This window comes from Bos taurus, chromosome 21, assembly GCF_002263795.3.
Source record: "Bos taurus isolate L1 Dominette 01449 registration number 42190680 breed Hereford chromosome 21, ARS-UCD2.0, whole genome shotgun sequence".
NCBI lineage: Eukaryota > Metazoa > Chordata > Mammalia > Artiodactyla > Bovidae > Bos > Bos taurus.
Window position 1 is genome coordinate 34,804,699 of NC_037348.1, and position 70,517 is coordinate 34,875,215.

At 44.8% G+C, this 70,517-nt stretch overlaps 4 protein-coding genes and 2 pseudogenes across 4 annotated transcripts; all 6 read right to left on the reverse strand.

The window, feature by feature from the left end:
- Nucleotides 1-6,701: 6,701 nt before the first annotated feature.
- LOC617313 (granzyme H) lies at nucleotides 6,702-9,822 on the reverse strand. The gene is made up of 5 exons (XM_002696688.7): nucleotides 9,649-9,822; nucleotides 8,466-8,626; nucleotides 7,801-7,936; nucleotides 7,342-7,599; nucleotides 6,702-6,962 (listed from the first exon to the last, which is right to left on the reverse strand). The coding sequence occupies exons 1-5, from the start codon at nucleotides 9,700-9,702 to the stop codon at nucleotides 6,819-6,821; spliced, it is 753 nt and encodes a 250-aa protein (XP_002696734.2). The 5' UTR covers nucleotides 9,703-9,822; the 3' UTR covers nucleotides 6,702-6,818.
- A 2,257-nt stretch (nucleotides 9,823-12,079) lies between these two features.
- On the reverse strand, nucleotides 12,080-14,174 carry LOC786126 (duodenase-1). The gene is made up of 5 exons (XM_003587563.5): nucleotides 14,098-14,174; nucleotides 13,756-13,903; nucleotides 13,133-13,268; nucleotides 12,685-12,942; nucleotides 12,080-12,349 (listed from the first exon to the last, which is right to left on the reverse strand). Exons 1-5 carry the CDS (start codon nucleotides 14,147-14,149, stop codon nucleotides 12,188-12,190), a joined length of 756 nt encoding a protein of 251 aa, XP_003587611.1. The 5' UTR covers nucleotides 14,150-14,174; the 3' UTR covers nucleotides 12,080-12,187.
- An 11,406-nt stretch (nucleotides 14,175-25,580) lies between these two features.
- On the reverse strand, nucleotides 25,581-28,084 carry LOC788612 (granzyme H-like; annotated as a pseudogene).
- A 2,338-nt stretch (nucleotides 28,085-30,422) lies between these two features.
- LOC508858 (duodenase-1) lies at nucleotides 30,423-32,515 on the reverse strand. The gene is made up of 5 exons (XM_002696645.7): nucleotides 32,439-32,515; nucleotides 32,097-32,244; nucleotides 31,475-31,622; nucleotides 31,030-31,287; nucleotides 30,423-30,694 (listed from the first exon to the last, which is right to left on the reverse strand). The coding sequence occupies exons 1-5, from the start codon at nucleotides 32,488-32,490 to the stop codon at nucleotides 30,533-30,535; spliced, it is 768 nt and encodes a 255-aa protein (XP_002696691.3). The 5' UTR covers nucleotides 32,491-32,515; the 3' UTR covers nucleotides 30,423-30,532.
- Nucleotides 32,516-32,736: 221 nt separating this feature from the next.
- LOC788601 (granzyme H) lies at nucleotides 32,737-46,363 on the reverse strand. The gene is given in 7 exon segments (XM_010817151.4): nucleotides 32,737-32,742; nucleotides 43,826-43,981; nucleotides 43,983-44,084; nucleotides 44,281-44,420; nucleotides 44,950-45,053; nucleotides 45,055-45,095; nucleotides 46,117-46,363. Coding segments are annotated over 7 exon segments (603 nt in total). The 5' UTR covers nucleotides 46,171-46,363.
- A 2,417-nt stretch (nucleotides 46,364-48,780) lies between these two features.
- Nucleotides 48,781-50,730, reverse strand: LOC618420 (mast cell protease 1A-like; annotated as a pseudogene).
- Between the last annotated feature and the right edge of the window lie 19,787 nt (nucleotides 50,731-70,517).

A 70,517-nucleotide genomic window follows, 5' to 3' on the forward strand; every position in this document is an offset into this window, starting at 1 on the left:
ATCATTTCAATAGATGAGGAAGAATCACTTGACAGAATTTAACATCCACTGATGATAAAAACTCTTAGCAAAGTGGGTGTACAGGGAACATATCTCAACATAATAAAGGTCATTTAGGACAAACTCAGTTGACAATGCCCATTTCTATTTAACATACTATTGGAAGTATCAGCCACAGCATAAGACAAGGGGGAAAAAAAGCATCTAAATTGGAAGTGAAGAAGTAAAACTGCAGATGACAAGATACTTCAGATAGAAACCCTAAAGTCTCCATCCCTAAACTATTAGAATTAATAAATGAATTTGGCATAGTTGCACGATACAAGATTAATACACAGAAATCTGTTGCTTTTCTACACACCAGCAATTAACTATCATAAAGAGAAAATAAAACAATCCTATTTAAAATAGGAAGCAATTTAAATCTATTTAGAATAGATGCAATTCTATTGCATCAAAAAGAATAAAATTAAAGAATAAACTTATCCAGGGAAGTAAAGAAAACTATAAAACATTGATGAAGGAAATTTGAGATGATAAAAAGAAATTGAAAAATATCTGGTGCTCTTAGAGCAGAAGAATTAATATTGTTAAAATGACCTTACTATCCAAAGCAATCTACAGACTTAATGCTATCCTTATCAAAATACCCATGACATTTTCCACAGAACCAGAAAAAATAACCTTAAAATTTACATGGAACCACAAAAGACCCCAAATTGCCAAGGCAATCTTGAGGAAAAAGTAGCAAAGTTGGGAGTTACCATCTTCCTTGACTTCAGACTGCTCTACAAAACTACAGTAATCCCAATAGCATGGTGTTGCATGCTTAGTCACTCAGTCGTGTCTGATTCTTTGTGATTCTATGGATGGTAGGCTGCCAGGTTCCTCTGTCCATGGGATTTCCCAGGCAAGAGTACTGGAGTGGGTTGCCATTTCCTCCTCCAAGGAATCTTCCTGACCCAGGGATGGAACACAGGTCTCCTGCATCTCCTGAATTGGCAGGTGGATTCTTTACCACTGCACCACCCGGGAAGCATGCTACAGACATATATATCAATGAAACAGGACACAGAGCCCACGCAACTATGGTCCGTTAATCTAGGGGATAAACCCACACACCTATGGTCCATTAATCTATGACAAGAGAGGCAAGACTCTACAATGGAGAAAGACAACGTTTTCAACAAGGATTGCTGGGAAAACTGGACAGCTCCATGTAAAAAAAGCGAGATGAGATACTTCCTCACATCAGATGTAGAAATAAACCCAAAATGGTTTACAGATCCAAATGTAAGAACTGAAACCATAAAACTCGTAGAAGAGAACATGGGCAGAACACTGCCTATTGTAATGATATTTTTTTGGATTTATCTTCTAAAGCAAAAGAAATATAAGCAAAAATAAACAAATGGGACCTAATTAACCATGAAAACTTCTGCATAGCAAATGAAACAAACTAAACAAAAGAAAAGGCAACCTATGAAATGGGAAAAAATATTTGCCAATGATATAATTGACATGGGATTAATATCCAAAATATATAAACAACTCATATCGAAAAAACAACTAACCAAATCAAGAAATGGGCAGAAGACCTGAATAGACATTTTTTTCCCCTAAAGAAGACACACAAATGAATAATTGTCACATGAAAAGATACTCAACATCACTAATTATTACAGAAATGCAAATCAAAACAGCAATAACATATCACCTCATACCTGCAAAAATGGCTATCATAGAAAAGTACACAAATGACAAATGTTGGAGAGGACATGGAGAAAAGGGAACCCTCCTACAACTGTAAGTGGGGATGTAAGCTGGTAGAGCCACTATGGAAAGCAGTATGAAAGTTCCTCAAAAAGATAAAAACAGAACTTCATATGACCCAACAATTCTAATCTTGGGGATATATCCAGAAAAAACAAAACACTAACTGAAAAGGGACATGTACCCCTGCACAACTTACAATAGCCGATATTTGGAAGAAACCCAAGTCTGACTAACAGATGATTGGATAAAGAAAATGCGGTGTACCTATACAATGGAATATTACTTGGCCATAAGAAGAATGAAATTCTACCATTTGCAGCAATGTGGATGAAGCTAGAGAATATTAAGATTAGTGAAATAATTTAGAAGAAAAATTCTATATATCACTTATATGAGGACTCTAAAAAATACTGCAAGTGCATGTATATGCAAAGTTGAAACAGACTCACAGATATGAAAAATAAACTAGTGGTTACCAAAGGAGAGAGGGAAGGGGAGAGGCCTTTAGGGGTATGTGACTAAGAGCCACAAACCACTATGTACAAAATAGATATGCAACAAGGATATATTGTACAGCACAGGAAATTATAGCCATTATCTTGTAATAACTTTAAATGGAGTATAATCTGCAAAATACTGAATCATTATGCTATACAGCTAAAACAAATAATGTAAATCAACTGCACTTCGATAAAAAGACATACAAATCTAAAAGCAAAAATGAAAATGTATCTACTTAAATCTGATTTTTCTATAAAAATAAGCAGAAAAAAACTGAGGGCCATGATCCTTCTAAACAGCAAACAGGACTAAGTGCTGTGGTAGAGAAGATCTGGCAGTTTAGCAAAACCAGATCATATGACCTACACTCTGGGGGACGTAGGTGAACTGTACTGCCCATCTCCCTTGAGCACAGGCGTGCCTGCCATTGTCACAGCAAACAGGAGGGGAATGAAATGCTGTGAGCCCCATCCCGAGCTGCAACAACTCCCATGCTTGATTGTCCAGTTTCTCCCCTTTCCAGGGTTTGGCAAGGATGAACATGGGGAACTTGAAATCATCTTTAGGGCACCGAGTCTGGGTCCCTTAGCTTTGGGCTGACCATGTAATTTATTGCCCAAACCAGGACACTTGAGAGTGAGAGTGGGCACTGCTCACCAGGAATATTCACTTGGGACTGTTCCTGAGCAAGAGAGAATTCTATTGTGCCAGCCATGAAATGCTAAAATTGATCTGTTAGAATAGTCAGTTAACTAACACATCTGCCAGTTTATTTAACCCTGCCTTTTTCTAACATGAGATTTAAAAAAATACAATAATTTTATGAATGATGCGTTTTAAAATAGTGAATAAATTAAAAGCACAAAGAAGAAAAATGTCAGCCTTAATTGCACCATTTAACTGACTACCGTTAACAGATCTAGTTCCATCCAGGTTTTTTACATGTTTCTTTTTTATGGGTGTGGTTACAATACGTTCAGTTTTGAATCCTATAGTTCATTCAACAAACATTTTCCTCATTTTATTAAAAAAAAAAACTGTTAGTGAAGATCATTTTATTTTTTTTCAATTTTTAATGCCTTTTATTTTTTTAATTTAAATTTATTTATTTTAATTTGAAGATCATTTTAGAATCTCTTTTGTATTTTTAAAAAGACACTTAAGTTATCTAAATCATACATAAATGTTGTAGAAAAATTAGATAAATGGTTGTGTAGGAAGGAAAAAAGCCTAAAAGGAAAATGTATGTATAAGCAAAAATTGACTGTAGTATGTACAGCTCTTAATCTGCTTTTGACTTAAATCTAATGACCATTCTTTCATGTAGCTATTGTAATTCTATATCATGACTTTAAAATTTCCACTGTTTCAAGTGATGAAAAATTTTAAAAAGCAAATCCCCATTTAATTCTGGGTTAATTAGTATTAAGATTTGACTTGTGTAACTTTTTTGGGCATCACCTTCTGCACTTTTTCTGGTATAGTTGATGGCTACATCAGATTCTTCTTTTTTTTCTTTTTTATTTTTTAAGGCTATTTGTGTACAAGGTGTTAAACTGCATTTTCTCAGTGTCTATTCTAAATCTCACTAGTATCGTTTGTGTCAATCCTTTCCAATCATATAAGTAAAGATTATTCATATTTCAATTTGCATTAATTAATTAGTGAGCTTTCACTTTCCCCCAAGTGTTTGTTCAGTTTTTAAAAATGATTCTCCTATTAATATTCTTAGCCTAGTTTACTTTCTTTTGTTTTCTCTGCCTAGTTTTTGTTCTTTTGTTTTCTTAGCCTGGTTTCTAGAGTAGTGGATAATGTGGATAATAACAACTGCATAATATATAATGCAAGCATGCCTTATTTTACCATCTTCCTATTTTGGACATTAATAACTGATTCTAATTTGAGGTCTATTATTAAATAATGGTGTGATGAACATTTATGTGAGTAACCCCCCTATAAACACACACATTTTAGATCTTATGTAGGTTAAAGTCCTAGAAATAAAAATCACTAGATCAAATAAAGAAATAATGTAAAAATATTTGGAAATCATTTTTAAGAAATATATAGCCTCAAGCAGTTCCGTGATCATGATGCTATAGCATCGTAAGGTAATAGTTTTTCTCCCTAATATATCTCATATTATGTTAAATGATTCCATCAGGTGTAAGGGGGAAGACTAACTCATCAGGCACTGTCTCTTGAGGGCACACATCCTTGCCTGGGGTGGTGGATATCCTTGACCACTCTGCCTTACTCCCTGGGCTTCTGTGGAGCTCTTCATGACTGGCTTTCTGGGCTCTCTGCATTCCTTTTGTGTGAAGACATCTCCTAAGAGTGTCATCATCGACTGCGGGGACCCGAAGTTGTCCCCTGGCTTATGCACACCTTACCCCGTTCTTGTTCACCTTCATGCATACGTTCAGCTCTTTGCTCACCTGTGCCCTTGCTGGTACTGTGAGCTCCAGGGTTAGACTTGGCAGATGGATGTAGGGACGGTCTTGTGTGAAAAACAGGTGTTTATTTGTTTTTCACCTTAGTTTTCAATATGCTGAATTTTACTTCTCATATTCATGTGATTTGTTATTCTTTTTAGTGAAGTTCCTTCTCTTTGTTTTGCTTCTTTTTGTTGGTGTGAAGTTTCTTCTCTTCTCAACGTTGATCTCACTTGATTCAGTGTTTGCCCAGTTACCATGAATTTGATGTGTTCTATTATCCTCAATTCACTGGTGCTGCTGTTTAAAGGATTCAAGACATCTGGGTCATAATGAACTGTCTTACCGTTTAAATGCGGCATCTCGTAGATTTGCAAACTGAGGTTCATGCTTCCACATGTAAGATAACAAACGAGGCTGTTCCAGGGGTCTCTTTCCTCCCTCCCCTCCGGACATGGACTCCATGGAGCACAGACTGGAAACCCCAGGACCTGTGGGTCTCCAAGCCTCTTCCAATTTCACATTGCCCTTCTGGAATCAAACAAGATTATGCATATGAAACTCTAATGTACAATCCAGCTAAAATACAGAGAAAGTAATTATTTTCAAGACAAGATTTCTTCCAGATTCCATATACAGGTCTATCTGTGTCAAACTGAACTTCCTTGTGGAAGGAGAGGCGCCACGGAAATTTAAAGGAAATTTCTCACCACCAAACATTTCCTAATGGCAGAGACAGAGCTTGTTGTGTTCTGGCACAAAGAGAAAGATCAATATTTGATCTACTGATGGATGGCAATGTGTTACTTTCCGGCCCAGTGGCCCTGGATCCCTGTGGCTCACAAGGCTGCCATAACCGGGTTGCCAGCAGGGGGAGTCAGAGGCCCAATGCCAGGCCAGGCTGAAAGGGCTGAGGCCTCTCAGTTCCTCTACAGGCCTTGGTGGTGGTTGAGCCCCTGGGGGATGTTGGGCTGGACCCAGGGCCTGAGGAGGCCCTCCCCAGGTGGGAAGTGGGTCCTGGCTCCTCTGATAAGCAGAAGGTACTGGTTGGGAGTGTTAGGTATGGCAGGGACAGTGGCTCAAAACCAGGTGATTGGGAAGGGAAAGGAGCTGGTGGCTAGGGCGCTCGGGTGGAAAACAGGGGCTGGTGTGGGACGATACACAGGGAGCAAGGTTGACTGAGTCCCGTGTTGGGCCTGGGGCAGGGTGTGGAGATGGGACCTGGGTGAGGCTGAGGGCCATCATGGGAACATCGCACCTCCTAAGCTCTAGACAGACCCAGTATGGGATCAGCCTGCCCTCACAGGAGAGGGAGAGGCCCTGGAAACAGGAATCTGAGTGCCCATGGCATGGCCTCCTGACCTGCTAGGTCCCTGGAGTTATTCTCCTTCCTCTGACCTGTTCTTTGCTAAATTGTTGAGGGGTTGGTGACAGTGTTTGGCTTAGAGAAGGTAAGAAATTTCTAACACCCAGAGAGAACCATTTTGGGGAGAGTTTGTCCTTTTTAATGAATTGCCCTTTAGATTCATCCCTGGCAGAAGGCTAAGCACCAAAGAGATTTTCTTGCTTTGGCTAAGCACCAGATCATTTTCTCAATGATTTCTTATTGAGGAATCAATGAGATTCTATACAGACAGCATGGGATTTAGGGAGGAGCAAGGCCTAGGGTGGCTTAGTGGTAAAGAATTTGCCTGCCAAGCAGGAGATGCAAGAGACGAGGATCTGATCCCTGGGTCAGGAAGATCCCCTGGAGAAGGAAATGGCAACCCACTCCAGTGTTTGTGCCTAGAAAATCCCATGGACAGAGGAGCCTGGCAGGCTATAGTCCCTGGGGTCGCAAAGAGTGGGACATGACTTAGTGCCTTAACAGAAGCAGAGGGCTAGGGAGGAAGGAGGAAGTAAAACCCAGAACTGACAGCAGAGGGTGTCCTGGAGCAGTGTGGTTATGTATTGAGGTGGTTCCATGAATAAATAGGAATTCAGTCACCATCGCTTTGGAGATCCCATTTATTATGGCCCTGTGATCCCACTGCCAATCCCTGTGGGATTCTTGCTGCTGCCCCAGGACAATGGTCAGTGCAGAGAAAGGTCGGTCTCAAGCTGCTGTTAGAGGTGCTTCATTGTTCTCTTTATCCAGGGTAGGAAGTGTGAGACCTGGGTGAAGACTCCTGGAGGTGTCCCATTCGTCTTTCCATAGGAGAAAATACCATGGACCACTTTTTTACACACGAGGGGTCCACCGGAGTCACCCTGTGGGCAGAGAGATAAGGGCTGAGCAGGCCTCCTTGGGGTTCTCTCTTCCCTGCCGTCCAGGCTGTGTGGTCTCAGTCAGGGGCTGTGGGGAAGACCCAGGCCCAGGGAGGCCTGGTCACCTCCTGGTCCTGGGGCTCCAGCCTGATTCTGACTGTTCTTAGCAGCTGGACTCAAGTCTACCTTTCTATCAATTTTCTCCTGGAAACTCTGGTGATAAGACAGCTGTGGGATGACTGATGCTTCCTGAGCCACTCAGGGAAAAGAAAAGCAAAACATTGGATTCAAGGACCAGGCAGCCGAAATTCTCAGCTGAGGATATGGCCTCTGCCCTACCCACACCTCCCGGGTCTGTGTGCTTAGATGCAGGAAAACTGACCTTGAAGCCGGTTTTCACCTTCCTTGGGTCCCCGACACAAATCTGGGTGGCCCGACTGTAGTTCCTGGGGTTGAGTGATTCACACACCCGATCCTCCTGAACCGTCAGCTCTACCTCCTGCAGGGTGGTGGCTGGAGTGCCCAGGGCCACCTTCCCCCAGCCGGCCAGACTGCACACTTCTCCTGGCTTCACCTGGGCCTTGGCCTTGGGCAGACTAAGGGGCTTCACAGCTGATGTCTGCTTGGCCTTTCTCTCCAGCTGATGGGAAGAGACAAGAGTCTGGCTCAGCCGGTGGTCCTCTGGCCTGGATGCCAGGATGAGGCTGCATGGACCCATCTCTCACCTATCCCCCTGAGACTGGTCAGGCGGCCAGGATGGGAAGGAAGAAAGAGGAAGGAGATCCTGGGGAGGCAATGATATAATTCCAGGAGGGCAGGGCCAGTGGGGAGTTTTCCTTGCCTGCAGTAACATGATGTCGTTGGAGAAGGTCTTAGGATTATAGTCTGGGTGGTGGATGGCTCTTTTCACCTGGATGACCTGTTGGGTCCTCTCCTGCTGTTTGATGTTGTGGGCCCCCAGGGTGACATTGATTGAGCTGCACAGAGACCAGAGCAGAGGTGTGGGGATCATGGGGTCACTAGAGATACAGCCCACAAGCTGTGACAGGCAGCTGACACCAGGGCAGGGCAGCAGCTGAGGGGGAGTTGGGTGACAGACGGTCCTGGGGCTGAGTGACTCTGAGCCCAGTGCTTCTCAGGGACATGAGGGCAGGGCTCCAGGAGCTTTCTCAGCAATATTGTGAAGTGACTCTGAGTTTGGGTTTTGGCTCTCACTGCACACTCTCATCCTTCTCTGATGCTTTATTTGGCCATTGTGGGTCAACCCTTCTCAACCCTGTCTCTTGTTCTCACCTCTGACCCACTGACCTCAAAACTTTACTTGTCCTGTTTCTCAGCTTTTAATCACCCTAGTCCTGCTCATCAGATGGCTTGTCTGATGAGCTCTTGTGGTCCTGATTTCCAGGATCCTGGGGTGAAGGAGGGGTACCCCTGGGCTCAGCTCCTGGGGAGAGGACGGGTCCCTGTCCAGGCCTGAGGTAGGGTAGGCTGGCTACTGCCCCTCACCTTCCTCTGCAGTGAGCAGCTGTCAGAACAAAGTCTTTTTGTATGAGAACACCGCCACACCTCTTCCAACTCTTCTCACCCAGAAACTGAACGAAAGCCATGTAGGGGCGGGAGTGGGGCTTGGCCTCATGGCCCCCAATGATCTCCTCTGAAAGAAAAGGCTGAAAGATGGGGAGATGGAATAGGCTATGGTTAGAAGGGAGGTTCGGGAAGGCGGCAGTCAAGGTGGGTCGACAGTGCCCAACAGACACTAGGGGAGAGTCCCCCAGGTTCTCACGGCGGTGGGATAAACTTTTCTGAACCCCAAACCTCAGTATTTTTCTCCACATCCTGAGTCACACACACATATGGAGGGGCCCAAGAGTGCCTTCCAGAGGGTGAAGCCCAGAAGATCATGGATGGGACCCCCTGATGAGCCCTCATTCTCATGGAGACTCCTGGACCCCTCTGAGCCTCTGCTAACATCCTGATTGGTGCCGTTTTCTAATAATCCACCTATGAGTTTATGGAGTTGGGTTTTCTAAAATCCTCATGTCCTAGGGCATAACGCATCCGAGGATCTCAGTAAACATCTGTTGACTGGACGCCTGAATGGCCTCCAATTAGCTTTTGGCTGAGGTTTGGTGGGGATAGTACTGGTGGGATTTAAGACCACAGGGATGGGGGAGGACATGCCAAAGACACTGGGGCAGAAAATGAACTGCTTAGGGCCTGGGGAAGAGTAACGACACCCAGAGAGCTTTGGGTGCTGCCATGTAGCCATTTCTGACCAGTGACACCATGGGCTCCTCTCCTGGGCAGGAGTGAAGGGCAGGGAAACTGACAAGTTTCTCTGGTTCTTAAGCTGGGTCCACTGAGAACTCCCGCACTGTAGATGGTTTGTCTGAGTTGTCCTTTCCTGGCTGGAGTGAGGAATTTTCCTACTTGTGCTTTGTAGCTTTACATCCTCCAGGAAATGCACAACCCACTTTACCAGTGGTGAGAGAGGGGCTAAGAGCTAAAAAGCTTTTAGTGAAAGCTTGCTTCCTACCACCCATCCTTGCTGAATGTCTATGCAGCATCGAACTTGTAGTCTCAGTTGGGATGGGAGCTGGTTCAGAAATTGGAGCTGGGCAGAAGGACCAGGACTTCGGGAGGTTTAGTGAGATGGGCTACCGTGTCAGGGATGGGGACAGTCACTCACCTCTCCCAGCCCAGGAGGCAGAAGAAAGGCCATCAGGAGCAGGAGTAGCTGCATCTTCCAGAAGATTTGCCCAGGTCAGAGCTGCTGGGGTTTCTTCCTTCCAGACACAAAGCACAGGGGAAGGAAGCAGGGGAGGCTCAGTGCCCCCACAGCACCCCCAGAGCTGTGCTCCCCCCAGCCGAGTGTGAGCATGTCACGTGTGCCCATGTTCTCTGCTGTGGGGTAGGTGAGAACAACACAGTCACCACCCTTGCACCCCCACCGCTGAGTCACAGAGCAAGAGGAACAGCAAGAAAGTGGAGGCTGTGTTGCAGCCAGGGGAGGAGCTGGATCCCCAGAGGCCCTCAGTGACTGAATCATAAGGGTCTGCATTCCTCTTGGGTCTTCTTTAATTCTTGGGAAAGCATGAAGAATTACCCAAGAGGTGAGGATCAGGGATTCAGCGACTTGGCTCCTGTACTTGGGAAGCTCAGGGGCTGGAGGAGACCTAGAATCTATGGGCAGAGGACACGTGCTCGAGGACTACGGTGTGGGGCTCTGCTTGGGGCCGAGTGTGAGGCAGAGACTGCACTTGCTTTAGGAGCAGAGAGGCCTGGATTCAGCCAAATGGCCCAAACAGCAACTCCATTTCCTATCTTGCCAGGGTTCCAGCCTCACAGTTTTGGAGGATTTAGAATCTCTTGTTTAAATATAAGTATTCTGTAACATAGAGAACCTTTCTTATCTGAAAATTTTGAATGAAAGTCCTGGACTTGATATTCACTGAACCAGGAAAAAACCATCACCGGGTCCTTCGGCAATGAGGGACATGGTTGGGTTGTGCTGAGGTATCCAGCGCCCCTCAAGCTCAACTGGGAGCTGTCCCACCTGAATCAGGGTGTTTGTGAGTCAGGAGGGGCTTCCTCTCCAGAAATGCTGGTGACTGGTGAGTGGTGAAGGGGAAACAGATGCCCGTCATCTAATACTTACTCCCCACTAAGTATTCCCTGTCCAGAGGCCAGAGAGCCATATATCTGCTGTCTCTGGGCCAGGTCATCCTAAACATGTGCAGATGACCCCCACACTCTCAGCAGTATGAAGACAGAAGAAAGAGGAATGGAAAGGAGGGCATGAGGAGCTGTAAACAACCAAATCCCAAGGGAGTTGAAGCAAGAGCATCTTATGAATAAATAGAAAAATAGTGGAAGGAAATATGCTTAAGCATTAATGATGATAATCGGGGGTGGTGGAAGTGCACTTCGTTTCCTTTTCTCATCTATATGTTCTGTATGTACTTGTCTTTCTATGATAATGGGCAGAGGAGCCTGGAGGGCAACCGTCCATAGGGTCACAAAGAATCCGACACGACTGAAGTAACTTAGCACACTTGCATGCACCATGTTGACTATGTTCCATTTATGAGGAATGTATTTTGGTGAATGTGTGTTACTTTCTACCAGAACACATTTTGCAATAGTTGAAGCTCACTCTCCATTCAAATGTTCAGCAAACCACTTCTCTTAAGCCCTCTCTAAACTGCATGTCTTAAAACTAAGGTTGCTCTTCTGAACCTTGCATCAAAACTTCAGCAATTGATTAAAAAAAAAAAATACAGGAAGAAATGTACCCAATAACTATAGGCTATAGATACTCTTTGAAACTTTAGGATACCTTGAAACCAATGATTTTTTTTAGAGTGAGTTTCCTTTGGAGATAAATATATTTATGCACAAACACACATGGGAATGATGAAGGTGGGGAACGGCTGGCTCAGCCCAAGGTGGAACAGCCCCCTCAAGGTCACTTGAGGCTGAAGGAGGATGTGCCCTCAGGACACCAGAGGCTGCACAGGGCCCTGGGCCCAGGACTCCAAGACAGGGCTGTGACAGGCACTCAAGCTGGGCCTAGGAATACTGAAGGCTTTCTGGAACTTTCTCAGGCTTCTGAGCTCTGCCTGCTCTGATGCACGGAGGGGACACTGCATGGGGTGAAGTACACCTTTGTAAACCTCCCCCATTTCTGTTAGGGTGGACCAGTGCCCCCCTCGACCCCAGAGTTTCTCAGGTGGTCCCCTTTCCAAATCTGGATTCTCTTCTGTTGCCCCCTGGACACTGGGATGTGGGGGAGGGAAGTAGGTGTTGACGAGGAGGAGGGCATATGGACGAGACAGAAGGGTCGTGGACCAGGGGGTCCTGTGTTCCTGAGGAGGGGTCTCCCTTCTCTGATGGAGCTCATGGGCAGCCTGAGGGGGAGCTGGCACTGGGGACATGGGACTGGAGGAAGATCACTGTAGGTACAGCAGAAGACTTTATTCTAGAGAATGGAAGGGAGGGGTGAGAGGAGCAGTGTATGTGCTGGAGGGGGAAGCTGCTAACAGAGCAGAAATGTGAACAGAGGTTTCCCTGACAGAGAAGGTACCTAACGAATTTGTGAATAACGGAGCAGTCAGTGATTTCTTTTCAAGAGATTAATGTTTATTGTTCCAGGCAACCTTCCTTCACACACTTTGACCAGTGCTTCCAATCCCAGGGAACATGGAGGGGTCCACCCCAAGGACACGTCACACTGATCCCTGGCGTTTGTACCGTCTCATTGTTGAATGGATCCAGGACAGAAAGCTGGAGATTCTGGTGTAGACATCTGGAGTTGTCCCATCTTTTCTTCCATAGGACACAATGCCCTGGGCCACACCATCACACACAAGCGGGCCCCCAGAGTCACCCTGTGGATAGAGAGAGCAAGGGCTGAGCTCACCTTCTTCGGGTCTGGTCTCCCTGCCACCCTGGCGTGGGTGGGCTCAGTTAGCGGTCCTGGCTGATGTCAGGGCCTTGTTTGTCCTGAGGTTTCATCCTGGCATTGACAATCCTGCTGCTCCTCCTGCAGGAAACCTCCACCCTTTTGTGACTGTGGGGCAGTGCTCACGCCCCAGGGACACAGGACAGTGTCCAGATAGGAGGACAGGCTGGGGACACAGGGGCGGGCTTTGTTCCCACAGCCACCCATCGTCCCAGCTCAGTTGGGCCCAGGGTTTTGCACGGATAACACTGGGGATCTCACCGAGAAAGAATTCTTCCTCTTGCTTGGATTTCCAGCACATATCTGTTTGGAGGGGATGTACTTTTTGAAACGAGCGATACATTCCTCCTCACTTTGGACTTCAAGATCTACCTCCTGTAGTTTGTCTGTAGAGGGCATATTTACCCCCAGTTGCCCCCAGCCGGCCACACTGCACATCATCCCTGGCTTCACCTTCGCCAGCCTCCTGGGCAGATCGATGGGGCTCACTGCATCTGTAATGTCAGCCTTCCTAGTCAGCTGAAGGTAGAGGAAAAGCATTGTCACCTACTGTTGGCCCACAGAGGCTGCAGGACAGTCATGGGGTTGCCTTCTTCTCAGCATTGGGACCACGGAGGGGTTGTACAGGAGGAGGGTCAGGAGTGGGTTCATGGGGGATGCAGAACCCTGGATGGAAGTGTCCCAGAGTCAGTGCAGCCTCATGTCCCACCTTCAGTAACATGATGTCGTTGGCCCAAGTTTTTTTATTATAGCATGGGTGGGGGATGGCTCTTCTCATCGGGATGACCTGCTGTTTCCTCTCTCGTTCCATGATGTTGTGGGCCCCCAGGGTGACATTGATTGAGCTGCACAGAGAGCAGAGAGGGAAAGGCAGTCACAGGAGAAACGGTCTAGGAGCCGGGAGGAAAGAGCACAGCTTGGGACAGGGCCAAACTTGGGGCGGGGCAGGGGGAGGGTGTGGCGAAATTCTAGGCGGTGGGCCCTGGGGCTGAGCATCCCTAAACTGCTCCCTGGCAGCCTGGGCAGGGTGGCAGTTCTTGTAGTCCACGGAGGGTGTTCAGTCCTGCTCGAGCTTGACTGTCTCTAAGGAAAACATGAATTTCTCACATTTGCACTGTGGGCTCCAGGCCACAACCTTGGCTTCCTTATGTTCCAGGTTTGATCAATCCCTTCTCTCCATGCGCGACTGGCATTGACCTGTCCCTCTCTCCCCAGTGCTCACCTGTCCTCTGAATAGCTTCCTACGTTACCTGGTGGCACAGGTCTGCAGCTCCTAAGAGGGTTCCCTGGGAGGGCTCCACAGAGGGGTGGGGGCCCGGCACTGCTCCTCACCTTCCCAGGCAGTGAGCTGCTGTCAGCACGAAGTCCTCACGCACGAGGAAACCCCCACAGTTGTGAGATTTCCCTGAAGTCTTGACCTGAAGAAACGCCATGTAGGGACGGGAGTGTGGCTTGGCCTCGTGGCCCCCGATGATTTTCCCTGAAAGAAAGATTCCAGCCTGCCCGCTGTGCTCATGGAGCCAAAGTTTAAACAGGGGAGATGGGATCAAGGTTTCCCTGAGTTCAGAAATTTTCTTAGATGGACCAGGCCCAGGCTGTGCATGAGTGTAGCGTCTGAGCAGGTCTGTTCGCGTGGGGTGGGGCTGCGCCTCTGAGGGTGGGACCGGCACTCACCTGCCTCCCCGGTAGGGGACAGAAGGGCCACCAGGAGCAGGAGCAGGACCATCTCTGCAGGAAAGCTGCCCAGATCTGAGCAGCTGCTACTTTCATGTGGCCTTTTAACCAGTGTCTCCGCCTTGTTGTGGCTTTTATCACGTGAGATTTCTCTGAAGCCTCACACCTCTGTCTGATCAGGTCCTAGGGTCTGAGTGGAGTGTGTACTTAGTGGTCACCACAGAAGCACCCATAAGCTCTTGGCTAGTGCCATCACTCAGCAGAAAACAAGAGAATCACTACAAGTAGAGGTAGTGAGACGTTGTATCAACAAATACCAGGTCTTTGAGCCCCAGCATTCTGGGTTCCATGATGAGAGATTCATGACATAGAATGTCTTCATTTCTGTGGTTCTCTTTCAGCACCAGGGTGATTGTGTTTTGAGGCCTCTTTGTATGAGAAATTTGGAGGGAAGATCTCTCACTTCTGGTGGAGGAGACAAAACTGTAAGGGTCAAACAGGATGGTGAGAACCATGGTGTGGTATATACAGGATGGTGTGTGAGAGTGATGCTGAAGAGAGATTATTCCAGTTCTTAAAGACTGAGTATTTTTTTTCAAAACAGCAACATTGTTTTAGCCATGAATCTGCATTTTGGTCAGGATCCAGTGTGGATAGCATTCCTCTGCTGCTCTTGGTATCAGGGAGGTTTGAAGCCTGGATGCTGAATTACTGGCTGTCTCGCTCACACATGCCCAGTGGATGGTGCTGGCTGTTCACTGGGCATGTTGGTTTCTCTCCATGAGGCACCTCAAGTCATCTCTGTTTCTGGGATTGTCAGTCTCCCTCACACATGACATGTTGTTGGCTTTCTCCCAAAGAAGCATCTGCTAAGAAACAAGCCAGGCACAAGCTGGGCTCTTTTAATTACCTCACTTCTGATGTCCTATGACATCTATTCCACCATATCCCTCTGTTTGAGGCAATCAAGAGCTCCCAGCAGATTAAAAAGGAAGGGCCCTAGATTTCATCTCCCAGCAGGAGTGTTGCAGTCAAGGAAGAAGAGCCTGTGGGATGGGAGTTCCATGTGAAGTGAGAGTGGGTGCCAGGGAGGCAAAGCAGAATTCCCACACCACTACCCAGAGAATGGCATTCTGATGTCCCTATACAATTATTTAACCAAATTATCCTGGCCATGTCCCAACAATGGAAAAGGTGGAGAGAGTCATATAATTGAAAACATCATGGGGCCTAAACACCTTGATCTCAAGTCTCTTCTAAAGCAATGAAACCTTTGATTAAGAAACAAAGCACACTGTCAAAATGGATTCTGGCAGGGGAGCCACAGGTAACCAGGGCATGGTGTCCAAGCCAAGCCCACATCGGGTGAGCATGTGTCCACACCTGGCCTCTCTCCTGTGTGGACACACTTCTCACCCTACACCCTGCATTGGGCATCCTGGATCAGGTAACAGAATACACGTGAGGTGGATATTCAATGCCCACATGGGATAAGGAGGGTGTTCACACAAGGGATGGGTGGTTTCTGAGCAAGGGGGGTTTACGGGCCTTCTTGGGGGTGGGGGCAATCAGGTGGGATTTATCAGAGCAGGACAAATAGGGTGAGGTGGGCATTGGTAGGAAGGGGCCACCTAATGCGTGACCAGAGCCTGGGGCGCGGGGATCAGGGGATGCCCTTGGGGATGATGGGTGAGAGATCGGTTATATATATATCTCTGCAGATGCTGATCAGATAAGTCAACTTATTCAGGCTACTGAGCTAGGTTTTTCACTGAGGATTAGATGATGATTGTGGCAGCAGTGTTAACTTCCTGGATCTGAAGGTTGGATGGTGGCTACATATATCCTTGTTAGTACGAATTACATTCTATAGTATTTGAGAAGCAATAGAGTGCCGTTTCAGTAACTTATACTAGCAAACGGTTCTGGAGAGGAAAACTTTTGCATCGTGATTGCAACTTGTCTATGAGCTTGAGATTGTTTCCATTTAAAAGGAAACCTGTACCTTTCACATATATAATAATAATAACCTGTTTTAAGATATAATTTAAAAGAAACTCGGTTACAGTAGTACCAAATATAGGTATGAGGCTGAGGAAAAACTTAACCAGAATTGTGAAAAACCTATTCATGCAAAATGTTAAACTGCTTCTGAAAAACACAAGAAGTCTTTAGAAACAGCAAGATATTCCTAGTTCTCAAATAGAATAGATCTACACCAAAAATGTACCGATTCTCCCAAGTTAATATATGAATATGGTTATAAAAATAATAAATATAATGTGATTTTTAAAAGAAAGCTATTGAATTTTTTCTCCTAGTGTTCCACAAGTTCTAGACAATTTCTAAAATTTATGTGGAAAATAAACACGAAAGAATGACTAGGGAAATTTTGTCCAAATGAAAAATGTATAATAAGGGAGAAGGTTAGCTTATCAGAGCTAAAAACTATGAAAGTTCTTTTTGGAACACAGTGTGGTTTATTCTCTGTTCTTCTGCCCTGCTTTTCTGCTCTATTTTGTGATGTCTCATTTTGGCTTCTTTATTGGCTTTCTGTTATATGTCTACCTATTATTTTAGTTGTTACCCTGAAGGATATGCCTTCAGCTTTCCCTGTGGCTCAGATGGTAAAAAACCTGCCTGTAATGCCGGAGATCTGGGTTTGAGCCCTGGGTTGGGAAGATCCCCTGGAGAAGGGAATGGCTACCCACTCCAGGTTTCTTGCCTGGGAAGTCCCATGGATGGAGGAGCCTGGCAGCTGTAGTCTATGGGGCTGCAAAGACTCAGACGGGACCGAGCAGCTAATACTTTCACTTTGTTTTTCATTCATATGTGGACCTCGTATGGTATATTTTCCCTTGTCTCCCTTCTCACCCTTTGAGTTATCTTTGTCATACACTTCACCACTATATGCCTCATATACTATTTTGCCTTAAATAGTCAATAATCGATGTAAGAAACTGATATAAATTCTTTTCCATTTAGTCACTTTTTAAAAATTAAAGTATAGCAACTCACAGTATTAGTTTCTGGTGTACAATGTAGTACCCCATATTTTTATAGTTTATACTCCATATAAAGTTATTATATAGTATTGACTACATTCCCAGTGCTGTACATTATATCCATGTATCTTATTTATTTGATACCTACTGGTTTGTACCTTTTAATCCCCTTCGACTATCTTGTCTCTGTCACCACCCACTCCCCTCTGATAACCACTAATTTGTTCTCTGTATCTATGAATCTGTTTCTATTTTGTTAAATTTGTTCAACTGTTTTATATTTTAGATTCCACATATAAGTGAAAATGTGTAGTAGTTATCCTTCTCTGTCTGATATCACTAAACTTAATACTTTACAGGTCCATTCATGTTGTTGCAAATGGACAAATTTCATTTTTTTATGGCTGAGTAGATACTATTGTGCGTATATATATGCCACCCCTTCTCTATCCATTCATCTGTTAATGGATGCTGAGCTTGATTTCATAGCTTGGTTTTTGTAAATAATGCTTTTTTGAACATTGGAGTGCATATATTAATGACGTATTGAATTCATGCTTTTCTTTACTTTGGATATATACCCAGGTGTGGAATTGCTGAATCCTATATAGACTGGTTCCAAATAGGAAAAGGAGTATGTCAAAGCTGTATATTGTCACCCTGCTTGTATAACTTATATGCAGAGTACATCATGAGAAACGCTGAGCTGGAAAACCACAAGCTGGAATCAAGATTGCCGGGAGAAATATCAATAACCTCAGATATGCAGATGACACCACCCTATGGCAGAAAGTGAAGAGGAAATAAAAAGCCTTTTGATGAAAGTGAAAGTGGAGAGTGAATAAGTTGGCTTAAAGCTCAACATTCAGAAAACGAAGATCATGGCATCCGGTCCCATCACTTCATGGGAAATAGATGGGGAAACAGTGGAAACAGTGTCAGACTTTATTTTGGGGGGCTCCAAAATCTCTGCAGATGGTGATTGTGGCCATGAAATTAAAAGACACTTACTCCTTGGAAGGAAAGTTATGACCAACCTAGATAGCATATTTAAAAGCAGAGACATTACTTTGCCAACAAAGGTCCGTCTAGTCAATGCTATGGTTTTTCCAATGGTCATGTATGGATGTGAGAGTTGGACTGTGAAGAAAGCTGAGCGCTGAAGAATTGATGCTTTTGAACTGTGGTGGTGGAGAAGACTCTTGAGAGTCCCTTGGACTGCAAGGAGATCCAACCAGTCCATTCTGAAGGAGATCAGCCCTGGGATTTCTTTGGAGGAAATGATGCTGAAGCTGAAACTCCAGTACTTTGGCCACCTCATGCGAAGAGTTGACTCATTGGAAAAGCCTCTGTTGCTGGGAGGGATTGGGGGCAGGAGAAGAAGGGGATGACAATCCAATCAAAATTTATAAATAACTTGAATAAATTTACCCATGAAGGTATTGTACTCTAAAATCTGTAAAACACTGATTGAAGGAATTTGAAGACAATACCAATAAATGGAAAGATATTGCATGTTCAGGGATTGAAAAAGCTATTATTACTAAAATGAGTGAACTACTCTGAGCAACCTACAGTTAAGGCAATACGTATGAAAACACCCATGACATTTTTCAGAACTAGAACAAATAGTCCCACAAATAATTCATCTGGAACAACAAAACACCCCTTAGAGCCAAAGCAATGTTGAGGAAAAAGAATGAAGATGGGGTTATCAGGCTTCCTGAGGCTTCCCTGGTGGCTCAAATGGTAAAGACTCTGCCTACAGTGCAAAAGCAGGGGTTCTATCCTTGGGTCAAGAAGATCCCCTGGAGAATGGAATGGCTATCCCTCCAGTGTTCTTGCCTGGAAAATTCCAGGGACAGAGAAGCCTGGCGGGCTACCGTCCCTGGGGTTGCAAAGAGTCAGACACAAGTGAGCAGCTAGCACTTTCACTGTTCATCACGCTCCCTCAGTTCAGACTACACTATAAAGCTACTGTAATCAAAAGGGTATGAAACTGGCACAAAGCAGACACATAGACCAATGGGACAGAATGGAGGGCCCAGAAATGGATCCACATATGTAAGGTCAGTTTATATCACAAAGGAGGCAAGATACATACAATAGAGAAAAGACAGTCTCTTTGATAAGTCATTTTGGCAAAACGGGACAGCTACACATAAAGGAATAAAATTAGAACATTTCTCACACCATACACGAAGACAAACTCAAACTTATTCAAGGCAGAAACGATTAAATTCTTAGAAGAAAACACAAGCAGTGCACTCTTTGGTCAGGTCTTAGCAATACTTTTGTGGCTATTTCTCCTCAGGCAAGGGAAACAAAAGCAAAAAGGACCAAATCAGACCTAATCAAACTTCAAAGCTTTTGCACAGCAAAGGAACTCATTAACAAAACAGAAGAGAAACCTACTGACTAGGAGAAATTATTTACAAATGATATGTCTCAAGTGGCTAACGTTTAAAATATATAAAGAACACATACAACTCAATATTAAAAGAGAAAATAACCCAACTGAAAAATAGGCAGAGCACAGGGGATTATACTCAGTAACCTGTGATATACCATAATGGAAAAGGATATAAAAAATGATATATATGAATAACTGAACCACATTTCTGTACAGCAGAAATTAACACAGCATGTAAATCACCTATATTTCGATAAAAGTAATTTTTTAAATGGGTAGAACATCTGAATAGACATTCTTCCAAAGAAGACATGAAGATGGCCAACAGGTACATAAAAAGGTGCTGAGTTCAGTTTAGTCACTCCGTCATGTCCGATTCTATGCTACCCCATGGACTGCAGCATGCCAGGCCTCCTTGTGCATCACCAACCCCCGGAGTCCACCCAAACCCATGTCCATTGAGTCACTGATGCCATCCAACCATCTCATCCTCTGTCGTCCCCTTCTCGTCCTGCCCTCCATCTTTCCCAGCATCAGGGTCTTTTCAAATGAGTCAGCTTTTCACATCAGATGGCCAAAGTACTGGCGTTTCAGCTTCAACCTCTGTCGCCCCAATGAACATCCAGGACTGATCTACTTTAGAATGGACTGGGTGGATCTCCTTGCAGTCCAAGGGACTCTCAAGAGTCTTCTCCAACACCACAGTTCAAAAGCATCAATTCTTTGGCACTCAGCCTTCTTTACAGTCCAACTCTCACATCCATACATGACTACTGGAAAAACGGTAGCCTTGACTAGACAGACCTTTGTTGGCAAAGTAATGTCTCTGCTTTTGAATATGCTGTCTAGGTTGGTCATAACTTTCCTTCCAAGGAGTAAGCGTCTTTTAATTTCATAGCTGCATTCACCATCTGCAGTGATTTTGGAGCCCAGAAAACAAACTCATCCACTGTGTCCACTGTTTCCCCATCGATTTGCCATGAAGTGATGGGACCAGATGCCATGATCTTAGTTTTCTGAATGTTGAGCTTTAAGCCAACATTTTCACTCTCCTCTTTCACTTTCATCAGGAGGCTCTTTAGTTCTTCCTCACTTTCTGCCATAAGGGTGGTGTCATCTGCATATCTGAGGTTATTGATATTTCTCCCAGCAATCTTGATTCCAGCTTGTGCTTCTTCCAGCCCAGCGTTTCTCATGATGTACTCTGCATATAAGTTATATAAGCAGGGTGACACTATGCAGTCTTGACAAACTCCTTTTCGTATTTGGAACCAGACTCTTGTTCCATGTCCAGTTCTAACTGTTGCTTCCTGACCTGCATATAGGTTTCTCAAGAGGCAGGTCAGGTGCTCTGGTATTCCCATCTCTTTCAGAATTTTCCACAGTTTATTGTGATCCACACAGTCAAAGGCTTTGGCATATTCAATAAAGCAGAAATAGATGTTTTTCGGGAACTCTCTTCCTTTTTCGATGATCCAGTGCATGTTGGCAATTTGACCTCTGGTTCCTCTGCCTTTTCTAAAACCAGCTTAACATCTCGAAGTTCATGGTTCACGTATTGCTGAAGCCTGGCTTGGAGAATTTTGACCATTACTTTACTAGTGTGTGACTTGAGTGCAATTGTGTGGTAGTTTGAGCATTCTTTGGCATTGCCTTTCTTTGGGATTGGAATAGACCTGACCTTTTCCAGTCCTGTGGCCACTGCTGACTTTTCCTAATTTGCTGGAATATTGAGTGCAACTGTTGGGTGCCACGTTAGGCATTACTGACAAAATGGAGGCACGGCCCCCAATCCCCTCTCCTTGTCCCACAGGCACAGACCCGGGATGGTGTTAGGCCTGTGATTCTGACTTGTTCTTTCCTTTCTTCGGTTGAATTGGCTGGAAAGAATGTTAAGGTGCTTAGTATTCTTGATAGAAGCATGAGAAAGCACAGAGCCTTCAGCAGTTGTGCCCAGAAAATAATCTATAAAGTAACCATTGACATTTGTTCAAGGATCTTTACAAAGAATGTTACAGGATGAGCACATAGGCCACAGCTTGAGGCCATGGGAAGGACTGTTATCTGAGACCTGTTTGTGAAGGAAATGTTTATGGCAAAGGAAGTTTGTTGAGTTTAGGGTTTAGGAATAGTGGAGAGTGAAAAAGTTGGCTTAAAGCTCAACATTCAGAAAACAAAGATTATGGCATCCGGTCCCATCACTTCATGGGAAATAGATGGGGAAACAGTGGAAACAGTGTCAGGCTTTATTTTTGGGGGCTCTAAAATCACTGCAGATGGTGACTGCAGCCATGAAATTAAAAGACACTTAGTTTTGGAAGAAAATTTATGACCAACCTATATAGCATATGGAAAAGCAGAGACATTACTTTGCCAACAAAGGTCCGTCTAGTTAAGGCTATGGTTTTTCCAGTAGTCATGTATGGATGTGAGAGTTGGACTGTGAAGAAGGCTGAGCGCCGAAGAATTGATGCTTTTGAAGTGTGGTGTTGGAGAAGACTCTTGAGAGTCCCTTGGACTGCAGGGAGATCCAACCAGTCCATTCTGAAGGAGATCAGCCCTGGGATTTCTTTGAAGGGAATGATGCTGAAGCTGAAACTCCAGTACTTTGGCCACCTCATGCGAAGAGTTGACTCATTGGAAAAGCCTCTGTTGCTGGGAGGGATTGGGTGCAGGAGGAGAAGGGGATGACAGAGGATGAGATGGCTGGATGGCATCACTGCCTCGATGGATGTGATCTGAGTGAACTCTGGTAGTTGGTGATAGACTGGGAGACCTGGCATGCTACAATTCATGGGGTCACAAAGAGTCAGACATGACTGAGCGACTGAACTGAACTGAACTGAACTGAAGAATAGCTAGAAGCCTTTTTAGGATTTCTGATTTGTTCCTAATCTTAGGGGAAATGCTTTCAGCTTTTCACTGATGAATGTGATGTAAGTGGTGGGTCTGTCATGGAAAGTGAAAGTGTTAGTCATTCAGTCATGTCCAACTCTTTGGGACCCCATGGACTGTAGCCCACCGGGCTCCTTTGTTCATGGAATTCTCCAGGCAAGAATACTGGAGTGGTAGCCATTCCCTTCTCCAGAGAATCTTCCTCACCCAGGGATTGAATCTGGTCTCCTGCATTGCAGGCAGACTTTTAATGTCTGAGCCACAAGGGAAGCCCAATGTGGATCTGTCATAAACAGCCTGTATTTTGCTGGGATATATTTCCTCTGTACCAAGTTTGTTGAGAGTTTTTATCCTGAATGGGCTCAGACAGTAGAACCTGTATTGTGTGCACTGTACCACTGTACAATCATAGTGTCCTGCACTTAGTAGGTGATCTACCAGCATTTGTATTGATAAATGAAAAATGTGCTTTTCAGTTCTACTAAGGACAGGAGCCCTTTCTAACTCAAAAGGCCCCAGCTGACCAGCAGGGAATCTTGGCCCAGAGACCAGCTATGACTAAAGGGACAGGATGAAAGGTCCTCTTTCTAACTAACCAAACTGATCACTTGGATCACAGACTTGTTTAATCCAATGAAACTATGAGGTGTGCCATGTAGGGCCACCCAAGACAGACCGGTGGAGACTTCTGACAAAATACAGTCTTCTAGAAACGGGAATGGCAAACCACTTAAGTATTCTTGCCGTGAGAACCCCATGAACAATATGAAAAGGGAAAAAGATATGATACTGAAAGATGAACTCCCCATATCGGTTGGTGACTAATATGCTACTGGAGAAGAGTAGAGAAATAGCTCCAGAAAGAATGAAGAGGTTGAGTCAAAGTGAAAACAATGCCCAGTATGGATGTGACTTGTGATGGAAGTAAGATCTGATGCTATAAAGGACAATATTGCATAGGAACCTGGAATGTTAGGCCCATGAATCAAGGTAACTTGGAAGTGGTCAAACAGGAGATGGCAAGGGTGAACATTGACAGTTTAGGAATCAGTGAACTAAAATGGACCAAACAGGCAAGTTTAATTCAAATGACCATGAAATCTACTCCTGTGGGCATGAATGCCTTAGAAGAAATGGAGTAGTCCTCATAGTCAACAAAAGAGTCCAAAATGCAGTACTTCAGTTCAATCTCAAAAATGACAGAATGATCTCTGTTTGTTTCCAAGGCAGACCATTAAGTAGCACAGAAACCCAAGTCTATGCCCCAGCCACTACTGCCAAAGAAGGTGAATGGTTCTACGAAGACCTACAAGACCTTCTAGAACTAACACCAAAAAGACATGTCCTTTTTATCATGGGGACAGGAATGCAAAAGTAGGAAGTCAAGAGATACTTGGAGTAACAAGTAAGTTTGACCTTGGAGTACAAAACGAAACAGGTCAAAGGCTAACAGAGCTTTGTCAAGAGAACACAGTGGTCCTAGCAAGCATCCTCTTCCAACAACATAAGAGACGACTCTACACATGGATATCACCAGATGGTCAGTACTGAAATCAGATTGATTATGTTCTTTGTAGCCGAAGATGGAGAAGCTCTATACAGTCAGCAAAAACAAGACCAGGAGCTGACTGTGGCTCAAATCATGAACTCCTTATTGCAAAATTCAGACTTCAGTTGAAGAAAGTAGGGAAAACAGGTCGTTCAGGTATGACCTAAATCAAATCTCTTAAGATTTTACAGTGCAAGTGACAAGTAGATTCAAGGGATTAGATATGATAGATCGAATGCCTAAAGAACTATGGATGGAGGTTCATAACGTTGTACAGGAGGTGATGATCAAAACCAACCCCAAGAAGAAGAAATGCAAAAAGGCAAAATGGTTGTCTGAGGAGGCCTTACAAATAGCTGAGGAAAGAAGAGAAGCAAAAGGCAAAGGAGAAAAGGTAAGATACATCCATCTGAGTGCACAGTTCCAAAGAATAGCAAGGAGAGACAAAGCCTTCTCAAGTGATCAATGCAAAGAAATAGAGGAAAACAATAGAATGGGAAGACTACAGATCTCTTCAAGAAAATTAGAGATGCCAATGGGAACATTTCATGCAAAGATGGGAACAATAAAGAACAGAAAAGGCCTAACAGAAGCAGAAGATATTAAGTAGAAGTGGCAAGAATACACAGAACATTACAAAAAAGACCTTAATGACCCAGATAACCATGATGGTGTGATCACTCACCTAGAGACAGACATCCTGGAGTACAAAGACAAGTGTGCCTTCAGTTCAATTCAGTTCGGTTGCTCAGTCGTGTCCAACTCTTTGAGACCCCATGGACTGTAGCACACCAGACCTTCCTGTACATCACCAACTCCTGGAGTTTACTCAAACTTATGTCCATTGAGTCGGTGATGCCATCCAACCATCTCATCCTCTGTTGACCCCTTCCCCTCCTGCCTTCAGTCTTTCCCAGCATCAAGGTCTTTTCCAATGAGTCAATTCTTCACATCAGGTGGCCAAAGTATTGGAGTTTCAGCTTCAACATTGTCCATCCAATGACTATTCAGGACTGATTTCCTTTCGGATGGACTGGTTGGATCTCCTTTCATTCCAAGGGACTCTCCTGAGTCTTCTCCAACACCACATTTCAAAAGCATCAATTCTTCGGTGCTCAGCTGTCTTTATAGTCCAATTTTGACATCCATACATGACTACTGGAAAACCAAAGCTTTGACTAGAGAGACCTTTGTTGGCAAAGTAATGTCTCTGCTTTTTTAATATGCTATCTAGGTTGGTCATAACTTTTCTTCCAACGAGCAAGCGTCTTTTAATTTCATGGCTACAATCACCATCTGCAGTGATTTTGGACCCCAAAAGAGAGTCTGTCACTGCTTCCATTGCTAAGTTGTTCCCATTCCTAAGTGCGAAACATCACTATGAACAAAGCTAGTGGAGGTGATAGAATTCCAGTTGAGCTATTTCAAATCCTAAAAGATGATGCTGTGAACGTGCTCACTCAATATGTCAGTAAATTTGGACAAGTCACCAGTGGCCACGGGACTGGAAAGGATTAGTTTTCATTCCAATCCCAAAGAAAGGCAATGCCAAAGAATGTTGAAACTGCCCCACAATTGCACTCATGTCACACACTAGCATACTCACACACTAGCCCCAGGATGTGTCTTGGTGTCTAGAGGGTGAGGCGGTCCCCAGGTCCCAGATCTTCTGCAAACACACTTCTCCCCAGATCGAAGCAAAGTAGATGTCATTCTCACCTTAAAGGAAGCTTTCTTTGTCTTTGGGTCCCCTATACATAGCTGGATGGCGTTGATGTAATAGTAGTGTATGTGGGACTCACACATTTGATCCTCCTGCATGGTCAGCTTTACCTCCTGCAGTGAGTTAGGGTAGGTGCCTATGGAGTCCTTTCCCCAGCCACAGCCACACTGCAGGTCTGTCCTGGCTTCATGCAGGCCATGGCCCTGGGCAGGCGGAGCTGCCTCACAGCTGCAGTCTGCTTGGCCTTTCTCTCCAGCTATGGGAAGAGGCAAGAGTCTGGCTCAGCCAGTGGTCCCCAAGCCTGGACAGGGCAGTGACGTTGATCTGTCTCTGCTCTCTCCTGAGCCACAGGGACTGGTCAGGCAGCCAGGATGGGAGGGACGAAATGGCAGGAGATCCTGGGAGGGCAATCTGATCCCAGGAGGGCAGGGCCAGTGGGGAGTTTTCCTTGCCTGCAGTAACATGATGTCGTTGGTGAAATTCTTAGGATTAAAGTCTGGGTGGTGGGTGGCCCTCCCCACCTGGATGACCTGCTGGGTCCTCTCTTGCTGTTTGATGTTGTGGGCCCCCAGGGTGACAATGATTGAGCTGCTCAGAGACCAGAGCAGAGGTGTGGGGATCATGGGGTCACCAGAAATACAGGCCAGGAGCAGTGACAGGCAGCTGACACCAGGGCAGGGGAGCAGCTGAAGGGGAGTTCAGGTGACAGATGGGTCCTGGCACTGAGTGACTCTGGGCCCTGTGCTTCTCAGGGACATGAGGGCAGGGCTCCAGGAGCTTTCTCAGCAATATTGTGAAGTGACTCTGAGTTTGGGTTTTGGCTCTCACTGCACACTCTCATCCGTCTCTGATGCTTTATTTGACCATTGTGGGTCAAGCCTTCTCAACCCTGTCTCTTGTTCTCACCGCCGACCCACTGACCTCAAAACCTTTCTTGTCCTGTTTCTCAGCTTTTAATCACCCTAGTCCTGCTCATCAGATGGCTTGTCTGATGAGCTCTTGTGGTCCTGATTTCCAGGATCCTGGGGTGAAGGAGGGGTACCCTTGGGCTCAGCTCCTGGGGAGAGGACGGGTCCCTGTCGAGGCCTCAGGTAGGGTAGGCTGGCTAATGCCCCTCACCTTCCTCTGCAGTGAGCAGCTGTCAGAACAAAGTCCTTTTGTATGAGAACACCGCCACACTTCTTCCAACTCTTTTCACCCAGAAACTGAACAAAGCCATGTAGGGGCAGGAGTGGGGCTTGGCCTCATGGTCCCCAGTGATCTCCTCTGAAAGAAAAGGCTGAAAGATGGGGAGATGGAATAGGCTATGGTTAGAAGGGAGGTTCGGGAAGGTGGCAGTCAAGGTGGGTCGACAGTGCCCAACAGACACTAAGGGAGAGTCCCCCAGGTTCTCACGGCGGTGGGATAACCTTTTCTAAACCCCAAACCTCAGTATTGTTCTCCACATCCTGAGTCACACACACATATGAAGGGGCCCGAGACTGCCTTCCAGAGGGTGAAGCCCAGAAGATCATGGATGGGACCCCCTGATGAGCCCTCATTCTCATGGAGTCTTCTGGACCCCTCTAAACCTCTGCTAACATCCTGATTGGTGCCATTTTCTAACAATCCACCTATGAGTTTATGGAGTTGGGTTTTCTAAAATCCACATGTCCTAGGGCATAACGCATCCCAGGATCTCAGTAAGCATCTGTTGACTGGACGCCTGAATGGCCTCCAATTAGCTTTTGGCTGAGGTTTGGTGGGGATAGTACTGGTGGGATTTAAGACCACAGGGATGGGGGAGGACAATGCCAAAGACACTGGGGCAGAAAATGAACTGCTTAGGGCCTGGGGAAGAGTAACGACACCCAGAGAGCTTTGGGTGCTGCTATCTAGACATTTCTGACCAGTGACACCCTGGGCTCCTCTCCTGGGCAGGAGTGAAGGGCGGGGAAACTGACAAGTTTCTCTGGTTCTTAAGCTGGGTCCACTGAGAACTCCCACGCTGTGGATGGTTTGTCTGAGTTGTCCTTTCCTGGCTGGAGTGAGGAATTTTCCTACTTGTGCTTTGTAGCTTCACATCCTCCAGCAAATGCTCAACCCACTTTGCCAGTGGTGAGAGAGGGGCTAAGAGCCACAAAAGCTTTTAGTGAAAGCTTGCTTCCTACCACCCATCCTTGCTGAATGTCTATGCAGCATCGAACTTGTAGTCTCAGTTGGGATGGGAGCTGGTTCAGAAATTGGAGCTGAGCAGAAGGACCAGGATGTCGGGAGGTTTAGTGAGATGGGCTACCCTGTCAGAAATGGGGATGGTCACTCACATATCCTAGCCCAGGAGGCAGAAGAAAGGCCATCAGGAGCAGGAGTAGCTGCATCTTCCAGAAGATTTGCCCAGGTCAGAGCTGCTGGGGTTTCTTCCTTCCAGACACAAAGCACAGGGGAAGGAAGCAGGGGAGGTTCAGTTCCCCCACAGACCCCCCAGAGCTGTGCTCCCCCAGCCGGGTGTAAGCATGCCACGTGTGCCCATGTTCTCTGCTGTGGGGTAGGTGAGAACGACACAGTCACCACCCTTGCACCCCCTCTGCTGAGTCACAGAGCAAGAGGAACAGCAAGAAAGTGGAGGCTGTGTCGCTGCCAGGGGAGGAGCTGGATCCCCAGAGGCCCTCAATGACTGAATCAGGAGGGTCTGCATTTCTCCCCTCTTGGGTCTTCTTTGATTTTGGGGAAAGCATGAAGAATTACCCAATAGGTGAGGGTCAGGGATTCAGCGACTTGGCTCCTGTACTTGGCAAGCTCAGGGGCTGGAGGAGACCTAGAATCAATGGGCAGAGGACACGTGCATGAGGACTGTGGCGGGGGGCTCTACTTGGGGCTGAGGGTGAGGCAGAGACTGCACTTGCTTTAGGAGCAGAGAGGCCTGGACTCACCCAAGTGGCCCAAACAGCAACCCCATTTCCTATCTTGCCAGGGTTCCAGCCTCACATATTTGGAGGATTTAGAATCTCTTGTTTAAATATAAGTATTCTGTAACAAAGAGGGCCTTTCTTATCTGAAAATTTTGAACATAAAGTCCTGGAGTTGATATTCACTGAACCAGGAAAAAAACCATCACCGGGTCCTTCGGCAATGAGGGACATGGTTGGGTTGTGCTGAGGTATCCAGAGCCCCTCAAGCTCACCTGGGGTCTGTCCCACCTGAATCAGGGTGTTTGTGAGTCAGGAGGGGCTTCCTCTCCAGATATGCTGGTGACAGGTGAGTGGTGAAGGGGAAAGAGATGCCCGTCATCTAATACTTACTCCCCACTAAGTATTCCCTGTCCAGAGGCCCAGAGAGCCATATATCTGCTGTCTCTGGGCCAGGTCATCCTAAACATGTGCAGATGACCCCCACACTCTCAGCAGTATGAAGACAGAAGAAAGAGGAATGGAAAGGAGGGCATGAGGAGCTGTAAACAACCAAATCCCAAGGGAGTTGAAGCAAGAGCATCTTATGAATAAATAGAAAAATAGTGGAAGGAAATATGCTTAAGTGTTAATGATGATGATCGGGGGTGGTGGAACTGCACTTCGTTTCCTTTTCTCATCCATATGTTCTGTATTTACTTGTCTTTCTATGATGAATGGGCAGAGGAGCCTGGAGGGCGACCGTCCATAGGGTCACAAAGAATCGGACATGACTGAAGTAACTTAGCACACTTGCACGCACCGTGTTGCATATGTTCCATTGATGAGGAATGTATTTTGATGAATATGTGTTACTTTCTGCCAGAACACATTTTGCAATAGTTGAAGCTCACTCTCCATTCAAATGTTCAGCAAACCACTTCTCTTAAGCCCTCTCTAAACTGCATGTCTTAAAACTAAGGTTGCTCTTCTGAACCTTGCATCAAAACTTCAGCAATTGATTAAAAAAAAAAATACACGAAGAAATGTACCCAATAACTATAGGCTATAGATACTCTTTGAAACTTTAGGATACCTTGAAACCAATGATTTTCTTTAGAGTGAGTATCTTTGGAGATAAATATATTTATGCACAAACACACATGGGAATGATGAAGGTGGGGAACGGCTGGCTCCGCCCAAGGTGGAAGAGCCCCCTGAAGGTCACTTGGGGCTGAAGGAGGATGTGCCCTCAGGACACCAGAGGCTGCACAGGGCCCTGGGCCTAGGACTCCAAGACAGGGCTGTGACAGGCACTCAAGCTGGGCCTAGGAATACTGAAGGCCTCCTGGAACTTTCTCAGGCTTCTGAGCTCTGCCTGCTCTGATGCAGGGAGGGAACACTGCATGGGGTGAGCTACACCTTTGTAAACCTCCCCCATTTCTGTTAGGGTGGACCAGTGCCCCCCTCGACACCAGAGTTTCTCAGGTGGTCCCCTTTCCAAATCTGGATTCTCTTCTGTTGCCCCCTGGACACTGGGATGTGGGGGAGGGAAGTAGGTGTTGACGAGGAGGAGGGCATATGGACGAGACACAAGGGTCGTGGACCAGGGGGTCCTGTGTTCCTGAGGAGGGGTCTCCCTTCTCTGATGGAGCTCACGGGCAGCCTGAGGGGGAGCTGGCACTGGGGACATGGGACTGGAGGGAGCTGGCTGTAGGTACAGCAGAAGACTTTATTCTAGAGAATGGAAGGGAGGGGTGAGGGGAGCAGTGTATGTGCTGGAGGGGGAAGCTGCTAACAGAGCAGAAACGTGAACAGAGGTTTCCCTGACAGAGAAGGTACGTAACGAATTTGTGAATAACGGAGCAGTCAGTGATTTCTTTTCAAGAGATGAATGTTTATTAAGTTCCAGGCAACCTTCCTCCACACACTTTGACCAGTGCTTCAAATCCCAGGGAACATGGAGGAGTCCATCCCGAGGACATGTCATGCTGATCCCTGGCGTGTGTACCGTCTCATTGTGGAATGGATCCAGGACAGAAAGCTGGAGATTCTGGTGTAGACATCTGGAGTTGTCCCATCATCTCTTCCATAGGACACAATGCCCTGGGCCACACCATTACACACAAGCGGGCCCCCAGAGTCACCCTGTGGATAGAGAGAGCAAGGGCTGAGCTCACCTTCTTCGGGTCTGGTCTCCCTGCCACCCTGGCGTGGGTGGGCTCAGTTAGCGGTCCTGGCTGATGTCAGGGCCTTGTTTGTCCTGAGGTTTCATCCTGGCATTGACAATCCTGCTGCTCCTCCTGCAGGAAACCTCCACCCATTTGTGACTGTGGGGCAGTGCTCACGCCCCAGGGACACAGGACAGTGTCCAGATAGGAGGACAGGCTGGGGACACAGGGGCGGGCTTTGTTCCCACAGCCACCCATCGTCCCAGCTCAGTTGGGCCCAGGGTTTTGCACGGATAACACTGGGGATCTCACCGAGAAAGAATTCTTCCTCTTGCTTGGATCTCCAGCACATATCTGTATGGAGGCATTGTAGTCTTGGAAGCGATCCTTACATTCCTCCTCACTTCGGACTTCAAGATCTACCTCCTGTAGTTTGTCTGTAGAGGGCATATTTACCCCCCGTCGCCCCCAACCGGCCACACTGCACATCATCCCTGGATTCACCGTATCCCAGTCCCTGGGCAGACTGATGGGGCTCACAGTGGTGGTCACATGTGCCTTCCTCATCAGCTGAAAGCAGAAGAAAGGCATTCTTACCCACTGATGACCCATAGAGACTGCAAGACAGTCATGGGGTTGCCTTCTTCTCAGCATTGGGACCATGGAGGGGTTGTACAGGAGGAGGGTCAGGAATGGGTTCATGGGGGATGCAGAAGCCTGGATGGAAGTCCAGAGTCAGTGCAGCCTTGTGTCCCACCTTCAGTAACATGATGTCGTTGGCCCAAGTCTCATCATTATAGTCTGGGTGGGGAATGGGTCTTCTCACTGGGATGACCTGCTGGGTCATCTCTCGTTCTTTGATGTTGTGGGCCCCCAGGGTGACGTTGATTGAGGTGCTCAGAGAGCTGAGAGGGAAAGGGAGTCACAGGAGGAACGGTCCAGGAGCCGGGAGGAAAGAGCACAGCTTGGGACAGGGCAAAACTTAGGGCGGGGCAGAGGAGGGTGTGGCGAAATTCTAGGCGGTGAGCCCTGGGGCTGAGCATCTCTAAACTGCTCCCTGGCAGCCTGGGCAGGGTGGCAGTTCCTGTAGTCCACAGAGGGTGTTCAGTCCTGCTCGAGCTTGACTGTCTCTAAGGAAAACATGAATTTCTCACATTTGCACTGTGGGCTCCAGGCCACAACCTTGGCTTCCTTATGTTCCAGGTTTGATCAGTCCCTTCTCTCCATGCGTGACTGGCATTGACCTGTCCCTCTCTCCCCAGTGCTCACCTGTCCTCTGAATAGCTTCCTATGTTACCTGGTGGCACAGGTCTGCAGCTCCTAAGAGGGTTCCCTGGGAGGGCTCCACAGAGGGGTGGGGGCCCGGCACTGCTCCTCACCTTCCCAGGCAGTGAGCTGCTGTCAGCACGAAGTCCTCACGCACAAGGAATCCCCCACATCTTTGAGGTTCCCCTGAAATCTTGAACTGAAGAAACGCCATGTAGGGACGGGAGTGTGGCTTGGCCTTGTGGCCCCCGATGATTCTCCCTGAAAGAAAGATTCCAGCCTGCCCGCTGTGCTCATGGAGCCAAAGTTTGAACAGGGGAGATGGGATCAAGGTTTCCCTGAGTTCAGAAATTTTCTTAGATGGACCAGGTGCAGGCTGTGCATGAGTGTAGCGTCTGGGCAGGTCTGTTCGTGTGGGGTGGGACTGGGCTTCTGAGGGTGGGACCGTCACTCACCTGCCTCCTCAGTAGGGAACAGAAGGGCCACCAGGAACAGGAGCAGGACCATCTCTGCAGGAAAGCTGCCCAGATCTGAGCAGCTGCTACTTCCATCTGGTCTTTTAACCAGTGTCTCCGCCTTGTTGTGGCTTTTATCACTTGAGGTTTCTCTGAAGTCTCACACCTCTGTCTGACCAGGTGCTGGGGTCTGAGTGGAGCATGACATAGAATGTCTTCATTTCTGTGGTTCTCTTTGATCACCAGGGTGATTGTGTTTTGAGGCCTCTTTGTATGAGAAATTTGGAGATAAGATCTGTCACTTCTGGTGGAGGAGACAAAACCGTCAGGGTCAAACAGGATGGTGAGAACCATGGTGTGGTGTATACAGGATGGTGTGTGAGAGTGATGCTGAAGAGAGATTATTCCAGTTCTTAAAGACTGAGTATTTTTTTTTTTCAAAACAGCAACATTGTTTTAGCCATGAATCTGCATTTTGGTCAGGATCCAGTGTGGATAGCATTCCTCTGCTGCTCTTGGTATCAGGGAGGTTTGAAGCCTGGATGCTGAATTACTTGACGTCTTGCTCACACACACCCAGTGGATGGTGCTGGCTGTTCACTGGGCATGTTGGTTTCTCTCCATGAGGCACCTCAAGTCATCTCTGTTTCTGGGATTGTCAGTCTCCCTCACACATGACATGTTGTTGGCTTTCTCCCAAAGAAGCATCTGCTAAGAAACAAGCCAGGCACAAGCTGGGCTCTTTTAATTACCTCACTTTTGATGTCCTATGACATCTATTCCACCATATCCCTCTGTTTGAGGCAATCAAGAGCTCCCAGAAGATGAAAAAGGAAGGGTCTAGATTTCATCTCCCAGCAGGAGTGTTGCAGTCAAGGAAGAAGAGCCTGTGGGATGGGAGTTCCACGTGAAGTGGAGTGGGTGCCAGGGAGGCAACGCAGAATTCCCCCACCACTACCCAGAGAATGGCATTCTGATATCCCTATACAATTTGCTAACCAAATTATCCTGGCCATGTCCCAACAATGGAAAAGGTGGAGAGAGTCATATAATTGAAAACATCTTGGGGCCTAAACACCTTGATCTCAAGTCTCTTCTAAAGCAATGAAAGCCCACTGTCAATATGGATTCTGGGAGGGGAGCCACAGGTAACCAGGGCATGCTGTCCAAGCCAAGCCCACATCGGGTGAGCGTGTGTCCACACCTGGCCTCTCTCCTGTGTGGACACACTTCTCACCCTACACCCTGCATTGGGCATCCTGGATCAGGTAACAGAATACACATGAGGCGGAGATTCAATGCCCATGTGGGATAAGGAGGGTGTTCACACAAGGGATGGGTGGTTTCTGAGCAAGGGGGGTTTACGGGCCTTCTTCGGGGTGGGGGCAATCAGGTGGGATTTATCAGAGCACGACAAATAGGGTGAGGTGGGCATTGGTAGGAAGGGGCCACCTAATGTGCATCACCAGATCCTGGGGCGTGGGGATCAGGGGATGCCCTTGGGGATGATGGGTGAGAAATTGGTGATATATATATCTCTGCAGATGCTGGTCAGATAAGTCAACTTATTCAGGCTACTGAGCTAGGTTTTTCACTGAGGATTAGATGATGATTGTGGCAGCGGTGTTAACTTCCTGGGTCTGAAGGGTGGATGGTGGCTACGTATGTCCTTGTTTGTACGAATTACATTCTATAGTATTTGAGAAGCAATAGAGTGCTGTTTCAGTAACTTATACTAGCAAACGGTTCTGGAGAGGAAAACTTTTTGCATCGCGATTGCAACTTGTTTATGAGCTTGAGATTATTTCCAATGTAAAAGGAAACCTGTACCTTTCAAATATATAATAATAACCTGTTTTAAGATATAATTTAAAAGAAAATCTGTTACAGAAGTACCAAATATAGGTATGAGGCTGAGGAAAAACTTAACCAGAATTGTGAAAAATCTATTCATGCAAAATGTTAAACTGCTTCTGAAAAACACAAGAAGTCTTTAGAAGCAGCAAGATATTCCTAGTTCTCAAATAGAATAGATCTACACCAAAAATGTACTGATTCTCCCAAGTTAATATGTGAATATGGTTATAAAAATAATATATATAATGTGATTTTTAAAAGAAAGCTATTGAATTTTTTCTCCTAGTGTTCCACAAGTTCTAGACAATTTCTAAATTTATGTGGAAAATAAACATGAAAGAATCACTAGGGAAATTTTGTCCAAATGAAAAATGTATAATAAGGGAGAAGGTTAGCCTATCAGAGCTAAAAACTATGAAAGTTCTTTCTGGAACACAGTGGGATTTATTCTCTGTTCTTCTGCCCTGCTATTCTGCTCTATTTTATGATGTCTCATTTTGGCTTCTTTATTGGCTTTCTGTTATATGTCTACCTATTAATTTAGTTGTTACACTGAAGGATATGCCTTCAGCTTTCCCTGTGGCTCAGATGGTAAAAAACCTACCTGTAATGACGATGATCTGGGTGTGAGCCCTGGGTTGGGAAGAGCCCCTGGAGAAGGGAATGGCTACCCACTCCAGGATTCTTGCCTGGGAAATCGCATGGACGGAGAGCCTGGCTGCTGTAGTCTATGGGGCTGCAAAGACTCAGATGGGACCGAGCAGCTAATACTTTCACTTTGTTTTTCACTCATATGTGAACCTCGTATGGTATATTTTCCCTCGTCTCCCTTCTCACCCTTTGAGTTATCTTTGTCATACACTTCACCACTATATGCCTCATATACTATTTTGCCTTAAATAGTCAATAATCGATGTAAGAAACTGATATAAATTCTTTTCCATTTAGTCACTTTTTAAAAATTAAAGTATAGCAACTCACAGTATTAGTTTCTGGTGTACAATGTAGTACCCCATATTTTTATAGTTTATACTCCATATAAAGTTATTATATAGTATTGACTACATACCCAGCGCTGTACATTATATCCATGTATCCTATTTATTTGATACCTACTGGTTTGTACCTCTTAATCCCCTTTGACTATCTTGTCTCTGTCACCACCCACTCCCCTCTGGTAACCACTAATTTGTTCTCTGTATCTATGAGTCTGTTTCTATTTTGTTAAATTTGTTCAACTGTTTTATATTTTAGATTCTACATATAAGTGAAAATGTGCAGTAGTTATTCTTCCCTGATATCACTAAACGTAATACTTTACAGGTCCATTCATGTTGTTGCAAATGGACAAATTTCACTTTTTTATGGCTGAGTAGATACTATTGTGTGTATATATATGCCACCCCTTCTCTATCCATTCATCTGTTAATGGATGCTGAGCTTGATTTCATAGCTTGGTTTTTGTAAATAATGCCTTTCTGAACATTGGAGTGCATATATTAATGACGTATTGAATTAGTGCTTTTCTTTACTTTGGATATATACCCAGGTTTGGAATTACTGAATCCTATATAGACTGGTTCCAAATAGGAAAAGGAGTATGTCAAGGCTGTATATTGTCACCCTGCTTATGTAGCTTATATGCAGAGTACATCATGAGAACCGCTGGGCTGGAAGAAGCACAAGCTGGAATCAAGGTTGCTGGGAGAAATATCAATAACCTCAGATATGCAGATGACACCACCCTTATGGCAGAAAGTGAAGAGGAACTAAAAAGCCTTTTGATGAAAGTGAAAGTGAGAGTGAAAAAGTTGGCTTAAAGCTCAACATTCAGAAAACGAAGATCATGCTATCTGGTCTGATCACTTCATGGGAAATAGATGGGGAAACAGTGGAAACAGTGTCAGACTTTATTTTTCTGGGCTCCAAAATCACTGCAGATGGTGATTGTGGCCATGAAATTAAAAGACACTTACTCCTTGGAAGGAAAGTTATGACCAACCTAGACAGCATATTCAAAAGCAGAGACATTACTTTGCCAACAAAGGTTCGTCTAGTCAAGGCTATGGTTTTTCCAGCAGTCATGTATGGGTGTGAGAGTTGGACTGTAAAGAAAGCTGAGTGCAGAAGGATTGATGCTTTTGAACTGTGGTGTTGGAGAAGACTCTTGAGAGTCCCTTGGACTGCAAGGAGATCCAACCAGTCCATTCTGAAGGAGATCAGCCCTGGGATTTCTTTGGAGGAAATGATGCTGAAGCTGAAACTCCAGTACTTTGGCCACCTCATGCGAAGAGTTGACTCATTGGAAAAGCCTCTGTTGCTGGGAGGGATTGGGGGCAGGAGGAGAAGGGGATGACAATCCAATCAAAATTTATAAATAAATATGAATAAATTTACCCATGAAAGTGTTATACTCTAAAATCTGTAAAACACTGACTGAAGGAATTTGAAGACAATACCAATAAATGGAAAGATATTGCATGTTCAGGGATTGAAAAAGCTATTATTACTAAAATGAGTGAACTACTCCAAGCAACCTATAGTTAAGGCAATACGTATGAAAACACCCATGACATTTTTCAGAACTGGAACAAATAGTCCCACAAATAATTCATCTGGAACAACAAAAGACTCCTTAGAGCCAAAGCAATGTTGAGGAAAAAGAACGAAGATGGGGTTATCAGGCTTCCTGAGGCTTCCCTGGTGGCTCAAATGGTAAAGACTCTGCCTACAATGCAAGAGCAGGGGTTCTATCCTTGGGTCAAGAAGATCCCCTGGAGAATGGAATGGCTATCCCTCCAGTGTTCTTGCCTGGAAAATTCCAGGGACAGAGAAGCCTGGCGGGCTACCGTCCCTGGGGTTGCAAAGAGTCAGACACAAGTGAGCAGCTAGCACTTTCACTGTTCATCACGCTCCCTCAGTTCAGACTACACTATAAAGCTACTGTAATCAAAAGGGTATGAAACTGGCACAAAGCAGACACATAGACCAATGGAACAGAATGGAGGGCCCAGAAATGACCCACATATGTAAGGTCAGTTTATATCACAAAGGAGGCAAGATACATACAATAGAGAAAAGACAGTCTCTTTGATAAGTCATTTTGGCAAAACGGGACAGCTACACATAAAGGAATAAAATTAGAACATTTCTCACACCATACACGAAGACAAACTCAAACTTATTCAAGACAGAAACGATTAAATTCTTAGAAGAAAACACAAGCAGTGCACTCTTTGGTCAGGTCTTAGCAATACTTTTGTGGCTATTTCTCCTCAGGCAAGGGAAACAAAAGCAAAAGGAGCAAATGGGACCTAATCAAACTTCAAAGCTTTAGCATAGTAAAGGAAATGATTAACAAGACAAAAGAGAAATCTACTGGATAGAAGAAAGTATTTACAAATGATATGTCTCATAAGTGGCTAACATTTAAAACATATAAAGAACTCATACAACTCAATATTAAAAGAGAAAATAACCCAACTGAAAAATAGGCAGAGCACAGGGGATTATACTCAGTAACCTGTGATATACCATAATGGAAAAGGATATAAAAAAGGATATATATGAATAACTGAACCACATTTCTGTACAGCAGAAATTAACACAGCATGTAAATCACCTATATTTCGATAAAAGTAATTTTTTAAATGGGTAGAACATCTGAATAGACATTCTTCCAAAGAAGACATGAAGATGGCCAACAGGTACATAAAAAGGTGCTGAGTTCAGTTTAGTCACTCCGTCATGTCCGATTCTATGCTACCCCATGAAGTGCAGCATGCCAGGCCTCCTTGTGCATCACCAACCCCCAGAGTCCACCCAAACCCATGTCCATTGAGTCACTGATGCCATCCAACCATCTCATCCTCTGTCGTCCCCTTCTCGTCCTGCCCTCCATCTTTCCCAGCATCAGGGTCTTTTCAAATGAGTCAGCTTTTCACATCAGATGGCCAAAGTACTGGCGTTTCAGCTTCAACCTCAGTGCCCCCAATGAACATCCAGGACTGATCTACTTTAGAATGGACTGGGTGGATCTCCTTGCAGTCCAAAGGACTCTCAAGAGTCTTCTCCAACACCACAGTTCAAAAGCATCAATCCTTCTGCACTCAGCTTTCTTTACAGTCCAACTCTCACACCCATACATGACTGCTGGAAAAACCATAGCCTTGACTAGACGAACCTTTGTTGGCAAAGTAATGTCTCTGCTTTTGAATATGCTGTCTAGGTTGGTCATAACTTTCCTTCCAAGGAGTAAGTGTCTTTTAATTTCATGGCCACAATCACCATCTGCAGTGATTTTGGAGCCCAGAAAACAAACTCATCCACTGTGTCCACTGTTTCCCCATCGATTTGCCATGAAGTGATGGGACCAGATGCCATGATCTTAGTTTTCTGAATGTTGAGCTTTAAGCCAACATTTTCACTCTCCTCTTTCACTTTCATCAGGAGGCTCTTTAGTTCTTCCTCACTTTCTGCCATAAGGGTGGTGTCATCTGCATATCTGAGGTTATTGATATTTCTCCCAGCAATCTTGATTTCAGCTTGTGCTTCTTCCAGCCCAGCGTTTCTCATGATGTACTCTGCATATAAGTTATATAAGCAGGGTGACACTATGCAGTCTTGACAAACTCCTTTTCGTATTTGGAACCAGACTCTTGTTCCATGTCCAGTTCTAACTGTTGCTTCCTGACCTGCATATAGGTTTCTCAAGAGGCAGGTCAGGTGCTCTGGTATTCCCATCTCTTTCAGAATTTTCCACAGTTTATTGTGATCCACACAGTCTAAGGCTTTGGCATATTCAATAAATCAGAAATAGATGTTTTTCGGGAACTCTCTTCCTTTTTCGATGATCCAGTGCATGTTGGCAATTTGACCTCTGGTTCCTCTGCCTTTTCTAAAACCAGCTTAACATCTCGAAGTTCATGGTTCACGTATTGCTGAAGCCTGGCTTGGAGAATTTTGACCATTACTTTACTAGTGTGTGAGATGAGTGCAATTGTGTGGTAGTTTGAGCATTCTTTGGCATTGCCTTTCTTTGGGATTGGAATAGACCTGACCTTTTCCAGTCCTGTGGCCACTGCTGACTTTTCCTAATTTGCTGGAGTATTGAGTGCAACTGTTGGGTGCCACGTTAGGCATTACTGACAAAATGGAGGCACGGCCCCCAATCCCCTCTCCTTGTCCCGCAGGCACAGACCCGGGATGAAGGAGTTAGGCCTTGTGATTCTGACTTGTTCTTTCCTTTCTTCGGTTGAATTGGCTGGAAAGAATGTTAAGGTGCTTAGTATTCTTGATAGAAGCATGAGAAAGCACAGAGCCTTCTGCAGTTGTGCCCAGAAAATAATCTATAAAGTAACCATTGACATTTGTTCAAGGATCTTTACAAAGAATGTTACAGGATGAGCACATAGGCCACAGCTTGAGGCCATGGGAAGGATTGTTATCGGAGACCTGTTTGTGAAGGAAATGTTTATGGCAAAGGAAGTTTGCTGAGTTTAGGGTTTAGGAATAGTGGAGAGTGAAAAAGTTGGGTTAAAGCTCAACATTCAGAAAACAAAGATTATGGCATCCGGTCCCATCACTTCATGGGAAATAGATGGGGAAACAGTGGAAACAGTGTCAGGCTTTATTTTTTGGGGCTCTAAAGTCACTGCAGATGGTGACTGCAGCCATGAAATTTAAGAAGCTTAGTTTTAGAAGAAAATTTATGACAAACCTATATAGCATATTGAAAAGCAGAGACATTACTTTGCCAACAAAGGTCCATCTAGTCAAGGCTATGGTTTTTCCAGTAGTCATGTATGATGTGAGAGTTGGACTGTGAAGAAGGCTGAGCGCCGAAGAATTGATGCTTTTGAAGTGTGGTGTTGGAGAAGACTCTTGAGAGTCCCTTGCACTGCAGGGAGATCCAACCAGTCCATTCTGAAGGAGATCAGCCCTGGGATTTCTTTGAAGGGAATGATGCTGAAGCTGAAACTCCAGTACTTTGGCCACCTAATGCTGAAGAGTTGACTCATTGGTAAAGACCTTGATGCTGGGAGGATTGGGGGGAAGAGGAGAAGGGGACGACAGAGGATGAGATGGCTGGATGGCATCACTGCCTTGATGGATGTGATCTGAGTGAACTCTGGCAGTTGGTGATAGACTGGGAGACCTGGCATGCTACAATTCATGGGGTCAGAAAGAGTCGGACATGACTGAGCGACTGAACTGAACTGAACTGAACTGAAGAATAGCTAGAAGCCTTTTTAGGATTTCTGTTTTGTTCCTAATCTTAGGGGAAAAGCTTTCAGCTTTTCACTGATGAATGTGATGTAAGTGGTGGGTCTGTCATGGAAAGTGAAAGTGTTAGTCATTCAGTCATGTCCAACTCTTTGGGACCCCATGGACTGTAGCCCACCGGGCTCCTTTGTTCATGGAATTCCCCAGGCAAGAATACTGGAGTGGTAGCCATTCCCTTCTCCAGAGGATCTTCCTCACCCAGGGATTGAATCTGGTCTCCTGCATGACTTTTAATGTCTGAGCCACAAGGGAAGCCCAATGTGGATCTGTCATAAACAGCCTGTATTTTGCTGAGATATATTTCCTCTGTACCAAGTTTGTTGAGAGTTTTTATCTTGAATGGGCTCAGACAGTAGAACCTGTATTGTGTGGACTGTACCACTGTACAATCATAGTGTCCAGCACTTAGTAGGTGATCTACCAGCATTTGTATTGATAAATGAAAAATGTGCTTTTCAGTCCTACTAAGGACAGGAGCCCTTTCTAACTCAAAAGGCCCCAGCTGACCAGCAGGGAATCTTGGCCCAGAGACCAGCTATGACTAAAGGGACAGGATGAAAGGTTCTCTTTCAAACTAACCAAACTGGTCACTGGATCACAGACTTGTTTAACCCAGTGAAACTATGAGCTATGCCATGTAGGGCCACCCAAGACAGATGGTGGAGACTTCTGACAAAACATGGTCTACTGGAGAAGGGAATGGCAAACCACTTCAGTGTTCTTGCCGTGAGAACCCCATGAACAATATGAAAAGGCAAAAAGATATGATACTGAAAGATGAACTCCCCATATCGGTGACTAATATGCTACTGGAGAAGAGTAGAGAAATAGCTCCAGAAAGAATGAAGAGGTTGAGTCAAAGTGAAAACAATGCCCAGTATGGATGTGACTTGTGATGGAAGTAAGATCTGATGCTATAAAGGACAATATTGCATAGAAACCTGGAATGTTAGGCCCATGAATCAAGGTAAATTGGAAGTGGTCAAACAGGAGATGGCAAGGGTGAACATTGACAGTTTAGGAATCAGTGAACTAAAATGGACCAAACAGGCAAGTTTAATTCAAATGACCATGAAATCTACTCCTGTGGGCATGAATGCCTTAGAAGAAATGGAGTAGTCCTCATAGTCAACAAGAGAGTCCAAAATGCAGTACTTCAGTTCAATCTCAAAAATGACAGAATGATCTGTTTGTTTCCAAGGCAAACCATTAAATATCATAGAAATCCAAGTCTGTGCCCCAGCCACTACTGCCAAAGAAGCTGAATGGTTCTATGAAGACCTACAAGACCTTCTAGAACTAACACCAAAAAAAGATGTCCTTTTTATCATGGGGACAGGAATGCAAAAGTCGGAAGTCAAGAGATACTTGGAGTAACAAGTAAGTTTGACCTTGAAGTACAAAATGAAACAGGTCAAAGGCTAACAGAGCTTTGTCAAGAGAACACAGTGGTCCTAGCAAGCATCCTCTTCCAACAACATAAGAGACGACTCTACACATGGATATCACCAGATGGTCAGTACTGAAATCAGATTGATTATGTTCTTTGTAGCCGAAGATGGAGAAGCTCTATACAGTCAGCAAAAACAAGACCAGGAGCTGACTGTGGCTCAAATCATGAACTCCTTATTGCAAAATTCAGACTTCAGTTGAAGTAGGGAAAACAGGTCATTCAGGTATGATCTAAAACAAATCTCTTAAGATTTTACAGTGGAAGTGACAAGTAGATTCAAGGGATTAGACATGATAGATAGAAAGCCTAAAGAACTATGGATGGAGGTTCATAACATTGTACAGGAGGTGGTGATCAAAACCAACCCCAAGAAGAAGAAATGCAAAAAGGCAAAATGGTTGTCTGAGGAGGCCTTACAAATAGCTGAGGAAAGAAGAGAAGCAAAAGGCAAAGGAGAAAAGGTAAGATACATCCGTCTGAATTCACAGTTCCAAAGGATAGCAAGGAGAGACAAAGCCTTCTCAAGTGATCAATGCAAAGAAATAGAGGAAAACAATAGAATGGGAAGACTACAGATCTCTTCAAGAAAATTAGAGATACCAATGGGAACATTTCATGCAAAGATGGGAACAATAAAGAACAGAAAAGGCCTAACAGAAGCAGAAGATATTAAGTAGAAGTGGCAAGAATACACAGAAGAACATTACAAAAAAGACCTTAATGACCCAGATAACCATGATGGTGTGATCACTCACCTAGAGACAGACATCCTGGAGTACAAAGACAAGTGTGCCTTCAGTTCAATTCAGTTCAGTTGCTCAGTCGTGTCCAACTCTTTGTGACCCTATGGACTGTAGCACACCAGGCCTTCCTGTCCATCACCAACTCCTGGAGTTTACTCAAACTTATGTCCATTGAGTCGGTGATGCCATCCAACCATCTCTTCCTCTGTTGACCCCTTCCCCTCCTGCCTTCAATCTTTCCCAGCATCAAGGTCTTTTCCAATGAGTCAGTTCTTCGCATCAGGTGGCCAAAGTATTGGAGTTTCAGCTTCAACATCGTCCATCCAATGACTATTCAGGACTGATTTCCTTTCGGATGAACTGGTTGGATCTCCTTTCATTCCAAAGACTCTCCTGAGGCTTCTCCAACACCACAGTTCAAAAGCATCAATTCTTCGGTGCTCAGCTGTCTTTATAGTCCAACTCTCACATCCATACATGACTACTAGAAAAACCAAAGCTTTGACTAGAGAGACATTTGTTGGCAAAGTAATGTCTCTGCTTTTTTAATATGCTATCTAGGTTGGTCATAACTTTTCTTCCAAGGAGCAAGCGTCTTTTAATTTCATGGCTACAATCACCATCTGCAGTGATTTTGGAGCCCCCAAAAAGAAAGTCTGTCACTGTTTTCATTGCTAAGTTGTTTCCATTCCTAAGTGGGAAACATCACTATGAACAAAGCTAGTGGAGGTGATAGAATTCCAGTTGAGCTATTTCAAATCCTAAAAGATGATGCTGTGAACGTGCTCACTCAATATGTCAGCAAATTTGGACAACTCACCAGTGGCCACAGGACTGGTAAGGATTAGTTTTCATTCCAATCCCAAAGAAAGGCAATGCCAAAGAATGTTGGAACTGCCCCACAATTGCACTCATGTCACACACTAGCATACTCACACACTAGCCCCAGGATGTGTCTTGGTGTCTAGAGGGTGAGGTGGTCCCCAGGTCCCAGATCTTCTGCAAACACACTTCTCCCCAGATCCAAGCAAAGTAGATGTCATTCTCACCTTAAAAGAAGCTTTCTTTGTCTTTGGGTCCCCTATACATAGCTGGATGGCATTGGTGTAATAGTAGTGTAAGTGGGACTAACACATTTGAATCTCCTGCATGGTCAGCTTTACCTCCTGCAGTGAGTTAGGGTAGGTGCCCATGGAGTCCTTCCCCACAGCTGGCCACACTGCAGGTCTGTCCTGGCTTCATGCAGGCCATGGCCCTGGGCAGGCGGAGCTGCCTCACAGCTGCAGTCTGCTTGGCCTTTCTCTCCAGCTATGGGAAGAGGCAAGAGTCTGGCTCAGCCAGTGGTCCCCAAGCCTGGACAGGGCAGTGACGTTGATGTGTCTGCCCTCTCTCCTGAGCCACAGGGACTGGTCAGGCAGCCAGGATGGGAGGGATGAAAGGGCAGGAGATTCTGGGAGGGCAATCTGATCCCAGGAGGGCAGGGCCAGTGGGGAGTTTTCCTTGCCTGCAGTAACATGATGTCGTTGGAGAAGTTCTTAGGATTATAGTCTGGGTGGCGGATGACCCTCCTCACCCGGATGACCTGCTGGGTCCTCTCCTGCTATTTGATGTTGTGGGCCCCCAGGTTGACGAAGATTGAGCTGCTCAGAGACCAGAGCAGAGGTGTGGGGATCATGGGGTCACTAGAGATACAGCCCAGGATCTGTGATAGGCAGCTGAGACCAGGGCAGGGGAGTAGCTGAGGGGGAATTGAGGTGACAGAGGGTCCTGGGGCTGAGTGACTCTGGGCCCTGTGCTTCTCAGGGACATGAGGGCAGGGCTCTGGGAGCTTTCTCAGCAATATGGTGAAGCGACTCTGAATTTGGGTTTTGGCTCTCACTGCACACTCTCATCCTTCTCTGATGCTTTATTTGGCCATTGTGGGTCAACTCTTCTCAACCTGTCTCTTGTTCTCACCTCCGACCCACTGACCTCAAAACCTTTCTTGTCCTGTTTCTCAGCTTTTCATCATCCTAGTCCTGCTCATAAGATGTCTTGTCTGATGAGCTCTTGTGGTCCTGATTTCTAGGACCCTGGGGTGAAGGAGGGGTACCCCTGGGCTCAGCTCCTGGGGAGAGGACGGGTCCCTGTCCAGGCCTGAGGTAGGGTAGGCTGGCTACTGCCCCTCATCTTCCTATGCAGTGAGCAGCTGTCAGAACAAAGTCCTTTTGTATGAGAACACTGCCACACCTCTTCCAACTCTTTTCACCCAGAAACTGAACCAAAGCCATGTAGGGGCTTGGCCTCATGGCCCCCAGTGATCTCCTCTGAAAGAAAAGGCTGAAAGATGGGGAGAGGGGAGAGGCTATGGTTAGAAGGGAGGTTCGGGAAGGTGGCAGTCAAGGTGGGTCCACAGTGCCCAAAAGACACTAAGGGAAAGTCCCCCAGGTTCTCACTGCGGTGGGATAACCTTTTCTGAACCCCAAATCTCAGTACTGTTTTCCACATCCTGAGTCACACACACATATGGAGGGGCCCGAAAGTGCCTTCTAGAGAGTGGAGCCCAGAAGATCATGGATGGGACCCCTTGATGAGCCCTCATTTTCATGGAGTCTCCTGGACCCCTCTGAGCCTCTGCTAACATCCTGATTGGTGCCATTTTCTGACAATCCACCTATGAATTTGTGGAGTTGGGTTTTCTAAAATCCACATGTCCTAGGGCATAACGCATCTGAGGATCTCAGTAAACATCTGTTGACTGGACGCCTGAATGGCCTCCAATTAGCTTTTGGCTGAGGTTTGGTGGGGATAGTACTGGTGGCATTTAAGACCACAGGGATTGGGGAGGACACTGACAAAGACACTGGGGCAGAAAATGAATTGCTTAGGGCCTGGGGAAGAGTAACGACACCCAGAGAGCTTTGGGTGCTGCCATCTAGCCATTTCTGACCAGTCACACCCTGGGTTCCTCTCCTGGGCAGGAGTGAAGGGCGGGGAAACTGAAAAGTTTCTCTGGTTCTTAAGCTGGGTCCACTGAGAACTCCCGCACTGTGGATGATTTGTCTGAGTTGTCCTTTCCTGGCTGGAGTGAGGAATTTTCCTACTTGTGCTTTGTAGCTTCACATCCTCCAGCAAATGCTCAACCCACTTTACCCGTGGTGAGAGAGGCTAAGAGCTAAAAAGCTTTTAGTGAAAGCTTGTTTCCTACCACCCATCCTTGCTGAATGTCTGTGCAGCATCAAACTTGTAGTTTCAGTTGGGATGGGAGCTGGTTCAGAAATTGGAGCTGAGCAGAAGGACCAGGACTTGGAGAGGTTTAGTGAGATGTGCTACCCTGTCAGGAATGGGGACTGTCACTCACATATCCCAGTCCGGGAGGCAGAAGAAAGGCCATCAGGAGCAGGAGTAGCTGCATCTTCCAGAAGATTTGCCCAGGTCAAAGCTGCTGGGGTTTCTTCCTTCCAGACACAAAGCACAGGGGAAGGAAGCAGGGGAGGCTCGGTGCCCCCACAGACCCCCCAGAGCTGTGCTCCCCCCAGCCGGGTGTGAGCATGTCACATGTGCCCATGTTCTCTGCTGTGGGGTAGGTGAGAACGACACAGTCACCACCCTTGCACCCCCACCGCTGAGTCACAGAGCAAGAGGAACAGCAAGAAAGTGGAGGCTGTGTTGCAGCCAGGGGAGGAGTTGGGTCCTCAGAGGCCCTTAGTGACTGATTCAGGAGGGTCTGCATTTCTCCCCTCTTGGGTCTTCTTTGATTCTGGGGAAAGCATGAAGAATTACCCAATAGGTGAGGGTCAGGGATTCAGCGACTTGGCTCCTGTACTTAGGAAGCTCAGGGGCTGGAGGAGACCTAGAATCAATGGGCAGAGGACACGTGCGTGAGGACTACAGCGTGGGGCTCTGCTTGGGGCCGAGGGTGAGGCAGAGACTGCACTTGCTCTAGGAGCAGAGAGGCCTGGACTCACGCAAGTGGCCCAAACAGCAACCCCATTTCCTATCTTGCCAGGGTTCCAGCCTCACATTTTTGGAGGATTTAGAATCTCTTGTTTAAATATAAGTATTCTGAAAAAAGAGAGGCTTTATTATCTGAAAATTTTGAATGAAAGTCCTGGACTTGATATTCACTGAACCAGAAAAAAAAAATCACTGGGTCCTTCAGCAATGAGGGACATGATTGGGTTTTGCTGAGGTATCCAGCGCCCCTCAAGCTCACCTGGGGTCTGTCCCACCTGAATCAGGGTGTTTGTGAGTCAGGAGGGGCTTCCTCTCCAGAAATACTGGTGACTGGTGAGTGGTGAAGGGGAAACAGATGCCCATCATCTAATACTTACTGCCCACTAAGTATTCCCTGTCCAGAGGCCAGAGAGCCATATATCTGCTGTTTCTGGGCCAGGCCATCCTAAACATGTGCAGATGACCCCCCACACTCTCACCAGTACGAGGACAGAAGAAAGAGGAATGGAAAGGATGGCATTAGGAGCTCTAAACAACCCAATCCCAAGGGAATTGAAGCAAGCGCATCTTATGAATAAATAGAAAAATAGTGGAAGAAAATATGCTTAAGCATTAGTGATGATGATCTGAGATTGTGAAATTCTTAGTAATTTTTATTTTCTGATATATATATGTTCTGTTTTAGTTGTCTTTCTGTGATGAATATGTTCCATTTATGAGGAATATTGTTTTGATGAATATGTGTTACTTTCTACCCAAAACACATTTTGTGATGGTTGAAGCTCACTCTCCATTCTCATGTTCAGCAAACCACTTCCCCTCAGTGCTCTCTAAGGTGTATGTTTTAAAAGTGATGTTGGTTTTCTCAATATGTACCTGTAGTAAAACCTCAAGATTGATGAAAAATAGAAAAAAAAATATATCCAATAGTCTATCGGTATAGACACCTTTGAAACTTTAGGATACCATGAAACCAAATATTGCTTTACAGTGACTTTCTTTGGAGATAAATATATTTACACACACACACACACACACACACACACACACATGCGAGCAATGAAGGTGGGAGCAGCTACCTCAGCCCAAGGTGGAAAAGCTCCCTCAAGGTCACTTGGGGCTGAAGGAGGATGTGCCCTCAGGACACCAGAGGCTGCACAGGGCCCTGGGCCCAGGACTCCAAGACAGGGCTGTGACAGGCACTTGAGCTGAGCTTGGGAATACTGAAGTGAAGTGAAGTCGCTCAGTCGTTTCTGACTCTTTGCGACCCCATGGACAGTAGCCTACCAGGCTCCGCTGTCCATGGGATTTTCCAGGCAAGAATACTGGAGTGGGTTGCCATTTCCTTCTCCAGGGGATCTTCCCGACCCAGGGATTGAACCCGGGTCTCCTGTACTGCACACAGACGCTTTACCGTCTAAGCCACCAGGGAATACTGAAGGCATCCTGAAACTTTCTCAGGCTTCTGACCTCTGCCTGCTCTGATGCAGGGACGGAACACTCATGGGGTGAACCACACCTTTGTAAACCTCCCCATTTCTGTTAGGGTGGACAAGTGCCCCCTCAACCCCAGAGTTTCTCTGGGGATCCCCTTTCCAAATCTGGATTCTCTTCTGTTGCCCCCTGGGCACTGGGATGTGGGGGAGGGGAGTAGGTGTGGACGAGGAGGAGGGCGTATGGATGACACACAAGGGTGGGAATCGAGAGACACCTATACTCCTGAGGAGGGGTCTCCCTTCTCTGATGGAGCTCACGGGCAGCCTGAGGGGGAGCTGGCACTGGGGACATGTGGCTGGAGGGAGCTGGCTATTGGTACAGTAGAAGTTTTATTCCAGAGATGGAAGGTGGGGGTGAGAGGGGTGGTGTATGTGCCGGAGGGGGAAGCTGGTGACAGATCAGAAATGTGAACAGATGTTTCCCTGGCAGAGTAGGTGCCTAAAGAGTATGTGAATAAAGGAGGAATCAGTGATTTCTGCTCAAAAGATAAAACTTTATTAAGTTCCAGGCAGCCCTCCTCCACCCAACACCTCTACTCCAGGGAAGATGGACAGATCAATCCTGGGGGACCTCAGTCTGGTCCCTGCAGTCTGTACATTTTCATTGTTTCTTTGATCCATTGCTGAAACCTTGAGATTCTGGTGTAGACATCTGGAGGTGTATCTTGTCCATAGGACACAATGCCCGGGGCCACACCATTACATACAAGGGGGCCCCCAGAGTCACCCTGGGGGCAGAGAGAGCAAGGGCTGAGCTCACCTTCTTCAGGTCTGGTCTCCCTGCGACCCTGGGGTGTGGTCCCTGTTAGGGGCCCTGGCTGATATCAGGGCTTTGTTGGTCCTGATGTTTCAATCTGGCCCTGACAATCCCCCTCCTCCTGCAGGAAGCCTCCACCCATATGTGACTGTGGGGCAGTGTTCACCCCCCAGGGACACGGGACAGAGACCAGATAGGAGGACAGGCTGGGGACGAGGCTCATTCCCACTGCTCCCCATCCCCACAGCTTGGCTGTGCCCAGGGCTTTGCGTGCATAAAGGTGTGTTACTCACATTCATAGCCTTCTTCCTCATCCTTGGGTTCCCCACACATATCTGGGTGTCGGTGTTGTAAACTTCATAGCGAGATTTGCATTTCTCATCCCTTTGGACTTCAAGCTCTACCTCCTGCAGTTTGTTTGCGGTGGAGCCATTCACACGGAGGAGTCCCCAGCCAACCACACTGCACAGCATCCCTGGGTTCACCATATCTGAGCTGCTGGGCAGGCTGATGGTGCTCTCAGCAGCGGTCACTTTGGCCCTTCTCTTCAGCTGAAGGCAGAGGAAAGGCATTCTCACCTACTGACGGCCCACAGAAACTGCAGGACATTTGTGGAGTTGCCTTCCACCAGCCCTGGGACCACAGAAGGGGACGTATAGAAGGAAGGTCAGGGATGAGTCATGGGGGATGCAGAACCCTGGGAGGAAAGTGTCCCAGAACCAGTGCAGCCGCGTGTCCCACCTGCAGTAACATGAGGTCGTTGGCATACGTCTCACTATTATAGCCTGGGTAGGGATGGTTCTTCTTAGCCGGATGACCTGCTGGGTCCTCTCCTTCTTCTTGATGTTGTGGGCCCCCAGTGTGACCTTAATTTATCTGCATACATAGCAGAGAGGGAAGGGGAGTCACAGGAAATACAGACCAGGAGCCTGAAGGACAGAGCACTGCTGGGAACAGGGCAGGTCTGGGGAGAGAATTCTAGACAATGGACCCTGGGTCTGGGCTTCTCTGTGCTGCCTGCTTCTGGCAGCCTGGGCAGGGTGGTAGTTCCTGGAGTCCACGGAGGGTGTTCAATCCTGCACAGGCTTGGCTGTCTCTAAGGAAAACGTGAACTTCTCACATTTGCACTCTGGACTCCAGGTACAACCTTGGCTTCCTTCTGTCTCAGGTTTGATCAGTTCCTTCTTTCTATGCATCACTGGCATTGACCTGTCCATCTCTCCCCAAGGCTCACCTGTCCTCCGAAGAACTTCCTGTGTTGCTGGTAGCCAAGATCAGCAGCCCCTGAGAAGAGGGTTCCCTGGGAGGGCTCAACAGAGGTTTGGGGGCCCGGCACTGCTCCTCACCTTTCCAGGCAGTGAGCCGCTGTCAGCACGAAGTCCTCATGCATGAGGAAACCCCCATAGCTGTAACGTTTCCCTGAAGTCTTGAACTGACGAAACACCATGTAGGGATGGGAGTGAGGCTTGGCCTCTTGGCCCTCGATGATTTTCCCTGAAAGAAAGATTCCAGCCTGCCCGCTGTGCTCATGGAGCCAAAGGCTAGAGAGGGGAGATGGGGCCCAGATTTGTTGGGCTTTGAGGGAATTTGACCTGAATTCAGAAATTTCCTTACATGGACCAGGGCCAGGGCGTGCATGAGTGTAGCATCTGAGCAGGTCTGTGCCATGTGGGGTGGGTCTGGGCCTCTGAGGATGGGACTGTCACTCACCTGCCTCCCCAGTGGGGAACAGAGGAAGGGCCGCCAGGAGCAGGAACAGGACCATCTCTCTAGGAAGGCTGATCAGATTCTGAATAGCTGCTGCTTCTGTCTGGTCTTTTAATCCTAAGTGTCTGCTCTGGTGTGGTTTTTACCACCTGAGACTTTTCTGAAAGCCTTACACCTCTGTCTGATCAGGTCTTGGGGTCTGAGTGGAGTATGTACTTAGTGGTCACCACAGAGGCACCCATAAGCTCTTGGTTTAGTGCCATTACTCGGCAGAAAACAAGAAAATCGCTACAAGTAGGAGTAGTGAGAGGTCGTATCAGCAAGTACCAGATCTTTGAGACCCAACATCCTGGCGCTCATGATGAAAGATTCAAGAATGTCTTCATTTCTGTGGTTCTCTTTAGATCACCAGGGTCATTATTTATTTAACAATTTTATTTCATTTTTAAGTGGAGGAAAATTGCTTTACAATATTGTGATGGTTTCTGCCATATGTCATAATGAATCAGCCATAGGTATAAATGTCCCCTCCCCCTTAAACCGCCTTCCCACCTCCCTCTCCATCCCACCTCCATAGGTTGTCATAGAGCACTGGCTTTGGGTTACCTGCATCATGCAGCAAATTCCCACTGGCTATTTATTTTATCTTTACAAAAGGTAATATATATGTTTCAATACTACACCCTCAAGTCATCCCACATTCTCCCTCCATCACTGTGACCGTAAGTCTGCTCTTTATGTCTGTATCTCCTTTGCTGCCCTGCAAATAGGATCATCAGTACCATCTTTCTATTACATAGAAAGAGTTCATACATATGCATTAATATACTATATGTGTCTTCCTCTTTCTGACTTATTTCACTCCATACAATAGGTTCTAGGTTCATCCACCTCATTTGAATGGATTCAAATGCATTCCTTTTTATAGCTGCGTAACATTCCATTGTGTATATGTACCATAGTTTCTTTATCCGTTCATCTGTTGATCTAGGTTGCAACATCTAGGTTGCTTCCAAGTCCCATCAATTGCAAGTAGTGCTGCACTGAACACTGGGGTATATACACCTTTTTCAATTATGGTTTTCTTAGGGTATATGCCCAGGACTGAGGTGCTGCGTCATATGATAATTTTGTTCCTAGGAGAAGGCAATGGCACCCCACTCCAGTACCGTTGCCCGGAAAATCCCATGGGTGGAGAAGCCTGGTAGCCTGCAGTCCATGGGGTCGCTAAGAGTCAGACACGACTGAGCGACTTCACTTTCACTTTCCACTTTCATGTATTGGAGAAGGAAATGGCAACCCACTCCAGTGTTCTTGCCTGGAGAATCCCAGAGATGGAGAAGCCTGGTAGGCTGCAGTCCATGGGATCGCACAGAGTCGGACATGACTAAAGTGACTTAGCAGCAGCAGCAGCAGTTCTTTAAGGAGTCTGCATACTGTTCTACCTAGTGACTGTATCAATTTGCATTCCTACCCAGAGTGCAGGAGGGTTCTCTCTTCTCCACAGCCTCTCCAGCATTTATTGTTTGTAGACTTTTTGATGATGGCCATTCTGACTGGGATGAGATGATACCTTATTGTAGTTTTGATTTGCATTTCTCTAATAATGGGCAATGCTGAGCATCTTTTCGTGTATTTAATAGCCATTTGTATGTCTTCTTTGGGGAAATGTCTGTTTAGTTCTTCTACCCTCTTTTCAATTGGATTGTTTATTTTTCTGATATTGAGCTGCATGAGCTGCTTGTGTATATTGGAGATTAATCCTCTGTCAGTTGTTTCATTTGCTATTATTTTCTTCCATTCTGAGGGCTGTCTTTTCATCTTGCTTGTAGTTTCTTTCATTGTGCAAAAGAATTTACACCAGGGTATTGTAGATTGAGGTCCCTTTGTGTGTGAGACTGTGGGAAGCATTGGAGATAAGATTTCTTGCTTCTGGTTGAAGAGACAAAACTATCATGATCAGACAAGGATGGTGAGATTCATGGTGTGGGATGGACAGAATGGTGTGAGAGTGATGCTGAAGAGGGCTTATTGCCATTACTAAAGAACTGAGTAGTTTAAAAAAGAACAGCAATGTTACTGTTACCCAAGAATCTGCATTTGGTCAGGGTGCAATGTGGATAGCACCCCTCTGCTCCCTTGGTATCAGGGAGGCTTCAAGCCTGGAGGCTGAATCTCTTGAAGGCTCACTCACATATGCTGAGTGGATGGTGCTGGCTGCTCCCTGGGCATGTTGGCTTCTTGCCATGAAGGTCCCTCAAGCAGTCTTCATTTGTGGGATTGTTAGTCTCCCTCACAATATGGGCTTGCTTTGCCCCCAGATGAGCATCTGCCAAGAAATGAGCCAGGCACAGGCTGTGTTCATTACCTAGACTTTGATGTCATAAGGCATCTGTTCTACCATATTCCACTCCTTGAGGCAATCAAGAGCTCCTACCAGTTAAAAATAGAAGGGCCCTAGACATCACCCCCATTAGGAGTGTTGCAGTCAGGGAAGAAGAGCCTGTGGGAAGGGAATCCCACATGAAGTGAGAAAGGATGCCAGGGAGGCAAAGCAGAATTCCCCCACCACTACCCAGAAAATGGCATTCTGATGTCCCTATACCATTTGCAAACCAAATCACCCTGGTCATGTCCTCATAATGGAAAAGGTGAAGAGAGTCATGGAGTTGAAAATATTGTAGGTCCTAAACATCTTGATTCACACCTCCTGCCCACCCCCCCAACAAAAGCAACAACATGTTAAAGAAACAAAGCCCACTGCCAATAAGGATTCTGGCAGGAGAGCCACAGCACACCAGGGTGGGGTGTCCACGCCAAGCCTGTGTGGAGTGAGAATGTGCTCACGCCAGGCCTCTCTCCTGAGTGCACACACTTCTCACCCTACTCTGCAGTGGGCAGCCTGGATCAGGTAACCAGAATACATGTGTGGTGCAGAGTGGATGCCCCACTGGGGTGAAGAGGGTGTTCACACAAGGGACGGGCTACAAGTTGGTTTCTGATCAAGGGGAATTTATAGGCCATCATGGGTTTGGGGGCAGTCTGGTAGGATATGTCAGAGCAGGACAAATATGGTGAAATGGCTGTTGGTACCAAGGGGCTGGCTGGTGTGGATCACCAGAGCCTAGCTGGGGGCAGCAGGGTCTTGCACTTGTGGAAGAGGGCTGAGAGATATGTTGTATGAATCTCTTTGTAGACTAATCAGATAAGTCAGCACATTAAAGGTGATGAGCCAGGTTTCTCTGCGTCTGAGGATTAGATGATGACATCAATGTTAATTTCCTGGGTTTGATGGTTTGAATGTGGTTCTGTAAGAATGTCCTTGTTTTAGGAATTACACTCTAAAGTATTTGAAAAGCAATGAAGTATCATGTCGGTAACTTTACTTGCAAATGGTTCTGGAAAACAAAAGTTTTTGTATTGCAATTGTAGCTTTTCTATAAGCTTGAGATTGGTTCAGAATTGAAATCTGTACAGAGACTACCCTGGTGGTCCAGTGGATAAGAATCCACCTGCCAATCTTCCTGGTCCAGGAAGATTCCACATGCTGCTGAGCAACTAAAGCTGTGCACCCTGTGCTCTGCAACGAGAAGCCACCTCGGTGAGAAGCCCACGCACCACAGCTAGAGTAGCGCCCTCTCTGGGCAAGTCGAGGGAGCCCATACGCAGCGACAGAACCCATCACAGCCAAAAATCAAAAAAATAAAAAAACTGGAAACGTGTACCTTTCGCCTAAACAAATGATAACCAGCTTGAAGATCACTGAAAAGAAAATCTGTACAGTAGCAACAGAGGAAGACACGACGCTTAGGAAAAATTTAACCAGAGTTGTAAAAAACGTATCTGTGCAAGACGATAAAGTACTTCTGAAAAACAAAACAAATGTTAAAGTACTTCTGAAAAACACAGACTTAGAAACATCAAGGTGTTCTTAGTTCTTGGATTGGATGGATCTACACCAAAAAAAGGTTCTGATTCTCCCAAAGATAATACATAAGTATGATATAAAATAAGATAATGTGATTTTAAAAATCAATCTAATTTTTCTCTTGATGTTATACAAGTCCTAGACAATCTCTGAAATTTCTGAGAAAAATCAGTATGAAAGAATCACTAGGGAAATTATGCCACCAAGGAAAAGGAATAGTGTGGGAGACAGCCTATGGGAGTTTAAAAACTTTCTGGAAGACAGTGTGGAGCTGAATGATGAACAGACAGAGACTAGTGAAACAGAATGAAAGATCTCAGGAACGTTCACAAGCATCTATGGAAATGTAGTTTCTAATAAGGTAGCATTTCGAATCATGAGGGGAGAAATGGACTTTTAACAAAGATTTTTGAACAAGTCATTTGTTAAGAGGTTAAGTTAGAGTAACACTTCATAGAAACCACCAGAATAAAGTTTGAATAGATATTTGTATTTTCAAATATACAGCATAAAACCATACATGCGCTGGAAATAAGCACAAGGAAATTCCTTCATATGAGAGTGGGAAAAGCCTTTCTGGTAATGACTAGAAATCCAGAAACATTCTAAGAAAGGCTGATAAATAAATTATTATTTGAAAAAGTAATTTTTAATGTTTCTATATCAAAAATGAGTACAAGCATATTTGATTTACAGGCAGCAAACTTGTGAAAAATTATTGCAACGTATGTCACAATCTTGGAAGACGGAATGAAGCAGAGCAAAGACTAATAGAGTTTTGCCAAGAAAATGCACTGGTCATAACAAACACCCTCTTCCAACAACACAAGATAAGACTCTATACATGGACATCACCAAATGGTCAACACAGAAATCAGATTGATTATATTCTTTGCAGCCGAAGATGGAGAAGCTCTATACAGTCAGCAAAAACAAGACCAGGAGCTGACTGTGGCTCAGACCATGAACTCCTTATTGCCAAATTCAGACTTAAATTGAAGAAAGTAGGGAAAACCACTAGACCATTCAGGTATGACCTAAATCAAATCCCTTATGATTATACAGTGGAAGTGAGAAATACATTTAAGGGCCTAGATCTGATAGATAGACTGCCTGATGAACTATGGAATGAGGTTCGTGACATTGTACAGGAGACAGGGATCAAGACCATCCCCATAGAAAAGAAATGCAAAAAAGCAAAATGGCTATCGGCGGAGGCCTTACAAATAGCTGTGAAAAGAAGAGAAGTGAAAAGCAAAGGAGAAGAGGAAAGATATAAACATCTGAATGCAGAGTTCCAAAGAATAGCAAGAAGAGATAAGAAAGCCTTCTTCAGCAATCAATGCAAAGAAATAGAGGAAAACAACAGAATGGGAAAGACTAGGGATCTCTTCAAGAAAATCAGAGATACCAAAGGAACATTTCATGCAAAGATGAGCTCGATAAAGGACAGAAATGGTATGGACCTAACAGAAGCAGAAGATATAAAGAAGAGATGGCAAGAATACACAGAAAAACTGTACAAAAAAGATCTTCATGACCCAGATAATCACGATGGTGTGATCACTGACCTAGAGCCAGACATCCTGGAATGTGAAGTCAAGTGGGCCTTAGAAAGCATCACTACGAACAAAGCTAGTGGAGATGATGGAATTCCAGTTGAGCTATTCCAAATCCTGAAAGATGATGCTGTGAAAGTGCTGCCCTCAATATGCCAGCAAATTTGGAAAACTCAGCAGTGGCCACAGGACTGAAAAGGTCAGTTTTCATTCCAATCCCAAAGAAAGGCAATGCCCAAGAATGCTCAAACTACCACACAATTGCACTCATCTCACACGCTAGTAAAGTAACGCTCAAAATTCTCCAAGCCAGGCTTCAGCAATATGTGAACTGTGAACTTCCAGATGTTCAAGCTGGTTTTAGAAAAGGCAGAGGAACCAGAGATCAAATTGCCAACATCCGCTGGGTCATAGAAAAAGCAAGAGAGTTCCAGAAAAACATCTATTTCTACTTTATTGACTATGCCAAAGCCTTTGACTGTGTGGATCACAATAAACTGTGGAAAATTCTGAAAAAGATGGGAATACCAGACCACCTGATCTGCCTCTTGAGAAATTTGTATGCAGGTCAGGAAGCAACAGTTAGAACTGGACATGGAACAACAGACTGGTTCCAAATAGGAAAAGGAGTTCGTCAAGGCTGTATATTGTCACCCTGTTTATTTAACTTATATGCAGAGTACATCATGAGAAACACTGGACTGGAAGAAACACAAGCTGGAATCAAGATTGCTGGGAGAAATATCAATAACCTCAGATACGCAGATGACACCACCCTTATGGCAGAAAGGAAGAGGAACTAAAAAGCCTCTTGATGAAAGTGAAAGAGGAGAGTGAAAAAGTTGGCTTAAAGCTCAACACTCAGAAAACGAAGATCATGCCATCCAGTCCAACCACTTCATGGGAAATAGATGGGGAAACAGTGGAAACAGTGTCAGACTTTATTTTTCTGGGCTCCAAAATCACTACAGATGGTGACTGCAGCCATGAAATTAAAAGACGCTTACTCCTTGGAAGGAAAGTTATGACCAACCTAGATAGCATATTCAAAAGCAGAGACATTACTTTGCCAACAAAGGTTCGTGTAGTCAAGGCTATGGTTTTTCCTGTGGTCATGTATGGATGTGAGAGTTGGACTGTGAAGAAGGCTGAGTGCCGAAGACTTGATGCTTTTGAACTGTGGTGTTGGAGAAGAGTCTTGAGAGTCCCTTGGACTGCAAGGAGATCCAACCAGTCCATTCTGAAGGAGATCAGCCCTGGGATTTCTTTGGAAGGAATGATGCTGAAGCTGAAACTCCAGTACTTTGGCCACCTCATGCGAAGAGTTGACTCATTGGAAAAGACTCTGATGCTGGGAGGGATTGAGGGGAAGAGGAGAAGGGGATGACAGAGGATGAGACGGCTGGATGGCATCACTGAGTCGATGGACGTGAGTCTGAGTGAACTCCGGGAGTTGGTGATGGACAGGGAGGCCTGGCATGCTGCGATTCATGGGGTCGCAAAGAGTCGGACACGACTGAGCGACTGATCTGATCTGATCTATTATAATGTACAGAGATCTGTAATCCAGAAGAAATAGACCAAAAACTTGATAGAATGGGCAAAAGATCTGAAAGTTCACAGTAAAACATATATAAAAACTAATTAAGAGTCTCAACTTCACTGTTGCTAAGCTAAATAGAAATAAGGAAAAAAGAAAATAATTATTCTACTCTATGTTATCTCACAGATGGCCAAAAATTCTACAGTTAAACAGCATTTACCATGGATAATGCTTTTTTTTTTTTTCCTCTCTTTTTTTATTTTTTTTTTTATTTTTATTTAATTAGTATACATGTGTTCCCCATCCTGAACCCTCCACGATGCTGGATGCTTGGGGCTGGTGCACTGGGACGACCCAGAGGGATGGTATGGGGAGGGAGGAGGGAGGAGGGTTCAGGATGGGGATAATGCTTTTTTAAAAAAAATTGGGGTTACATCTTTTTTGTTGCCCCATAAGTTTATCTTCCATCCTTATATTCAAGATGTTTCTCCTGTAAACTACACAAAATTGGATCTTACATTTTTGATCTGGACTGACAGTCTCTGCTATTTGGAGTATTTAATCTACTAAAATTTAATGCCACTGCTGCTAAGATGAGATTGAAGAACATTGCATTACTATTTGATTTCTATTAATGTGATTTAATTACACTAATAATTAATTAAAATTATAATCATTATATAAAAAATTGATAATAAAAACAAGAGAAGCAAAAGGCAAAGGATAAAATGAAAGATATACTTATCTGAATGCAGAGTTCCAAAGAATAGAAAGGAGGTAAAAAAAAGAAAACCTTTCTAAGTGCACAACGCAAAGAAATAGAGGAAAACAATAGGATGGGAAAGACTAGAGATCTTTCCAAGAAAATTAGAGATACCAAGGGAACATTTCAAGCAAAGATGAACCCAATAAAGGACAGAAATGGTATCAACCTAACAGAAGCAGAAAATATTGAGAAGAGGTGGCAAGAATACACAGAAGAACTTTACAAAGAAGATCTTCATGACCCAGATAACCATGATGATGTGATCAATCACCTAGAGCCAGATATCCTAGGAGTGTGAAGTCAATTGGGCCTTAGGAAGCATCACCACGAACAAAGCTAGAGGAGGTGATGGAATTCCAGTTGAGCTATTTCAAATCATAAAAGATGATGCTGTGAAAGTGCTGCACTCAATATGCCAGCAAATTTGGAAAACTCAGCAGTGGCCACAGGACTGAAAAGGTCAGTTTTCATTTCAATCCCAAAGAAGGGCAATGTCAAAGAATGCTCAAACTACCACACAATTGCACTCATCTCACACGCTAGTAAAGTAATGCTCAAAATTCTCCAAGCCAGGCTTCAACAGTACGTGAGCTGAGAACTTCCAGATGTGCAAGCTATATTTAGAAAAAGGTAGAGGAACCAGAGATCAAATTGCCAATATCTGTTGGATCATAGAAAAAGCAAGATAATTCCAGAAAAACATCTACTTCTGCTTCATTAACTATGCTAAAGCCTTCGACTGTGTGGTGCCGGGGACCAGCCCCGGCTGATCCAGGGAATTCGAAGCGGGGACGGCGTCAGCGAAGATCAGGAAACAATTGCTTAATTAAATGTTAATTAAGGATATAAAGAGTAATAGAATGAGGATAGCTCAGTAGGAAAATTCAGTGGAGAAGAGAGGCTGAAATAAGGATAGCTCAGTGAGGAAATTCAGTGTAGAAAAGAGGCTGAATAATTCAGCCAGAAGGTAAGAGAAAGAACGACATGGTGAGACCAAGTTTCGGTGAACAAGGCCCGCACTTTATTTTCCAAAGTAGTTTTTATACCTTAAGTTATGCATAGAGGATAATGGGGGAAGGGGTAGAGTCATGCAGTAAGCCAGGCTTTCTTCCTGCAAACTTATCATATGCAAAAGTTTAGGTGATTTGCATCATCTTCTGGCCCGGAGGCCTTTTTCTCTAAAGGTGATTATTCTCAAGTCAGGCGCCAGCCTCCAAAAAGCATTAGATAAAGTTGCATTCCTACAGAGCAAAGGTGTGGTGGGCTATAACAAGAAAAAGAATTAACTCAAGGGTCCCAGGTTACAAACATTAAAGCTACTACTTACACCAACTATATTAATCAATACACTGCCAGGGACACAGCAGGTAAGGGATATGGAAACTTAGCAGCAAACATTGGCCCAACAAGTGAAAATCCCTTCACCAATACAATTTCTAATCAATCTTTTAACTGCTCAAAGGAATCTGTATTTAGACAGTTTAGAACATCTCATGCCTCTCACAGTTTGGAGGCTCTGAGCAATCACATGTGGCCGGAAAAACCTATTCAGGCAGGCTAGAGGACTTCCAAGGGAGTTTGTAGGTTGAAACACTGTCACACCCAGGAATTATTAACTGGAGCTATAAGCTAACTCTTTTTTCAGAGAGGTAGTGGGGGACAGCCCCCCATAAAGTCAGAGGTGTAGGTGAAAGCACAAAGCAGAAAGTAGGCAGACTCTGGTTTTGGGGGTAGATTGCTCGAGAATTTCCAGGGAGACTCCTGAGGCTTGATCCCGCCTTTGCGTATGCCAAGCCTCCTTCCTCATGACCTTTGCCAGAGGCGGAGCTCGCTCCCCGCATCTCCCCCTTTTTTATTTCTTAAAACAGCCAGAGGCAGCTCAGTCGCGAGCTTTTGAATGCTCTGCCGAAGAATCCTGACAATACAAGGAAGAATGATTATGAGAAGCAAAATTAGAACTAAAGATATTAGACAGAATGCTTTTTCCAGAAGTAAAGTTAGAGAAGGTGTGAAATAAGTCATTAGCTGCTCCAGCGGTGGTAAAATCCAGTTGACAGTGTTCCAGGGTCTGTATTTGATTATGAAATTTCCCTAAGTCCAGGCCAATGTCAGAGCTGTTGCAAACACCTGAGATATGTTTTTTGATTTTTTCCCATTCATAATCTGTCTCGTTTACCTTTAAAGATGTCACGCATATCCACCGGTAATCAGCATGGCAAGACAGAGCCATTTTCACTTTTAAAGCCTGTAACTCAGTCCCAATATGCATTATTGCCTCTTTTAAGGTGTCTACTCTCATCTCTAATTTCTTATCTATAGCTTCCTGTGTTGCTAGAGTTAAAGAAACACTTTTAGACGTGGTATCAACATATTGGGCAGTATGCACTTGTTGAGTCAATGATATTGCTGCCGCAGTAACAGAACTAATTGCTGCTATTAAAGCTGATATTCCTAAAATAAGTAAAGCCCACAAATCGTCGCGATCACATTAAATCTTGTAGTTGTTGTAACACAGCAAGACTATAGTTATATCAATAAGTGGTTACATCGTAAGATATGGTGGACATTGTAACACTACCAAAGAGCAAACATTATATTGAGGGTTTAAACAAGATGAGAGCATGCATTGTTCACAAGTCACTACATTGGGTCCACCAGTGAAAGTCACATGTACATTAAGTTTTCCAGAATCATTGGTAAAGAGAAAAACATAAGGAAAGGGTAGACAAGCCAAAGCAGAATAAGTAGAATTATTTTCTGGTTGGAGTTCGCACTGCAGCAGCCCCGTCAGTCTTGCCGGGATCTCGATGTTTATCTTGCCTCCCCTTCCGGCGGGCTCCTCTTTTGTGATCGAAGCAATGGGGGAACTGGATGTCTGGGGGTCTGCAACATGGCGAATCAACCTGTCTTGGATCTAAATTGGAGAATCTGCATCCTGTGGAAAAATACAAGCACATCCTCGACCGCTAGTTAATAAGGGGTCAGGACCCTTCCATTGTCCTGAGAGAAGGTCCTTCCATTTGACTAACGGTTTTGCATTTAATTGCTCCAGGCACCAATGACGAAGCATTGCAGTAGTTCCAGCCAGATCAGTATTTAGAATATTTGTTACGAAAAGAGCAAATATTTATTACGAAAAGAGCATGTTGCAAGATTTGATGGGGACAGCTATACTTAAACTCCCCTTCTTTTAGTTTTTGAATTTGGATTTTTAATGTTTGATGTGCTCTTTCCACAATGGCCTGTCCCTGGGGATTATAAGGGATGTCTGTATTATGTTTAATTTGAAACTTTATACAAAATTCCTGAAAAGACTTAGAAGTATAAGCAGGAGCATTGTCAGTTTTCAAAGCTTTTGGTAGGCCCAAATATGAAAAACAAGTAAAGAGATGTTGTATTACATCTTTAATTGCTTCCCCTGTATGAGCAGTTGCAATAATAACATGAGAAAAGGTGTCTACAGTTAAAGAACAAAGGACAGTTTTCCAAATGAAGAGACATGAGTTACATCCATTTGCCAGAGTACGTTAGTTTTGAGACCGCGAGTATTAACTCCCATAGGTAGACTATTATAAACAGTGGGGCAATATAAGCAAGAACACACAATCTCTCGAGCAGCCTCTCTGGGAATTTGGAATTGATATCTTAAAGCAGTAGCGTATTGATGAAGTGAGTGAGAGGCTCTGGCCTCCTCAATCACAGAAGCCACTGTATTTCTGGTTAACAAGTTAGCCAAATCATTAAAGGCATTTTAAGGGCCGGGCAATCCGGAATGAGCCCGAATGTTTCCAATGAAAAATATTTTATTTGTCTTCCAAATTTGTTGCTGTAATTTACTTAACAAATGAAATATGGTAGTTTTACTTTCAGGCAAAACCGCAGTTTCAATGTGTGGAAACAACCTGACAATATACTGAGAATCAGAATAAAGGTTAAATTCCTCATCTGCAAACATAGCAAAAGCCTTTATGACTGTTGTTATTTCAGCGCTTTAAGCGGAAGTTTTCTGTGTTTCTAAAACTTTTTGGTGATTTTTAGTAACTATGGAGGCTTTACCATTTGCTGACCCGTCAGTAAAGGCTATCTGAGCATTTGGACTAGGAGATTGTTTACATCTGACAGGAAAAATAACTGGATGTCTGGATATAAAATTCAGCAAAACATGTGAGGGTAAATGATGCAAAATTTTGACCAAAATAGTTTCCTATAGCAATCTGCCAATTTTTATCAAACATTAGAAGAGCAACAAGTTGTTCCTTATTATATGGAATTACAATTTTTGATGGCTCTTTACCAAATAATTCAATGTTCCGCTTTTTTCCTTTAATATCAAAGTAGCTATCAATCCCGGATAAGAAGCCACTACATTTTTAGTTTGAGCGGGAAGATGGACCCACTCTAGGGGGCCGTTTTTTTATAAAACCAATTTTTTGTCTGGTTATCCCAGTTACACCTATGGGGGGGTTTTATGGCAAAGGAATTGTCAAGCAGTTGTCAATTTAATTTTTTAAAATTTTTTAAAATTTACATTTTAACAACATAAATTTAGAGATATGTTAATTTAGGTCTAATGTTTAGTTTAGGTCTCCGTATAAATTTAAATAATAAATGTATAACCTCCTTATCTCATTTTAGTATACAGATATACCTAAATGCAAAATGTATTTATATATGGCAACAAGTATAAACTTATTGACATACAATATATATAAATCAATATACTTGAATTAATCTTATAATTAATATATTAATTCATATATATTACAGCAATACAACACGCACACAGCCAATACCAACCAACACAAACCAATGTACTGTAATAATACATGTCACACATATATAATTATACAGCATACAGAACATATATCACCACAGCACATCAATCTATACCAATTAATATCAGCCACACACATTATATTACTGCAATATACATTTAATTATACAGTATATATATAATATGCATATATAGTATACATACTAATTTATATACAAATTAATTAAGTATAGATCTATAAATAGAATTAGGTATACCTTTATTATATTTTATTTATACCCATATCTAATTAGGCAAACTGTAATTAGGCAAATATATTTATATTATGTATTTATAACAATATATAAAGTATTGTTAATTGTACCTCCTGTTGATAACTAAGAAATTGAGAAAACCCTTCTCTGAGTATCTCCTATTTGAGACAGCACGTCCCTCCCCCACAGGGTAAAGTGGAGCATAGGAACTACATACGGTTGGAAAGTTCCACAGGTATCCTCAAACTGCCAATCTAACATTTTTGAACTTTTAACTACTGTGGGGGCTTGAGGGCAAATGAAACAAAATTTGACCCCTGAAATCTATCAGGGCAACTTGCCAATTATCACTATTTCATAAAAGACTTGCAGTTAATCCTTATTGAGTGAAATTATTATATTTGCTACTTCTTTTCTAAAAAGTTCCACACTTCTTTTTTCCTCCTTTTATAATTAATTGTGCCACCAAGCTGGGATAAGATAAAACTATTTTTCTTGGGATCACTGGTAGATGGAACCAATGGGCCTTTTTGTCACAATCACCCTGTAGGTGTATGTTTTATGGCAAGAATAATTTAATCTCATCTTTTGGTAGTATTAATCCTAATTAACTGATCATTTAAAGTCTCATACACTTCAACAAGAGCTAACTCTGTCTCATTAGTTAACTTTCTCTTAGAACTGGAATTAGGATCAATTTTTAAGCAATCAAATAAAGGCTTTAAATCTGCAGTAGTCAGTTTTAAATGAGGGCGTATCCAATTAATGTCTCCTAATAATTTTTGGAAATCATTTAAAGTTAGTAAACAATCTCTCCGCAGCTTCAAAGGGGCATCATCAGTTTTTAAAACTTTTGGCAGACCTAAATATGAGAAGCAAGTAAAGAGGTGTTGCACAACATGTTTATAAGCTTCTCCAGTTATCGTTTTGTAAACGATTTTGTAAAATCTGGTCTATAGCCTTTTAGATGACAAGCAACCATCTAATCTTTGCTTGAATACTTCCAGCAACGGGGAACTCACTATTCTTCAAGGTTTTAAACTCTCCCTCACCTTTTTCTCTACAGCATTCCCACCCCGCATACCAGTTTCTCTAATCTCAACTCATTTTCAGTAGTATGTGTTGGCCAGGAGCTGGGTCAGTCTTTCCCAGCAATGTTAAGAGACGTCTGTTCCTGTGTCTAATAGCCCTGACATTTTATTTTCTTGAATTAAAAGATCTTTTAAAGGCCTTGGAGCTGTAATTTCCTGCACCCAAAAGGCTGGATCACTAGATCTAAACGCTCTGTGGCTCTTAGCTTGAGAAGTCAAGTTTTTTCCTGCCTGATAAGGTAAAAGCAAAAACTGTGTTATTCTTTGACCTTTATTAATTTGCACAGTTTTGGTAAGCGGCGAGATCAAAACTATAATTTCTCCAATATAATCAGAATCTACCACACCATATACCACCGAAATTTCTTGAAAAGAAAGCGAGCTACACCCTAGCACAAGTCCTACAATGCCCTCAGGCAGGGGGCCAGCCACTCCCATTGGAATCGGAGCAACCGGCATATCAGGGGTTAATATTGTTGCTAAATCCCTTTACAGTCCGCTTTTTTCTTAGCCTGGGTGAGACCCCCCCTGAGGGGGTTTTCTCCAAGGAGCACTGCATATTGTGCACGAAGTCTGTTTTAAAATCTCCACTGTTCAAAAAACTTTTTATCTTCCTCAGGCTTAGGCAACACTTTGAGAAACTTTGGGGGCAAAGTGGGGAACTCTTGGGCCCTGGAAGGCGCAAACGGAGGCGGCAGCAATGGCCTTAAATCAGAAAGTGGTAGTTAAGTTTTTTTTTTTTTTTTTAAGGTTTGCGCAGGGGGGGTGGGGGGGAGGGGGAGCTCGCCAGGGCACCTGGTCACAGCGTCTCTTACAGTCTCTCTCTTCCTCTCTTCCTGCTTTTCTCACTTTTTTCTCCCCCTTCATTTTTCGCTACCCTTCTCTTTCCTTCGTTTCTTTCCCTTTACCCTCTTTCTCTCTTTTTCTTCCCTCCTCCCTCTCTTTCCCTCTGTATCTCTTTTTCTAACTTCCTCTCTTCCTTTCTCAATCTTGCTGCATTCCCTGATTCCTTCCTTCTCTGTTCCTCTCTCCTTTTCACTCTTTAGCTTTTTCTCTATCTTTAGATCTTTCTCTATTTTTTCTTTTTTTTTTTTACTTTTTTTCTTTTCTCTCTTTTTATTTATTTATTTTTTTTGCTTGGGTGAGGCCCCCCTGAGGGGGTTTTCTTCAAGGAGCAGGCTCTGTATATTGTGTATTTTTTAAAAGCTCCTTTGTTTAAAAGAAGTCTTTTTTATCTTTTTCAGCTTTAGGCAATGCTCTGGGAGACTTTGGATGTAAACTGGGGAATTCTTAGGCCCTGGGAGGTGCAAGCGGAGGTGGAGTAGTCACCTTAAATCAGAAATTGTTGGATAAATTTTTAAAGGTTTGTGTAGAGGGGGAGGGGGCTCGTCAGGGCGCCCGGCCGCAGCGTCCTGTAAGCCCTCTCCTTCCTCCGGAGGTAGAGCACAGTCTCCCTCCTTTCATTCGTCAATGGCAGAAAATATCTGCGCAGAAGGTGGAGACCCACTATCATCCACCGCTATAGCCTCTCCCATAGGCTATCCCACACCCTCATGATGAGGGTCCAGAACATTTTTAATCATATTTATAGGATAAGTTTTTAGTTGTTTTTTACCTTCACCCAAGTATCTAAATTAACAGTAGCCTCTTTAACAGTTTCAAGATTACTTGTATAAAGAGTTGCCATTCTTAGTTTCAGTGTTACCCATGTCAGAAAATTAAGTATAATAGAAGATAAAGCTTTTAGCTTTTAAAAGATCAGGCTTTTCTTTGGCCTTTTAACTCTAGAAACCGGGTTTTCTCTCAAACCCCTTTAACACTTCCCACCACTACTCGCCCTGTCTGTCCTACAGTGGGGTCCGCGGCACCCTGGGTGGGGGCCTATCCGTCCCGTAAATTGAACACTTTCTCAACACTTTTTCAATTCAACACTTTCTTTACACTTTTTCTGAGGTACCTACCTTCGAATCAGCCTGTTTGGGCGCCACTTGCCGGGGACCAGCCCCGGCTGATCCAGGGAATTCGAAGCGGGGACGGCGTCAGCGAAGATCAGGAAACAATTGCTTAATTAAACGTTAATTAAGGATATAAAGAGTAATAGAATGAGGATAGCTCAGTAGGAAAATTCAGTGGAGAAGAGAGGCTGAAATAAGGATAGCTCAGTGAGGAAATTCAGTGTAGAAAAGAGGCTGAATAATTCAGCCAGAAGGTAAGAGAAAGAACGACATGGTGAGACCAAGTTTCGGTGAACAAGGCCCGCACTTTATTTTCCAAAGTAGTTTTTATACCTTAAGTTATGCATAGAGGATAATGGGGGAAGGGGTAGAGTCATGCAGTAAGCCAGGCTTTCTTCTTGCAAACTTATCATATGCAAAAGTTTAGGTGATTTGCATCATCTTCTGGCCCGGAGGCCTTTTTCTCTAAAGGTGATTATTCTCAAGTCAGGCGCCAGCCTCCAAAAAGCATTAGATAAAGTTGCATTCCTACAGAGCAAAGGTGTGGTGGGCTATAACAAGAAAAAGAATTAACTCAAGGGTCCCAGGTTACAAACATTAAAGCTACTACTTACACCAACTATATTAATCAATACACTGCCAGGGACACAGCAGGTAAGGGATATGGAAACTTAGCAGCAAACATTGGCCCAACAAGTGAAAATCCCTTCACCAATACAATTTCTAATCAATCTTTTAACTGCTCAAAGGAATCTGTATTTAGACAGTTTAGAACATCTCATGCCTCTCACAGTTTGGAGGCTCTGAGCAATCACATGTGGCCGGAAAAACCTATTCAGGCAGGCTAGAGGACTTCCAAGGGAGTTTGTAGGTTGAAACACTGTCACACCCAGGAATTATTAACTGGAGCTATAAGCTAACTCTTTTTTCAGAGAGGTAGTGGGGGACAGCCCCCCATAAAGTCAGAGGTGTAGGTGAAAGCACAAAGCAGAAAGTAGGCAGACTCTGGTTTTGGGGGTAGATTGCTCGAGAATTTCCAGGGAGACTCCTGAGGCTTGATCCCGCCTTTGCGTATGCCAAGCCTCCTTCCTCATGACCTTTGCCAGAGGCGGAGCTCGCTCCCCGCAGTGTGGCTCACAACAAAGTGGAAAATTCTTAAAGAGATGGGAATACCAGACTACCTTACCTGCCTCCCGAAAAACCTGTATGCAGGTCAAGAAGCAACAGTTAGACTGAACATGGAACACAGTTGAAAATTGGGAAAGGAGTACATCAAGGCTGTGTACTGTCACCCTGCTTATTTAACTTATATGCAGAGTACCTCATGAGAAACGCTGGACTGGAAGAAGCACAAGCTGGAATCAAGATTGCCGGGAGAAATATCAATAACCTCAGATATGCAGATGACACCACCCTTATGGCAGAAAGTGAAGAGGAACTAAAAAGCCTCTTGATGAAAGTGAAAGAGGAGAGTGAAAAAGTTGGCTTAAAGCTCAACATTCAGAAAACGAAGATCATGGCATCTGGTCCCATCACTTCATGGGAAATAGATGGGGAAACAGTGGAATCAGGGTGAGACTTTATTTTGGGGAGCTCCAAAATCACTGCAGATGGTGATTCCTTGGAAGGAAAGTTATGACCAACCTAGATAACATATTCAAAAGTGGAGACGTTACTTTGCCAACAAAGGTCCATCTAGTCAAGGCTATGGTTTTTCCAGCAGTCATGTATGGATGTGAGAGTTGGACTGTGAAGAAGGCTGAGTGCCAAAGAATTTATGTTTTGAACTGTGGTGTTGGAGAAGACTCTTGAGAGTCTCTTGGACTGCAAGGAGATCCAACCAGTCCATCCTAAAGGAGATCAGTCCTGGGTGTTTATTGGAAGGACTGATGCTGAAGCTAAAACTCCGAAACTTTGGCCACCTCATGCGAAGAGTTGACTCATTTGAAAAGACCCTGATGCTGAGAGGGATTGGGGGTAGGAGGAAAAGGGGACAACAGAGGATGAGATGGCTGGATGGCATCACCACCTCGATGGACACAAGTTTGAGTGAACTCCAGGAGTTGGTGATGGACAGGGAGGCCTGGCGTGCTGCAATTCATGGGATCGCAAAGAGTCGGACACAACTGAGCGACTGAATTGAACTGATTCCTGACAAGAAGGTTGTGATTGTTGTTTCCCCTGAAGTATTTTCTTTTCTTCTCTGTCTATGTTCAACTTTTTCTCTTTCTCTTTGACTTTCATTAATTTGAGCATTACATGCTTAGATGTGATTTTCTTTCCTACCTGAGTAACACAGGTTGACTGAGCCTCCTGACTGAAGAAGGAATGTAGTCTAGCAATATGCCTCTGGAAAAAAAAGAAACAGTTGCTGAATTTTTTTCATGGAGCAAGGTGTTTGTTGACCAAAAGCAGTGTTGGGTGGGATATGAAGATAGGAAATAGGAAATAAACCCTGGATGTTCTGCAAGTCCATGGTGAGTGGTACCGGCAGCAGCATGGTCATGGGCTGGGAAGGCGGAGCCATCCCTGTTCCAGTGCACATTCCCAAACCAAATCAGCAAGGATTTGAATCCCTTTAGGCTCATCCCCCCCAGAGCTGGCTGGTCAATTCCCTACCAGTATGCTGGTACCTGACTCTTCTTGTGAGTCTGGACAGAAGGAAAAGTGATGGGAGAGGCCTTGGTGAGTAGAGAAGTTTCCTTAGCGGTATCTTCAGAGATGTTTTACTGTATGTCATGTTTTATTTCCATTAAAGAGATATTTAAGCAAGGGAAGATTTGTTTCCTTAAAGGTGGGAGCTGGGGGATAACCCTATGGAGAAGATTTGAAGAAATCAGCATGTTTTAGGTGCTTACCCACCTCTTTCTGCATGTGCCCATGAGCAGACAGACCAGCTCACCAAAAAGCTGTCTGAGTACTTGCCAGAGAATGGCTACAATGGGAGCCCAGAGGCTCACTGTGTGTGGAGGGAGGTATCTGAGCAGAGGCTCCTGTCTTGTCCAGGGATGGCAGGAAGTCATCAGTGGGCAGGGTTAGAAAACATGGAAGTCCTCTTGCTGGCCTGACTCTCAGGGGACCTGGCTGAGCCCAAGCTCCGTCCTAACTCTGTGGGACCTCCAGGCGCTCACTGTCCCTCCTGGGACTCTGTCTCCCTCATCTCTCGAAGGAGGACGAGAGTCTGCAACAAATATTCTTAAACACTTTCAAACCACAGAACCATTTCCTCAAAGTAAATGAGGAAATTCAGCTCAATTATACTTGAGCTGACTCTGTATGTGGCTAGGCTCATTTTTTAAAACAGTACGTTTTTGTTTCTTTGTTTTCCTTTTGTGTGATTTTCAATCAAGGAGCTGGGTCCCTAGTAAATCTTGGGATTTTTTCAGCATGTCATCACCGCTCTTCCTTTGTAAACGTGCCCCAGGTCACTAGGAGATTGTGTTGCTGTGTGATTTGTGCACAACCAGAGGAGAAAGGGCCTGCCTTTAGGGTAACTGTATCCTAGAGTATTGACACATGCCTCAGAGAAGCACAGTGCTGTGTGTAGGGCGGCACCAGCCAAGCGCTGGAACTCAGGCTCGGCTCCCAGGCAGCTCAGCACAACAGTCCAGACCCTGGAGGGCTGGTAGATGGAAGTGTCTGGTGAGGGGAGACCAGCACAGGGAGATCCTTGCCCAGCAAAAATCACATACTCTCCAAACCAAGGATGAAAAGTCTAGGTCGTCTTGGACCCTATGGAGCAGCAGTAACCGTGACGGCCTAAGAGCAGAGGCATTTCTCCATTTGTCCAGACCACATGGGCCTCCCTGACTGCAGTTTGGTTTGCACAGGCAGGAGCTTGCAGCCATGACAGGGAGCCTGTTTCTGGCCCATCCAATTGGATGAGTGTTTAGTGTCAGATTCTAATTGCCTTTCAAATAGGTGTTCCTACCATCTGAGCGTGAGCAAGGACATTCCTGCCTGCTATCTTTAGAG

Coding starts and splice junctions, on each gene's coding strand:
- LOC786126 (XM_003587563.5), bottom strand. CDS start 14,149: ATGGTCCTGCTCCTGCTCCTGGTGGCCCTTCTGTCCCCTACCGGGGAG. Junction 13,904..14,097: donor GTCCCCTACCGGGGAGGCAG/GTGAGTGCCGGT, acceptor TCTTTCTTTCAG/GGAAAATCATCGGGGGCCAC. Junction 13,269..13,755: donor GCAGCTCACTGCCTGGGAAG/GTGAGGAGCAGT, acceptor CTCTCTGTGCAG/CTCAATCAATGTCACCCTGG.
- LOC617313 (XM_002696688.7), bottom strand. CDS start 9,702: ATGCAGCTACTCCTGCTCCTGATGGCCTTTCTTCTGCCTCCTGGGCTG. Junction 8,627..9,648: donor TGCCTCCTGGGCTGGGAGAG/GTGAGTGACTGT, acceptor CCCATCTTTCAG/CCTTTTCTTTCAGAGGAGAT. Junction 7,600..7,800: donor ACGACATCATGTTACTGCAG/GCAAGGAAAACT, acceptor TCTTCCCATCAG/CTGGAGAGAAAGGCCAAGCA.
- LOC508858 (XM_002696645.7), bottom strand. CDS start 32,490: ATGGTCCTGCTCCTGTTCCTGGTGGCCCTTCTGTTCCCTACTGAGGAG. Junction 32,245..32,438: donor GTTCCCTACTGAGGAGGCAG/GTGAGTGACGGT, acceptor TCTTTCTTTCAG/GGAGAATCATCGGGGGCCAC. Junction 31,288..31,474: donor ACGACATCATGTTACTGAAG/GTGGGACACAAG, acceptor TTCTGCTTTCAG/CTGATGAGGAAGGCACATGT.